Source organism: Arvicola amphibius, chromosome 4 (assembly GCF_903992535.2).
Source record: "Arvicola amphibius chromosome 4, mArvAmp1.2, whole genome shotgun sequence".
Lineage (NCBI taxonomy): Eukaryota > Metazoa > Chordata > Mammalia > Rodentia > Cricetidae > Arvicola > Arvicola amphibius.
In genome coordinates, this window is record NC_052050.1 from 119,575,303 (window position 1) to 119,647,391 (window position 72,089).

General features: G+C 37.9%; 1 protein-coding gene across 1 annotated transcript; it reads right to left on the reverse strand.

Annotated features, from left to right (window-relative positions):
• Positions 1 to 30,718: 30,718 nt before the first annotated feature.
• Hpgd (15-hydroxyprostaglandin dehydrogenase) lies at positions 30,719 to 57,708 on the reverse strand. Its single transcript, XM_038328650.1, has 7 exons — positions 57,478 to 57,708; positions 57,136 to 57,259; positions 53,605 to 53,711; positions 48,479 to 48,575; positions 35,010 to 35,086; positions 33,450 to 33,613; positions 30,719 to 31,693 (listed from the first exon to the last, which is right to left on the reverse strand). The coding sequence occupies exons 1-7, from the start codon at positions 57,568 to 57,570 to the stop codon at positions 31,555 to 31,557; spliced, it is 801 nt and encodes a 266-aa protein (XP_038184578.1). The 5' UTR covers positions 57,571 to 57,708; the 3' UTR covers positions 30,719 to 31,554.
• Between the last annotated feature and the right edge of the window lie 14,381 nt (positions 57,709 to 72,089).

Sequence of the window (72,089 nt, forward strand, 5' to 3'; positions counted from 1 at the left end):
CTCAACAGCTGAATAATACTCCATTGTATAAATATACTATATTTTATGTCTGTTATCAGTTGGTGGGCATCTGGTCTGTTTTCATTCTTTGACTACTGTGAACAGAGAAGAAATGAACATGTGTGAGTGTCTATCTCTATCTCTGTGGTGGGATGCTGAGTGCTTTGAGTATATGCCAAAGGGTAGCACAGCTAGAGCATATGATAAACTCATTGTTAATCTTTTTTATTTATTTAATTTTTTAAATGTTATTAAAAATTTCCATCTCCTCCCCTCTTCCCCCTTCCCTCCCCTCCCCTCCACCCATACTCCCACTCCCTCCCTCTCCAGGCCAAAGAGCCATCAGGGTTCCCTTCACTATGTTAAGTCCAAGGTCCTCCCAACTCCCCCCAGGTCCAGGAAGGTGAGCAACCAAACTGACAAGGCTCACACAGAGCCCGAACATGCCGTAGAATCAAAGCCCATCGCCATTGTTCTTGGTTTCTCAGTCAGCCTCCACTGTCAGTCACATTCAGAGAGTCCGGTTTGATCGCATGTTCCATCAGTCCCATTCCAACTGGTCTTCGTGATCTCCCGTTAGTTCTGTCCCACCGTCTCAGGGGTGAATGCACCCCTCACGGTCCTGACTTTCTTGCTCATGTTCTCCCTCCTTCTGCTCCTCATCAGGACCTTGGGAGCTCAGTCCGGTGCTCCAATGTGGGGCTCTGTCTCTATCTCCATCCATCGCCAGATGAAGGTTCTATGGTAATATGCAAGATATTCATCAGTATGGCTATAGGATCTGGCCTTTTCCGGCTCCCTCTCCTCAGCTGCCCAAGGAAGTAGCTGGGGGCATCTCCTTGGATACCTGGGAACCCCTCTAGAGTCAAGTCTCTTGACAACCCTAAAACGGCTCCCTTAATTAAGATATATGCTTCCCTGCTCCCATATCCACCCTTCCTGTATCCCAACCATCCCATTCCCCCAAGCTCTCCCCATCCTCCCAGGAACCTTCACACCGATTTCCATAAAAGGTGCACCAGTGTGCAGCGTCACTAGAAGTGAATAAGTGTTCACTTTTATATATCTCTATACCAGCATTCACAATCACTAGATGGTAGATTTTAGTCATTCTGATTGGGATAAGATGAAATATCAGAGTAGTTTTAACTTGTATTTTCCTGATGGCTAAGGATGCTGAACATTCACAAAACTGTTTCTCACCCGTTTGTATTTAATGATTTAAAACAATCTCTATTTAGTTCTAGGCCCCATTTTTAAGCCCAGTTTTGATTCCCCCCTCTCTTTCCCTCCCTCCCTTTCTTTATTTCTGTTATCTATGTTTTGCAATTTTAACTCTTTAGGTATGACTGATGCCTTAAATTATTATACTCATCAAAGCTCTCGATGTACATAATATTTTTAGTTTCACAAGGTCACATTTATTAATTGCTCATAAATGACTGCATTGTTGGGGTCCCATTCAGGTAGTACTTTTCTGTGCCAATGAGTTCAAGCACATTCCCTACTTCGTCCTCTTTCAGAGTCAGGATATCAGGTCTAAGTCGAGAGCTTTGATCCATTTGAAGTAAAGTAAAGGATAAGGATTAAGTGCCATTCTTCCACATTTAACTGTCTAGGATGGCCAGCACCATTAGCTGGAAGATACGGTCTTTTTCCCACTGTGTATTGTTGGCTTTTTTTTCCTCAGAAATTGGATACTTTTGGAATATTGATTTATATGTTGGTCCTTAGTTCTGTTCCATTGATTTGTGAATCCGATTTAATGCCAGTCTCATGATAGTTTTATTACTTTAGCTCTGATGTATAACTGCAATTTGGTATGGTCATACCTCCAGCAGTTTTTAGGTTTCTTTTTCTTCCTTTTTCTCTGTTGTTGAGGATTGTTTTGCCTATCCTGTGTCTTTTGTAGTGCCATATGAAGTTTAATACTGTTTATTTGATTTCTGTGAAAAATTGTAATAGAATTTAATGGAGATTACATTGAATTTGTAGATTGACTTTGGTAAGATGACCATTTTTAGAATATTAATTATCCCAACTCATGAGCATGGGAGGTCTTTCCTGTCCTGGTATCCTCTTTAATTACTTCTTCAGTGTCTGAACGTCTTCATTGTGCATTTATTGGTCTCATATCCTTGGTTAGTTTATTCTAGATATTTTTAGAGGTTACTTTGAATGGCATTCTTTCCTTAATTTCTTTCTCAGTGTATTTGTCATTTGTATATGGGAAGGCTACTGTTTTTATGCATTAATTTTGTATCTTGCTACTTTGTTATTTTATGTATCAGTTCTAAGGGACTTTTGGTGGAGTTTTTCCTATACTTTATTGTGTAGAATTATATCATGTACAAATAAAGATACTTTGATGTTTTTCTTATTTATGTTCTTTTTGTTTCCTTCGCTCTCCTTACTGGCTAGCTAAGACCTCAGGTCTATGTTGAGCAGGAGCAGTGAGAGTGGAAACCCTTGTCTCATTCCTGATTTTAACAGAAATGCTTTGAGTTTCTGCCTGTTTAACATGATATTGACTCTGGGTTTTCTGTATATTTCCTTTATTATGTTGAGATACGTCCCATGTATCTCCATTTTCTCCAAGATTTTTTTTTTTATCATGAATGGGTGTTAGATTTTCTCAAAAGCCTTTTTCTGCATGTAATAAAAATGATCATACAGTTTGTGTCCTTTAGCTTGTTTATGTGATAGATTATATTTATTGATTTATATATGTTAATCACCCCTACATCTCTGAGTTGAAGATGACTTGGTGTCGTGGAGGATAGTTTTTTTTAATGTGTTTTTAAATTCAGTTTGTATGTATTTTATTGAGAATTTTTGAATCTATGTTGATCAAGTCTATGGTTTTGATATCAGGATAATACTTGCTTTGTAAAAGAAATTTGGGGAATTTTCTTGCTATATAATTTCGGAATAGTTTTGGGAGTGTAGGTTCTAATGGTCTGGAAGAATACACACTAAATCCATCTGGCCCCGGATTTTGTTTTTGTTTTTTAATTGGGAATTTTTTTTTTTAAATTATTGCATCTATCTTACTGGGTATTTGGATCTTTTTAACTTTCCTGACTTCATGGCGACTGGAGAGATGGCTCATAAATTAAGAGCACGTGTTGCTCTTGCCAAAGACTTTGATTCTAAGTATCCACATTATGGGTCACAATCTTCTGTGACTCCAGTTTCAGGAGTTTCAGCATTCTTTTCTGACCTCTGTGGGACTAAGCATGCATGCACGTCGTGCACACACACACATACATCCAGGCAAAATGGTCACATATAAAACAAGTGCATAAGCAGTCCAATAAACTTTGAAAATAAATCATTTACCTCATCTTTATTTAAGATTAGTGGGTCATATGAATCCATTTCTTTTAGATTTTCTGGTTTGATGAAACACATATTTTTAAAGTATGTTCTTACCTTTCCTTGAATATTTCCAGTGTCTCTTATAGCATCTTCCTTTCATCTCCATTTTTTGGATACCCTTCCTTTTTTCTTTTGACTAAAATGGCTAAATTTTGTCAGTCTTATTAAGTTTTTTGTTGTTGTTGTTTGAGACATGTTTTTTTGTGTGTGTGTACTAGCCCTAGCTGTTCTGGATCTAGCTCTTGTAAACCAGGCTGACCTCGAACTCATAGAAACCTGCCTGCCTCTGCTTTCCAAGTGCTGGGATTAAAGGCATGCGCCACCACCGCCAGGCAAGTCTTGTTAAGCCTTTTAAAGAACCAATTTCTCCTTTCACTGATTCTTAAGGAACAAGAGCATGAGCCCCTGAGCTATCTCTGCAGCCTACACCTGTGTTCTCTGAGATTTGTCTTTGGCCTATTAGCAGACGAAAATCAAACTGTAGGCTGGATAGAAGTTGTTGTCTGGATACTTGGTAGAAAAATTGAATTATGGGTTCATTATTAGTTTTGTTGGAATTCAGTTTTCTGGGGCTGTAGGATCCAGGTCACTGATTTCCTGCTGCCAGAAGCACTTAGTAAAATTAGGGTTTTAAGAACCCTTAATATACAGTTGTGGCCTCTAGGCAGAAACAGCAGTGAATCTTAACAAAAGTAAATGTGAACCTTGAACATCCTGAGACCCTGTACTCTATTCCAAAGCCCAGAGGGCCTCATTTAAGCTTATGATTCTCAAGTGAGCCTCACATTGTTTATCTTGTTACTGTATACATTTGTAGTTGAGTTATACTAATCCAATGTAATAGTTCTGAAGAATGTAAGAGAGTCCTCTAAATTGATATTTTCTAGAGAAATACATATAGTTTTTTTTTATTCTCTAGACCAAACTTAGGATGACTAAGAACAAATCCTTTGAAAAACAGTGAAAAAAATTCTTTCATTTTATTATATTAGATGTTTTTCTAACATCTATCACAGCAAATCCTAGGAACATTATAGAATAAATATTGGCTTTTTAAAATACAAACTGTCCCATCTGTTTTTACTTTGTACTTAATGGCTCAAACTTTCAGGCATTACTTATTCCAACTATGTCAAGGGGCACTGGGGTGTCTTTTTGCTTAGTTCCTACCTAGTGATGGTTTATGAATATCATTTATACTTCTGTGTTTGTGTTGTTTTATTCTAGTTTAATTTTTCTTTCAGAGCATTTTTCGCTGTTGGATAAGATACAAATTTGTGTTATGCTTGATTTTACCAAAATCCAGTGAGTGTTGAGATAACATCCACCATTCCCAAGTATGATAAAGGTTTAAGTTGAAATTATCCATTTCAAACTAATGAAGCTTACAAACTTAGCAAAATTTTATATTGCTTGTTTTTGTGTTGGTTGATACAAATTGAATTATGTAGATTTCCCACATTTATTTTTTAGAAGAAAGAAATTCTGATGATTTAAATGTCCCATGTGTCTATTAGTGACTTAATCATTGAGATACTATAATATACACAAATCTCCTATGCTTGGAAATGGAGCAATACCTTCCATTTCTGATATATCAGCATGTCCCCGTGTCAGCACTGTTTAAAGCATGGGTCCTCCTGGACTTCGCTGAAATGAAAGTCATCTCAGTGAATAATTTTCTGGACTGAAGACCATCTCTGAGCCTTGTTCGGTTCATTACAGTGACTCGAGGGTTTGGTATTTGGAAAATGATTGCAACCTCAAAACCAAGTAATAAAGGTTCTTGTTTCTGGGTAGCTCCATGGTTGGTCAAAACTCACCAGGTAATTTAGTCAATCTCACGTTCAATATGTGTGTCCCTTTGAAAATGGGAGAACATAAAGATAAAATGAATTTTAAGATGGTCTTCATCTTATTTTCTGGTCTTCCCATTCTTCTGCACCACTACCTAGATTTTTATTAAATCTTACTTATATTCTTAGGGACATATGATATTCATGGCAGTCACTATCTGGGTTACTAGAAAGTAGTTAAAAATTCTAGTAGCAATCTCCTTTTGCAAAATTCAAGCAATGATCAGGTATTTTATGCTCAATGAAAAAAAAGTATGACAAGTTTTAATTTCCAAAGAAGGGAGTTAATTTCACTCTGTTGATGTTCTTTGGAAATAGTATCTTATCATTCTCTTACATAATCATTCTCTGGAAAAATCATGCTTTCATTTTCTTTTCAAGAATCAAGCAATGTTCCATTCTCTTTCCTTAAACTGGGTGACAATTGGCTAAGTGGAGGTGTCCATCTGCAGCGGGGAGTGGGGTAGCCAGGAATGTTGAGCACTCCAAGGGCTAACGTTATTTGCTAGCTTTTCTGAGTCAGGTCTCTAGAGCTAACTTTTATTACTTTGCCTGAAATGTGAATTCGCAGGATGCCAGGCACACCCATATTCCGACAAAAGTAGAAAAACAAAGCGGAAAGCCAATCACAGTTGAATATTTTATGGCCTATCAGTTTGATTGATCTTTCTGCTTTCTGTCAGTCTTCCAGGCCTAATTAGTTGGAAAACTCAAAAGCTGTTTTCACTTATCTAGATGCTTGAGGTCTTTAAAAAAAGGTTGTTTTTTTTTTCTTTTTTTTGTGAGGAAAAATACAGTAAGATTGTAGTTTACTAAAGGTGTTTTCCTACATAGGTAAAAGAAGCCCTCTCTACTTGTGAGAGCTCTGATGACTAGGAGATATTGCCAATGTTGCTTTGGGTGATGTCCTTTTACAGGAAGAAGGGAATAGAGACAGACTCTCATATCCAATTCTTGCTGCCCTTGGGCCTGTTTTCTTTTCTCACACAAGATTAAGGAGGAGGCTTACTGGAGATTCTATGTTCTGGCAAGTCTGTTGCTGAACTTGGCAGGGGGATTAAAATATCTTTATTAGAAGCCATGAATCAAGTTCCATTTCAGAATTCAGAACCTTCCTTTGTAAACCCCACAAAAAGGTGTGCCTTAAGAATCAAGTTCATTGTGAGATGTAAAGACCCAGCAATCACAGCAAATCTTGTTCTAGGAGCATTGTGGGAAGTTTTTATCTAAAATTATACTAGCTTGTGACTTCAAATTCTTTCTAAGGAAATTCTTAAAAAAAAATCCAGAGAATGTGTGTGTGTGTGTGTGTGTGTGTTGGGGGGCTGTATGTGTGTGTGTGTTTTCCTGGCGACAGAACTGAGGCCTGTGCATAAATTAGAGAAATGCTCTACCCTGAACTAAATACCAACCCCTAATCCAGAGACTTGGATAAGTACCTATATTTTCCTGAGCCTGATAAAAATACATCTGCTCTGTTTTTTTTTTTTTTTTGGAAGACACACATGGAGGTAGTTATAATGGGACATTCTGTTAGTATTCTTGTAGAGCCAAGCACTGAAATTGTTATTTCAAACTGACCTCTGATTTTAGAAAAGTCTCAGACTGTGCAAGCCCAAGCTTGCCATTCAGGTTCCTGTTATCGAGAAAGGCTGTAGAACGGGACGAGCTCTGCAGAGCTGGTCACAGAGGGCTCACGAGGCTTTGGCAGTGCGGGTCTGAAGACCTGTGATGTAAAACCTGCTCTTCAGAGGCCTAGTCTAAGTATCACACGTCAGGCCAGAGAGACCAACAAACACAAGTCATTGTTCCTTTAAGGGTAATTTTAAAATGTCCTAACATCTTTTATATGCTGTGGGGAATAGGTTAGAATAAAAAACAATCTCTTCAACTCAGAATGATAAAATTCTTCCAATAAATAGAGTTTTGGGACATTTTCTGAAGCTGCTAGGTAGTCAAATCACCAGGAATTTTTGTTACCATTGTGGATAAATGATTTATAGACCTAGTGCTTTTGTGGTTTATAAAAATATCTTTGTTAGAGGCTGTTTTAAGTATTGTACAGAGCTATTCTGTAGAGAATAAGCCTCTGCTAAAGCAGAGGCAAAAGCATCAGTGGTTACAGCTCCTATTTCTAATTCTGTGGTACCTGGGTAGTTGCTTTGTTGATATATGTATATTTAAGTGATTATAAATGTTATTCCCCTTTAAGTCCCAGATTACCCAGGAATGCGTGCCTTTTTCTTGTGTAAAGAACTGATGGCACAGATTAAGCACTAGTTTGCTTTTGGTGTCCATCTCTTACACTTAATAATTCAGAGGCACCATGCCAAGGTACAGCAGCCTTGTTAGTATGAGAAGGCAAACCAGGAATTAGAACACCTTTGCTTTAACATTCTGTCTACATTCCTGAAGCCATTATACACTCTAAGCATCTGGTGTTGGTACTTGATAAGTTTCAAACTGCAAACTTGACTCAACGACTCACAAACTCCTTGCCGTCCCCCACTAAGGATATTTCAACTTGTAAGTGTATTCTGTCCTCCCTATTTATCTACTTTCATCAAAAATCCAATAGAGGGGGAGAAAACTTCTAAAGACCTGAGAGGTGCTCGATTGATTACTTTGAAGTGAAAATCTGGGTAGGTCTTGTTTCTAAGCAGTTGCTCTGCCGGTCTTCTCTTCATACTGACCCTGCCTCTTGTGAGGTAGAGAGAAAAAGAAAGCTATTGCCAGTCTCAGTTGTCCCTATAGAATAATGCAGGTGGGTCTGCCATATATCTCAAGAGGTGGCCAGGATTGGACTTTGCTTGCAGGTGTCCAACTGGGTTTAATGAAAAAAATGATAACAGTACAATACAGAAAGGAACCACCTAATGCCCAGTTTTCTAATAAGTTATAAGTCAAAGGAAACTGCTGTGCAAATTAAAAAAAAAAGACTGAGCAAACATGGCACGCATAGGAACTCTGCCCAGAAAAAAAAGGACATACTACAAAAATAGCATTTTTCAAACAACGACTGATATGTTTATATAACTTACCACAGCCATGGTCTAGCCTTTCCGACACTTAGCGTCCACTCCAAGATACTATCTGCAATCAGCTAGTGTCCAAAGTTTTCCCCACATAAACCAATGAGAAAAACAAAGTTTGAATTAAAATGAAAAGAAAAGAGAAACTATGATTAAGTAAATTAAGACTTCAAAGGCTTAAGTCAGTGCAGATATTCACCAACATCCGGACACACATACAATTTGTAGAGAACAATTTATGGTTGTATAAAACTCCTTAACCACTATAAAGGGAGATTCCTTTCTAATATGAGGAACAGTATTTTAAAGCTTATTGATTTTATTTTTAACAAATTTATGTATGAATGCATCGGTAGATAGACAGGCAGGCAGGCAGGCAGGCAGATGGATAGTTGGATGGGGGTTTGCTTTCTTGTTCTATGATATTTGCATTAAATTAGAAAGATTGAAGGAGTCCTTAGTTGGTGATAACTTTGTAAAATCACACTATTTCTTTGCGTGTGCATGGAATTAGCACTCTCAGTCCTCCATATGGGTCCTGGAACTGAACTCAAGTCCTTCAGTCATCAGCCTTGGTGGTAAGGCCTTTACTTGCTGACCTGTCTTATCAGCCTCAATTGTGAATTTTACATTGACTAAACCAACGCTTTAACAATAACAAACTATGTTTTGGAAGAAAAATAGAGATGAAGTATTAAAATAGGATTTTATATGAAGACTTACAAAGTTTTATATCATACACAATACTCTGTATGCACAACCACATGTAGAACTAAAATAATTAGACTGCAATAAAATCCTTGTTACCTGTGAAACACATACTTACTTCTTTTAACAATGCCTCATATGTATCATTTAAACAATCATTACGTTAACACTGAGGAATCTTAATACTTGATGATTTAATGTTTCAGGATTCTCAAATTCTTTGGCTCGTGATGGGGAAAGAACACACGGACAAACCCATCATAAACTGAAGTCTGCAATTCACAGCCACACTTAGTACACACAAACTAATTAAACATTGAAGCTGAGCAACAAGGTACACTGAGGAGTGTCTGCTGTTTACCTGCGTGATTCCGTGCTGACTGGAAGCCCTGGCTCACTGCCCAACATGAGGCATTTCTCACCATCAGCAGAGAAGAGAACAAAAGTGAAAAGCTGGAACCTCAGTTCCTACAGAATGCATTCATGCTTCTGTAACGTGGAAAAATTGTGAGTTGAACCAGAGTAATGCACACACACACACACACACACACACACACACACACAAACACACACGCGCGCGCACGCGCGCGCGCGCACACACACAGTCTTTAAATGTGAACGGAAATTCAGATATTTCCAGTGGAAAAGTAATGGATGATTTTTATTCATTAACGTATATTACAAATGAGCCAGACTTTTAAAATAATTTCAGCTTTGAATACATTTCTACCTCTATTGAAATCCTTATGTTGAGTTTCTCTGTATTCTGTCTGAGTGTCTGGGAGGAGTAGGAAGGAAGTTGGAGCATATGTCTGGGCAGGTGCTTGGAGGGAGAGAAGAGGACAGACTCACTGCTGGTTGGCATTTAGGAGTTCAGCATAGGATCTTCTGCGATGGTTAGAAATAGAGTATAGGTAGCATTGAAAATGCCTCAGACTTTTTAAAAAATGAAATTGCTTGAGAATATATGGAACTTAGATATTGTTCTAAAGGCATATAATTTCTCATTCACTGTATTTCTTTCCTCCGTAATAGTTATTATTAGTTTTATCATTCCATTTTTGTATTCAAATTGAGGTAAAATAAGTTAGTAATTTATTTATTTGTTCATTCATTTGTCTATTTACGTCATTTGGGAAGAGTCTCATGTTGCTCAGGCTATCCTGGAACTCATCATGTAGCTCAGTCTGCCTTTGAACTTCTGATCACCTTGCCTCTGTGTACTGGAAGCATCTTATCGCATCCAGCTAAGGTCATGATTTATAGCAAATAGAATTGTATTTATTGTCACCCAGGCCTGGCTTCCTGACTGAGATGCTGATAAGGTCTTCCTTTTCATCTGAACCAGCGAAAACATAACTAAAGCTTTGCGAAGTCTATCTAGGCAAGTGGCCCAGCCTAATGTCAGACCTGAAGTTGACAGTTCTTTCCCTGGGTGATAATTATGTAGGAAAAAACATAGGGCTTTATTTAAAAATCAAAATTGGTTCTGCTGTGAAGCAGCAGAGTTTATACCTAGAGGGAAAGTTCAAAAAGTGGCATGACCTTCTGCTATTTGAGGCCTTGGGACCTTGAGACAGAGACCTCAGAAACTGGTCTATCAACCCAGAGGAGTAGACTTTGGGATATATGGGAGGCTTAGATTCCAGACTCAGCTATTAGTGAGTCAAGAGACTCTAAGTATGTCATGTGGATATTAGGCAATCTGTTAAAAACAAAAACATTATGCTTAAATGTTTTAAAGGAAAGATATTTCAAACCCCTGGTTTTATCCACTTTTATTACTAGAATAGAAAAACAAAGCTAATTGCTGCAGTTTTAAGTTTTTTCCCTAGCCCAGTAATTTTTCTACCATCTAAAAAAGTTGATTGATTTTTGAAAATGTGTTCAAAAGGTGGTGAGAAAAGTGTTGTGTGGGCTAAAGAGATGGATCAGCAGTTAAAACCACTTGTTAGTCTTCCAGAGGAAGCAAGTTGGTTCCTAGAACTGTGTCTGGTGGCTTACAACCACACATAACTCCAACTATAAGAGATTTTGTTGCAGGAAGGCTGCTTGTTCATTTCTCAGCTGCCCAGATTCCCAAAAATAATCATACAGAAACCATATTATTTAAATCACTAAATGGTCCATTAGTTCTAACTTTTTATTTGCTAACTCTTACATCTTAATTTAACACATCTCCATGAATCTGTATGTCACCACAAGGTCATGGCCTACCAGCAAAATTTCAGCATGTATGTCTCCAACAGCATCTCCATGACTTCTCACTGACTCTGCCTCCTTTCTCCCAGCATTCAGTTTAGTTTTCCCTGCCTAGCCCTATCCTACTCTATCACTGGCTCAAGATAGTTTTTTTAAATTAACCAATGATATTCACAGCATATAGAGAGGAATCCCACATCATCTCCTTTTTTTGTTTAAATAAAAAGAAAGGTTTTAACTTTAACACAGAAAAAATACATAACAAAACAGATTTCAAACAAGAATTACAGTTACAATGTTTATATCTATTTTATCTTTTATTATAACTAAAAAAACTATATCTATTCTTTAGCTCCATCAAAGAACCCAGAAGGATATAAAATTACCTAAGTAAATAGGAAGTGCATTGTAAGCTACTTCTAAAACTCTAGAATTGACAAAGACATCTCACTCCCTGGACAGTCACCCAAAGTTATGTACCATTGGGGCATCCATCTTCAGCCTACAGGCCTATAGTATCTGGCAGATTTTTCCATGAGCAGGGAATTTCAAAGACAGTTCTGCCTATATTGGCATTTTGCTAGTTACTTTCTTCTGTGTCCTGTAGAATGTCTTGCAGGCTCTTTCATGAAGCAGGAATTCTGAATCACAGTCTCACCTTTAGGCAAGTTCAGCAGTCATTTCTCTGTGGGTCCTGCACGTTGAGTTCACATAGCAAACATCAAGCAAACATCAAGCAGTGCAGGCAAGATCAGTTTCTTGTCCAAATGGCTAACAAACTTCATGAGGAAACTCTTTGATGCCCATCTTCCTCTTGAAGTAATTGGTGCTGCCAGGAGCACATGTATCTCACTGTCATGAAAAATCCTAACTTTTAAAAACATTTAAATACCATATTCTGTAGGTCTTTGAAAGGTTTGAAGAACACCCATCTAATTGAAATATATCTCCATATATCTAAAAAACCTAACATGACTACAAGCTTGACGATTATAGATAATTTTTATTAACCTATACTTCTTAATTATACCTTACATTTTTAAATTAACTGCACAAACATATTACCTTAATCAAGATCAGAAATACACATATACAGTGTAACAAAATTGACCTTATATTTGTATCAATAAACCAAGATCCATACCAATGCAAATCTCTGCAACATAGCTCCCTTTAAATGTAAACAAACACTTATAAACAATATTTGGGAATATGGACATAGTTCTCTCCAAACTGCTTCCTGCTGTTTATTAGACAAAGTAATTTTTGAGGGGTGTTCAAGGTAACCTTTCAGGGGATCTTGGTCAATCAAACCACATTACCCTTGAATGAATCCACAGGTTCTCATCCTCTTTGAAAACAAAAGAAGAACCTCTTTTACAAAGCAACATATTCTGAAATCAAGGAGGTACCTTTAAAGTATATATGTTGGTTACTTAGATCTTTCATAGTCAAAAAATTCAAAGAAAACACAATAATATTCATAATCCAGACACTCTGTGTATTTTCCATCTTTGTGTATCTTATCTTTTTTTTACTCTATTACTTTTTAATATTTATTTTATTATCTTTCTTCTTTAATCTATAACTGTCTGTACTCTTGTCTCATTTTCTTTTTTTTATTAACTCTCTATACTCTTCTTTTTTCTCCCATGCCTACGTACATTTATCCAACACTACCACTCATTTAGAGTTTTTTTTTAATTTCTGAATCTGTCCAATTGTCCTATCTGTATCTGTAATTCTTTTCCGTCCAGGAGTGTCTCTTAAAATGCTAAGTGCTTCTTAAGAACCTAAGCTGTAGCATTGCTAGTGGAAATATGGCACTGCCTCCTTGCCCCAGCCAGTCCAGCATGGCGGAGCTGCTCATTGCCTCTGAGAGTCATAGCCAGTCTATGTTGCCATTAAGCAAGTTGTAGCACGTTATTCCCCATTTAAATGTTTCATAGCTGGACCTCCAAAGAAAGAGTTAGAGCCCTTTGTGTTGATGAACCAGGAAGTCACCACTTTTTTTTAAGAAGTCATGCAGTTTTTACTGTGCCTCATGGTGCCTTGATCGCTGAAAGCCCATCTAGAAAAAAAAATTTGTGGCTACCAAGAAACTGTGCTAAACTCTGTTCTTTTTTGTTTAGAATTCCTTTTCAAGCTTTCTCAGGTTTTATGTGGATTTAGCTGGCAGATGTAGGAGCACCAATTTATTGTAAGGAGACTGTTTATTCATTTCCCAGCTGCCCAGACTCCCGAAATAATAACACAGAAACCATATTATTTAAATCACTACATGGTCCAATAGCTCTAGCTTCTTATTAGCTAACTCTTACATCTTAATTTAACCCATCTCCATTAATCTGTGCATAACCATGAGGTTGTGGTCAACCAGCAAAGTTTCAGCACATCTGTCTCCAGTGGCTCCATGGCTTCTCCATGACTCTGACTCCTTTCTCCCAGTATTCAGTTTAGTTTTCCTCACCTAGTTCTACTCTACTCTATCACGGGCTCAAGACAGTTTTTTTTTTTATTAAGCATACAGAGGGGAATCCCACATCAGAATCTCATGCCCCTTTCTGTTCTCCATGGACACCTGTGCATGCACCCTCACTCAGACACACGTGTATACCAGTAAACAATAAGAAACATGTCTTTAAGCCTTTTTGTCTACTGCTGCGAGGCTATCTGAAAGTAAGCATAATAAAGTATTAATAAACTATCATGAATTTCTTCACTGAAAAGGTGAGTTTAAGGATATGAAAATACTCAGCATTATTTTCCACAAAGAATTGTATGAAAATTCTGTAATTTTTTCTTTCATTATCTTTAGAAACTTGCCAGCATATTGGTGGTTAGAAACTTCCTTTCTTTTAAGACTTCAACAAATTTAATGTTGGCACTTATTCAACCGATTTGCCTATTTGGAAGTAGAGAGTTTTTGAGAGAAATAAAAATGAAAAACAAAAACAGTTTGGCCTCATGCTCTTTTCTCAAAGTCTTTCTGTAATTGTTTCACCTATATTTTCCAAATAGGTTCAGAGTTTCTGGTCCTGAGGTGGCACATGCTTATCAACTGGTGGCCAGATATGGTGAGACTGGCAACTAAGCTTGTGCAGCTGACTTTCTAGTCCAATTTTTTTCCACCATAATTATGAATAACTTACATAGCTCTGTAAATGATCCCTTGTTTTCTGAGTCTAGGATTCTATGTTCCATCCCATTTGATTTAGAAGCTCCAATTTTCTTTCCTGGATTGCATTACTAATTTGTAGGTTGGGAACAGGGGATGTGGAATAAATAATGAGGAAAATGCAACCTCTGTAGCTCTATGACTTCAGAAACTTTGATATTTTACCACACTTAGTTTACTTTTGCCAGAATCCCAGGAGGAGGAGGAGGAGGAGGTCAGGCTGCTGGCAAAGGGGATGATCTGAAAACTAGAAGCCTAAACAGTGTAGTGCAAATATTTCCCAATTAAACAAAATAAAAAGAGAAGGTCAGCACCTCAAACATGGAAACATGTGAACTTGTTCTGCTGGCAGATTAGCTCTACAGTTCAAATGAGGCTTGCATGGTCTCTCTGGAAGCACACCGTAAACTAGACATATATAGTTCAGATGAGGTTTGCGTAGTCTCTCTGAAATCATACCATAAACTAGACATATATAGTTCATGTACGGTTTGCATGGTCTCTCTGGAATCTTACCATAAACTAGACATATAAAGGGAGACTTTTCATTTCCAAAAATTTTACACAGGATTACTTTTCATTAATGATAGAATTTTAAACCCCAAAGTATTTTCTTAAATTGTATTTTAAAAATAAAGCATTAGATTAATGTAAAGTTATAGTAATTTTATATTTTAATGTATTATCTCTTCTCTTTCTTATTTTGGCTTAGAAAAAGATTAGTTTTTTTAGATAGTTTTTCATACACCTTTATATCCTAGGATGACTTGGAACTTTCTCTGTTTTGGGAGAATTTTTTTTCTTTAATTGAGTTGAAGAAGGACAGCAACAGTAGACATACAAAAGTAGATGAGGCAAAACTCAGGAGGACTCAACCCTACACAAAGAACTGTAGGCAACTGGGGATATGTTTAAATTTCTCATTCATCTGTCTTCCCTAGTACTGGGACTGCAACAGTGAGCCAACACTAGTTCGTGTACTGCTGGAGGGTCCACCTTCCTGGGTGCTGGAAAAACACTCCACAAACTGAGCTCACCAGCCCTAATTTTTAAGACCTTTATTCTAAGAAAAATAGCTTTTCTAAAGTGATTTTTATAAAGATTTTCTTTCAGACTACACTATGAGCAGCTGGAAGTCGATCCAAAATCAAATTTATTTGATGTGGTAGAAAGAAAAAAAAAAGGCAGAAAAGGGTAGCAAATTGTGAGGAAAGAAAGAGAAGGGCTTCGTTTTTCTTGTGAAAGTAAAATTTATTAACAACCATCTGAACCAGCTTCAGTTATGTCTAGATGCTGTCCTAGTACTGAACTATCATTTTTTTTTATTTGAGCAGAGAGTTTCATGAAGCTGGTTAATTTCCAAATTGGATGGAAAATGCAGCAGCGAAGTCATGCACATGTCTCATGAAGACAGATTGCCAAGACAATCAATGACTGGTAGGGCAGAGCAGGGTGAGGGCTGGGGAAAGAGAGTAGGGAGGGGAGAGTCGAGCTTCAGAACGTGGTGTCTCTTTAGGTTGCTTGTGGCAAGCTTCTGGCTGGCATTCACATCTTGTTCTAGAACATATTCTTACTGCCTTGCCAGTTGTCGGTGTCTGAGTTCATATTCATGTTAATAAGCAGTCCAAGTGTTCACGTGTAAAGTAGCTCCATTCTCGACACAGGACTGGCACTGGGAAATGGTAATAACCGAAGCTGGACAGGAGATCATTTCTGTGACTTCATTACCCACCCCCTCCTGGCCTCATTGTTTGGTCCTACTCATATCTATTTCCTTTGTGAGTTCTTGTGTCCCAGAACACGTTAAACTTTGGATTCCATTTCCTTAGGCTTCTTATCTCTGCTGGGAAGACTCTGATAAACTAATGTCTACTGAGTTGTTTAATGTCAAATAATAGCTACTATCTTGCCCATCGAAGACTGTGGTTTTGCATGCTAAGAGCTTTCAAAGTCTCAACTTGAATGAAGAAGGTTAGATATTTTAGGTAACATTATGTAATAGTGAAGCTGGTTAATAGAGAAAACGTTTTAGAACAAGTAATATTCAAAAATGATTCATTCCCCTTTCTGGGCATGCTCTTCAAACCTAGCATCAAGACTACTAGACATACACATTTAGGTTATATATTTAGGTTATTTCCATACTTTTTCTATTGGACATAATGCTTCAATAAATATGGGGAATCACTTATCTCTTTGAGATAATAATTTCATTTCATTTGGATATATACCCAGAAGTGAGATCGATGGATAATTCCCAATTGGTTTATCTACAATGTGATCACTACACTTTCACAATCACGGAGATTTGTGAAAGTCAGAAGAAAAAGACTGCTATGATATGTATATTTTAGAGGCCACTGTGCTCATGAAGTTGCAACAGTATGGTCACCCAAACAAGACCATACTAATGGCAATAGTATTTCACACCCGGCAGAGTAGAAAGAATGCTCACAAAGTCTTAGTCTAGAATGAAGGGCTAAACCCAGTTAATCGTGGCTGAAAGAGGGCTACATGTCTTCTGCAGAGAAGAACTCTCTCTGTTAGGTTATCCAATCCTAAGTGGCAAGCTCTAAATACATACACACATAAGAAACACTAAATTGATTCAGCAGGACATTTTATATATGACATATATATGATATATATTATATATATGTGTGTGTGTAAAATTAAGGAAGAGTTCATCAGTTTGAGAGAGGGTAGAGGGACATGGGAAGAGTTAGAGGGTGAAGAGAAAATGATGTATATACAGTATTCATGTATGAAATACTTAAAAATTAAAGTAAATATTTAAATCCTTGTAATTAATGAATATACTGTGGTGAAACCCATTATTTTCCATGCTAATATAAAAATTAATACAATATTTTAAGAGATGGGTAGTTTGTATGGAATATTTACTTTTATTGTTTTTTAATAAAAATTAAAATACATTCATTTATTTATGCATATGTGTGTGCTACAGTGCATGCATGGAAATCAGAGGATAACTTGTAGTATCAGCTTTCTTATACTATGTGGGTCCCAAAGGTCAAACTCTTTTTGGGAAGCACTTTTGCCCACTGAGCATTTTGGAGACTTATTTCTCTCACTTGTTAATCATTTAAATTTTTCTTGAATTCTTTGCCTACTTTGTAAATCAGTTTTATAATTTTTTACCATCAAGTTATGTGACTTCTTTATGGATTTAGAATATCAACACCTTATCAGATCTATAGTTTATGAATAGGTTCTCTAATTTCATATGCTGCCTTTTAATTTTGCCAATTGCTTCCTTTGTTTGGCAGCAGTTTTTAGTGTGTTGTAGTATTGCTTGTTTATTCTTGCCTGTGTTGCCAGTCTCTTTGATATCCTCTAAAAAAAACAGTCGCTGCTAGATTAGTATCAAGGAGCTTTTCTTCTTTGTTTCTTCCTGGAGTTCTGTGTGTTTGGGCCTTATACTTCAGACCTTAATCTACTTCAAGTTAGTTTTTGCACATATTGTAGGACAAGGGTCCTTCCCAGCTTTCCTTCCCCCGCTCACTCCATCACCCAGCCTCCAGTACCAGCAGGCATTACCTGAGACCACACCAGATGCACAGGCCAAGGAGACAGGTGAGCTAACTCCAAATCTTGGGGAAATGTCATGGTTTTGTCTCTTCTGTGGAGTCTCTCAGCTCTCCATTCCTAGACCAATCCCATCCCTAAGTGGCAGCTCCCAATAACTAGAAACAGATTTTTTTTTCCTGGAATCCCCAATAGGAACATGTAGGAGGAACCCAGAAGAATTTTCTACCAGAATACACACAACCACCACACTCTTTTAAGAACAAGAGAGGTAACAGAAACCAAGGAACAAAACATTTACTCAGCAAAGAAAACCATATATCAGCACCTAGGATTACAATCTTCCCAAATCCACATGCCTAGTTGCCAGTGTAAAAACACAAGTACAATATGTCTCCATTAGATCCCAGAAATCCTACCACTGCAGGTCCTGAATAATTGCAGCATATCTGAAGCACAAGTCAAAGACCTTAAAATTGCCTTTATAAATATAATAGAGGACCTTTAAAGAGGAAATAAATAAATCCCTTAAATAAATCAATGAAAACACAAACAAGCAAAAGAGGGGAACGACACAAACACATATACAAGCAGACCTATTAGAATAACATTTGAGGTTTTAATGGGGAATTTAAAAGTCAGAAGCTTTCTAAAATGTATACATATATGAAGATGGTCAAACTGAAATAGATTAACCAAATAATTGTGGGGAGAGAGAGAGAGAGAGAAAGAGAGAGAGAGAGAGAGAGAGAGAGAGAGAGAGAGAGAGAGAGAGAGAGAGAGAGAGAGAGAGAGAGAGAGAGGGAGGGAGGGAGGGAGGGAGGGAGGGGAGAGAGAGAGGGAGGGAGGGAGAGAGAGAGAGAACCCTAACTGGATATCTCTTGTTACCAAATAAAACTTCCAGTATTGGGACTAGGTTGCAACTAATTAAATTGTTGGACAAGACAATAGGTTGCTCTTCACAAAGTGATGCCAAACTTTGTGATGAAGATAACACCTGTACAACTCACAGAACATGAAGTCAAGCTAGTGCTTACATAGATCCTTCACCCCTACATGCCAGCATCAATGATTCAGGAAGGAATTCTGCATGCTGCCAAAGGAAAAAGGTAAACACAAACCCATCCATAAAAACCTTTTATCTAGCTGGGTGGTGGTGGTACTTTAATCCCAGTACTCAGGAGGCAGAGGCAGGAAAATCTCTGTGAGTTCAAGGCCAGCTTGGTGTACAAGAGCTAGTTCCAGGATAGGCTAGAAAGCTAAAAAGAAACCCTGTCTCAAAAAACCAAAAATATCAACAAAACCTTGGATCTACAATGCTATCCTACATATAAGATATGATAATGCAGTGTTGGCACAAAACTTATGGCAGTAACCAACCAATATTGGATGACGCTGTAAGCCCATTCCATGAAATGGAACCATCACTGCTTGGGTGACCAAGAATCTAAAACTATCTAGTCAAGGGACCTAGTGTAAAACTAAATACTACTGTTGAACAAAACAAAACAAAACAAAACAAAAACCAAAACAGCAATAAAATGACTCCTAATGAGACTGTGCTATAGTCACAGTTCAGTGCCTTGCTTAACCGTCATCAGAGAAGCTTTATCTTGCAGAAGATGGGAACAAATAGAGAGATTCACAGCCAGACATTATGCAGGTGAGAGACTTTGAAACATTTAGCCTTAAAAGGGATGTTTGCATCGAATCCCTTCATTCTGGGCCCTGAAAACCCCTAAGAAGAGGAGGTGGGAAGCATTTAAGAGCCATAGGGGATGGGGAACACCAAAAAAATAAGGTGTGCTAAATCCCCGTGACTGACACACATATGAGCTCACAGAAACTGAGGCATCATACAGATGGCCTGCACTAGTCTGCACCAGATGGGGTCCTAGAGCTGAAAGGAGAAGTAGACACATGCCCCCATAGCTAACTCAGAAGCTATCTCCACAGGACAGCAACTGGCACATGGAAATTTAGTTTCCTTCCAGGGAATCTCACTGGGGAACAAGAATTCCCACCAGGAGATGGCCAACAGAAAGTGAACTCAGTGGGATCTGTGGATGTTCTTTGTTTCATAGTGTCACGCCAGGACTTTTGTATTTTTTATTTTCAAACATTTTATCTTATTTTTTATTTTTACTTTATTTCATATATATGTGTGTACATATATGTATGCATATATACATACACTTATGCACACACACACACACATATATATATATTACCCTATATGTCCTTTGTACATTCATTATGGATTTCAGTTCTGTGTTTTTATGGGATTCTTGAATGTGTGAATAAATGGGTATCTGTTTTATGCCTTTTCTTGAGCTCTTTTTCTTCTGTTTGTTTTGTCCAATTCTGATGAGTTTATTATAATAATAACATTTTATTATAACATATAATAGTATTTATTATTATCCTCTAGAAGCCTGTTTTCTTTCTGTTGAGAGACAGGGGTATGTCTGGATGGGAGGAGTAAAGGTGAACTGGGGGGAGCAGAGGGAGGGGAATTGGAAATCAGGATACATTATTTGAGGAAAACGTATTTTTAAGGAGAATAAAAAAAGATAGTAGTCATTAATTTAACCTTTACTATATTACATTTTTCTTTCATTGGTTATGACTTGCTTCCCAGATAGTTTACATAGTAGCAGAAGTATATTTGCTGTACTTAACAGGCCTCCAAGTCAAGCAAGCATGAACAGTAAGCCAGATCGATTGCTTTCCACATGAGAAAAGTCAAGGCATACTAGATTAATGCAGATTTATATTTTTCTGTATTCTTTTGACTGTGACCTCTCCTGAATTCTTTCTTTCATCTGAATTCATCCTCAGGTCATCTTTTATCATATTCACAGAACGATTATTAATAGCTGCTAACCAGAGCATCACTTTGTACAAGCACTCAATCCATGTTTTGAGATATAATCTGATTGTGGCAATTGCTGAGCCTGGGGAAATAAAGGATAAGTGAATTAATCTGCTTTTACACAAAAGCCCCTATAGAACTATTTTGCCTTAAGTAAAATTAATTTACATAGTTTAGAGTTGGGATAGAGTCAGTCCTCACAAGAGTTTGTGGCTGTAGCACACAGGGAAAGGTACAGATAGTAAAAGTGGGATAAACTTTCTGAATATTATCCAATATTACTCACAAAGTTTTTTTTGGATAGAGCTTATTCTCTGATTCTCTGATTCTCTGAATAGTTAAAGAAAAATAGTGGTATAAAGTTCACTGTTTAACAAACAGGAACAAATGTGTATGACTCACATCTGATTTGGCAAAGAGTTCCTCGCTCCTCTCTAGAGTAACCAAATTTTCACTTATTTTATAGAATGGGATATACAGATTTAAATTATTTATGAAATTATACCATTTAAATGATATTTAATATAAAATAAATGCTACACCCAACTCACATTATCTGGGGAAGTTCTGAGATGTCTCATACTACTAATTTAGGAGGAAACAAATCAATTAAATCCAGCCAAACTTTTTAATTCCATGTGATTTTTGTCTGAGATTTGAATGTTTATCCCAAGATTAAAACCAGGGCCTGTGTAAATAAACATTTGAAAAATTATAAAGTTCTCAAGAAAGAACAAATTTGGTTATTACCTTTAAAAAATCAATTTTTTACAGTATTTCTAGATTTTATTTGGAGTCCTTTTCAGATCATCTAAATTATTGGCTTTGTAGATTCTACTGCAACCATGTCTTTTAATTCTCAATGGCTGTTTTTGATGGCATCCCTATCCTGATTTTGTTAAGAAAAAAAATTTCCCTGCTTGGTAGAAAAATATGGACCTATAGTCACCAATTCCAGAGTCCAATTATATTGCTACCATGGTCTGTATATCTAAAAGTATCTTTTAGCTTTCTGGTGTCTACCACTCTTAGCTGAGCAATCATCCTTAGTTTGCTTTTGAACTTGGTCATAATAAGTTGTTATAAAGACATATTGAACACATTTCCAGTTAATGAATATGCAAACTGGATCATTGCGTTGAGCTACAAAAATGGGGTAGTTTGCTCTTGCTCTTCTGACCGTAGCTATGGAGATTATTTTCCACATTCATATCGCTAAGTCCTTACTTTGAAATGAGAGAACATGTATGACCCCTATTTGCTGCACAGAAAGGGCAAATGAAAATTTTAGTAATATGGAGAATGTCTGGGTAGAAAAACAATATTTCACTCACTGTCTCCCCATTATTATAAGGAAGCAAAAGAAGCCAAGAATATAATAAAAGAACCAAATTTTGCCTTAGAAATATCTGAAGTATCTACAGATTAAGGTGAATAATTTTTCTCAGAAATTACTGTTTCTACCCAGCCTGGCTTTTTCCTCATCAAGTTATATTTTAATACATGTCTCTGCGAGTGTATGTCTCTGTATGTGTGTGTGTGTGGGGGGGGGTCTTCAAAGTGTTATTACACATGCTTGTGTCTTTTCATGTCTTTAGGATTTGAATGTTTTAGTGCAGTGACACAGAATTGTGGAATATTAGCATTTTCATTAGTCATTCATGCCAATGTAAGATATGGTAGATAAAGCTAATAAAGAGGTGAGGCCCATTTGTGCTGTGTGGTGCTGTATGAAATTATCTTGCAGAATGGAAGCTGCCCAGCATCCTAGGAGTTTGCCTTGTGCTGTTTTAGAATAGAAGAAAGAATGGTGTCAGGATGATGGTAGTAGTGTTTCAGACTCTGACTACTAAACCCCTTCTCTCATGGCCCAGATTAACTCATAAGCCATATGCATTGCTGTACACCACTGTGGAACAAGGCTTCACCATGGGGAGGCTTGCTTCATCATCCCAAGGGCTATTCTTCTAATATGAAAAGCTTACTTTTTGTTCTATTGAATCTGAATGAACAGTGATTACGAACATCTGTGTGCAGAGAATTGAATCCAGACATCTATTCCTTATGCTTATAAAATGCTAGATTAAATTGTAAAGGTACATTTCTTTGAGAAATGCCCAATTCTCTTCCTAGTATCTCTACTATATATATTCCACCTCAATTTCAGTTTTCTTCTGCTTGAAAGAATTTCATCCCCCCTTTCCCAACTTCAGAGCCGGGAAGACTTGTAGGCAAAGGAAATAGAGTGAGCAAACCAGAGCACAGGGTGAGAGTGTGTCATTTGATAAGGAGTGGCTCTGACAGGGAGAAGACACTGACCTGTGACCTAATTGTGTATTCCTGGCATGTCTGCCTAGAGGGCCCAGTTTCATACTTCTGGAAAAAGCAGACAAGATTTTGAGCTGAGAAACTACCCAATTAAAGGAGTAAAGGAGTAAGACCCAAATAACAGTATTTGGGCTTAATTGACCAGGGTAAAAACTGCAGGCTTGAGAGTAATTATGAGAAAAATAAAAATAAATTAACGAGTATACAGTGTTATGGGAGCTAGGCTTGGTACGGTAGATGTGGGTCAGAGGAAAAAATGGTAGAAAAAATTAATAGTTTAATCTAGAAAGATGACACTTTCCAACTTGATGACCTCATAATCCTCAGCTGCGCCACGCTCACCCCTGTAAATCCCTAGGTGTCTGTCTTATTCCCAGAGATTTACACCAGCCCCTCACTGATCCAGATACAGGAAGAGAAAAAGCATAACCGTGTTTTCACCTGGCAGTAAAGCGACCATCTGATAAGGACAATGAAGGTACTTAAGACAACTGATATCCCAAACATCCTCCCCGATAGAAAACTTCCTGTTCCCACACTTCTGCTTGGGCCAAAACAGTGGAACAAGCAGCACTTCTTAGCTCTTTCACCGTAAATAGACATACGTGCTTGATTAATTCAGATTTAGGTGGCTACTCTGACTTATCAGCTAGTCAGAATGTCTAGAGAACTAGATACGTAGGTGGCCGTTACCGTGGGGCTGCGTCAGTGAAAGCGGTGTCACACAACTCCCAAGATATGCCTACGAAAACAAGTCAGATATTAAATGTGTTGGAGATAAGCCCCACTATAATAATTAAAAAGAAAGCAAAGCAGAGCAATTCCAGAGCCACGTTTGCGATTAAAAACAAAAAGTACAAATGTAAATGACGTTTACTTATTCCTATTGGTTGATAAACGGAGGTCAGGGTTACAGCCTAGACGAAGGATGTGCTCTCTTCACTGAAGGATCTGGACCGGAACAACGCTCCGGATATTGGAGGGATTCAGGTGGAGGAAAGAGCAAAGAATCACCAGATTGCTGGACCACTCTTCACGCTGGCATTCCGGATGATTCCACATCATTCACTTCCTTCTGTTGCAGAAAATAGCCCCAGGTGATTGAAAATCCTGGTTTCTCCAATGCTTATTCCAAGCCGCACTTCCTACAGTGTATCTCTCACTCTTTGGCTGCCATAGAGCTGAAAAACGTACACTAAAAGGCTGTGTCAGGGACTGTCTACATTTGTTTCCAGCTGAGCCTGTTCGTCGCTCTTTCTTTCCCTCCTTTGGGCACATCCACTAACTGTTACCAACAATTCTCCTGAATTGACCATTAGTTTGTACTTTTCCTTTTCTAGCTTTCTACTAGGATTTCCTGGTTTAGTAATATTTGATATTCATTAGGGATCTGTATTTGTTACTTTTCTGGGTGCTGGGACCAGCGAAGGGGAATAAGCAATGATAGCAGGAACACTGTTTTTCCCGCTCACGTCTTGAGGGGCTAAAGCTTATCGTGGTGGGAAAGGCATGGCAGCAGGAGCATGGAGCGTCTGGTCAGAATTTGTCCACAGTCGGGAAGCAGAGGAAGCAGGGTGCTCAGGTGCTGATGTTCAGCTCTTCCTCTTATTTACCCTTTACGATTCAGTCTAGACCCCCAGCCCATGGCACAGTGCCGACTTTGTTCAGGCTTAGTTTTCACTTGTTAGAAATGCCTGCACCGACACATGACAAACTGTGCCTCCCTGGTGGCCATCCAGTCAAGTTGAAAGTAGATGTTTACCATTACAGGATTCTAGTAAATACAAATACCTTAGAAACTTTATCCCACTCACCCCGCCTACATTTTGCATTTTCATGTATTTCAGTTCTATGGATGTTTTATTTAGATTTCCTAGAAGTCATGACTACCATTACTTAATTCTTTATTCATTCTGACTTTCCTTCTCATTTCCTTTTATGTTCCTTCATTTCTATGGGAATTTCCCTTCATCTGAAGATCTTATTTTTATTTAATTGTTTTCTTCTTCATTGAAAATCATCCTTGTTTCTCCTTTCTTTCTCCTCTTACCGTCTTTCTTTCTTTTCGCCTTCTCTTGGAAGGGCCTTTGTAAAAGTCAGATGGTACTTGGTAGTTGTTATGTTGTTCACTTGGCTGTATTTTACATATTTTCTTTTGATTTAAGTTTTTGTAAGACTCTGTATGGTATCTCATTGTCAGCTCTCATTTCAGGTAGCTTTGTCTGTATATATATATATACAGACATATATATATGTATATATATATATATATATATATACATATATATATATATGTCAGGGGACTCAAACAACCATATACTTTCTTAGCTTCTGCAGGATGGTGATTTGGGTTTCATACAATGGAGACGGTTTTCTGCTTTGATGCAGGTTTGGTTAATTTTGGTTAGGGCTCACCCATTTTTGTGGAGCAATTTCCTCCAAATTGCAATGTTCCATGTTGATAGGAGGCTTATGAGGCTCATGATGTCATCACATGAGGCTCAGTGGGAGTCTCTCGGATATCCCTACCAACAATGCAAAAGAAGGCTTCTCGTGTTTCCCACAGCAGACTGTGGTAGTCTTCACCCTCATTAAGGAGGCACATATGGAGATCATTACAGAAAACCAGAACTGATCAAAATGCAGAGCTGCGGAGCCCAGCACCAATAGATCTACAGTTTCACTCCTGCACTGAAGGCTAAAGGATCATTGTGAAAATGGGGCGAGAAGAGTGTAAGAGACAGCGCCTCAGCGAGTTTTCTGTGAGATTGGATCGCCTACGAAGTCAGAGGCTACATCCATGAAGTCTTATCAGAGTGACTTCCTGAATACGATAAAGGTGACTTGAATAAGGAAAACACCAATAGACATACTAATGTGGGTAGGGAAAAGCTCATGAGGACTGACCCTAGAAAAGGAACTTTAGGAAACTTAGGACTGCCAAGAACAAGAAAAAACAGGCTTCCCCAGGTAGGAGCACAACAACAGTTGGCTGTTCAGTACAAAATTGTCAGCCCTGAAATTACAGACACACATGTAACATTTTACAGAGTGAGTAGGTTGTCTTTACATATTTTATGTATTTAAAATGTCTTCCCTCCCCCCCACAGGTAACAATTAAAGAAAAATAAGTCATGAATTTAAAAGAGATCAAGGGGATGGGGCAGTACATGGGAGGTTTTGGAGGGGGAAAGGGGTAGGGAGAAATGGTATAATTTTATTCTCATCTCAAAAAAGAAAACATTTAAAATAAAACTCTTACAGATTCCACAAGAACTAAAAGAACAGGATTCCCAAAGCCCCTCCCCAAGTTTACAAACATCTGGGCCAAGACTCTGACCAGCTAAGCTGTGTAGAGGAGACTCCCGTGAGCTGAGCCATATAGAAAACATTCCTCTACCTGCTGAATTGCATAAGACATATACGGAGTTTCAGGGTTCCAGGTTTCATGAGACATCAAAGCCCCACTGTGCTGGAATGTGTCTTTCAGTGAGGCAGTTGGATTTGAGTCATTCCTTCTTCCATCAGGAACTTCTCACCCATATTCCTGGAAGCAATAGCAACAAACTCAGTGGTTCATCAAGTTGGACTTTGGGGGTAATCTTTACTTCTGGCAGTCATTGGTTTATTTGCTGGGGTGAACGTTTTTATTCTCTGGGGTGAACTGTAATGTGTTTCATGTTTCCCCAGGAAAAAGGTCATGCAAAACTTGCCCGGGAAGCAATATTAACAAACTCAAGTTTTCGCCAAGTTGGACTTTGGGGGTAATCATCACTTCTGTCAGTCATTAGTTTATTCTCTGGGATGAACTGCAATGTGTTTCGTGTTTCCCCTGGAAAAAGATCATGCAAAACTTGTGTATCTGGTTCTCGTTGTTGGGATGGTTGGGAACTGACTGAGGAGCTATTTCAGAATGAGTAGTTGAATGGTTTAAGAAGTCCAAGTGTAGTGGGTAAAGGCTGTCAAAAATATTCTTTAGGAAGCAGAAATGGAAGCAACAAATTCCATTGTTGTTTAAGAGACTTTTTCAGCCATCCTATCCTTTAGTAACCAGCATCTTGATCCACCAGCTGCTATTAACCTTCATGCAAGACTCTCCAACGACAAACTCATTCAAATCCTTTGAAGGCTCATGAAGGCTCAAGGGATCTTTGGCATCTTATTGTTCACAACATAAAGTATTTAATATATGGATTTTGAGCATGTAAGTCGGGTGGAGTTAACATTCTATAAAAGTGCAAATACAAGTTCGTAAGCAAACTAACAAATTCCTGGGACTCGTGTTGTTTTGATATTTACTTTATCGAGGGTGTGGCATTGAATTTGCAACATCTCTTAGGTATACCAAAAGTCAAACAGACCTGCTCAGTTTATCATTTACTCTTGTAGTTTAGTGAAGCATTTTGGACTTTCTAACAATTTTAGTTCAGTCTAGTGCAAATAACAAGAATTTCATTTTTCCATTCACGATGAAATTTTCTCTCCATTGCCTGATTAAACTAGAGTGTTGAGTAAAAGTGGAGATAATGAGAATTAAGGTTCTTTTTCCAGTTACACAAACTCGTTATTGTTGTTAGCATTTGGTCATTTAGCATAGCAATTTTTCTGGTAGGTGTTTTATATAAGACTAAGAAATCACACTCCTAATATGTTGTAAGTTTTAAGATTTATTATTATTTTTTAATTTGTATACATATGTGTGTGCATTTGTGCATGAATATAGACTCTTAAGTGCTGTTAGCGTGCATGTGGAAGCCAGCGTGTGATTCTCTCCTGTCACTGTGAGATGCTGAGGTTGGTCTCAGAGCTTCAGGTCTATCAGTGTCTCTTACTACTGAGACATCTTGCTGGCCTTGGTAGAAGTTATTAGGACATCTGCTGTTGTTACTAAGAATTGAAGAAGACTGAATTGAGTTGAAGAAGACTGAAGCTTAGGAGCCACCCTGGAACTCGTGACTGATTATAGTTGGAGAAACAAAGGGAATAAAAGTATTCCATCACTCCATCAGCTGTTCTCCAGTCCCTCAGATATAATTGCTCAGTATCCCAATAAACTTCCTCTGTATTTTTCGTCATATTTGTTTAACTGCAACCAGGGCAGTGACCATCTCAGCTACAGTATCCAGCGGACTCCAGGAGAGGGCTGAGGACTGAGCTCTGAGACCTCTCTTAAGAAATCTACAAAAGTGCACCAATGAGAATTTTATGGAAGAGACTTGAACTAATATGTGTATAGCAAACAAAATGGTCTATTGAATGACAAGGAAGCCTACATAATTAGAGAAACTATGCTAGCTGTATAATATCTGACAGAAGATTAATATCAAGAATACCAAAAGGACCCAAAACAACTAAAAAAATAAACAACCCAAGAAAAAAAAGGTTACAGATGTGAATATTGTAAATAAATCCTTTTAAGTGGTTTTTATTTTTTGTTCAGTGTTTGCCACATCCAGAAAATGCTAACGCAATGTATCGACATTGCAATAACTTAAGCTAGTATTTTGTTTAATCTTAAAACCATGAAGGACTGTTAGATACCATAGCTCTTCCATGAGAACCAATGACTCACACTCCTGTCCCCAATGTAGAGTTGCTGCTGCAAAGCCACTGCCCAGCTGGGATCACATTTCAAAGCCTTATTCTATACCACCCTTGCTCATGAGTGGAGCCCCTTATGTAGTTTTTCAAATGACACCAGAACAGAAAGAAGCAGATGTGAAGCAAATGTGCCTTGTCCGTATCTGAGCAATATATGAGACTTGGCCCTAGGAAGGAGCTCTGAAAAGTCAGTGATGTGAACCCTTGAATCATTACCTTCAGTGCTACCTACAATATAGCTACATTGAAAACTTTTCTGGAAAATGATTACGGTTCTGTTTTGTTAAGACCCAGACCCTGGGAAGTGTATTTCCTACAATACAGAATTCTACATTATCCAGGGTTTTAGTACTCATTGCCAACAATAGTCTGAAAATATCAAATGGAAAATCCCACATGTAAACAATTCATAAGCTCTAAGTTAGTGCCATTTTAAGAGCTTGATAAAATATGTGTCTTTTCATTTTTTTCCTTCTTGGGATGTGAATAATTTTGTCCAGCATGTCTATATTGGATACGCCACCCACTAATTAACATCTTGGCTATCAGACCGACAGTCATGGTATCTGAATGCTTGTGTTCACATAACACTTGTTTTATTTAAAGTTTTCATTTGAGAAAATTAGGATGGTTGAATGTTTAAATGTCTTTTCATCAAGTCCTCAATTCTTTTTTTTTTTTTCAAGACAGGGTTTCTCTGCAGCTTTAGAGCCTGTCCTGCTAGCTCTTATAGACCAGGCTGGTCTCGAACTCACAGAGATCCGCCTGCCTCTGCCTCCCGAGTGCTGGGATTAAAGGCGTGTGCCACTACCGCCCGGCTCTCAATTCTTTTATGTGGCTATATTTGTAGGTTTTCTGTTTTGAGAATTCTACATTTTTCAGAAAATATTTAAATATTTAGAGGAAAATATTTAAAATTATATATTATTTATATAATGATTTTTATTAAAAAAAATGAAGGAAACCAAGGCTTCCATTATACGTTCAATTTATTTATATTTTTGTAACTATCCTATAGACAACATTATAAATTTATTTAAAGCTACCTATAGAACATAAATTTTCAAGTAAATGTTTAATGTGATGTAATAATATTTCAGTTTTATGTAATATTTTATTTTAAGTGTATTTATAGTTAATTTGAAAAAAATTTAATTCAAAACATAACATACACTGATATCTGCGAGTACAAAATAATTATCCATAAATAAGAAATTTAAATTGTAACTTTGCATTATAGAGAGGAAAGATGTAAGGTTAGGCACACTGTACATATGTGTAATACTTGCTGACTGGTCACTGTTAGAATGTCCAAAGGCGTTTGTGTCTAATTGTAATTCATTTCTACTAGATAGATGTTCACAGAGACTGGTTTCCGGGTGCATGTCAATACATTAGGTGAAACTTCAGACCAGTCATTCATATCCAAATTACTCCTTAAAAATTAAGTGAACTGTTCTTCCTCGATGAATTAAGATAATGCAAGGTATGCTAATACTGCAGAATTAGGGAAGTGCTCATCAATTTCAAATAGGTAGATTTTGTCGCAAACTGAGAAACTTGGATTTGGCAGCTACAGTAAACCTCACAGCCATTCTTTGTGAAATTGAGGTGAAAACCGTGCCCTTTCACCTTTTTTGGTGTCAGTTACGGCTTACAAATAGCATTACTCAAAGGGATGTATTTAAAGATTTTTGTTGTTGTTGTTGTTTTTCAAGACAAGGTTTCTCTGTAGCTTTGGTGCCTGTCCTGGAACTAGACCTTGTAGATCAGGCCGGTCTCGAACTCACAGAGATCCTCCTGCCTCTGCCTCCCGAGTGCTGGCATTGAAGGCATACAACATCACCACCCAGCTTAAAGATGTTTAAATACCAGACAATGGAGAAAGTGAAGCAGAACTATTTCTCACTCTGTGTTACTATGAATTTGAGCATATGTACAAGAACATTTTTGGATATGGCAGAATTGGTTTTATCACCTCATTAGGTGTACATAAAAGACTAAGTCATTTGTATGAATTCGAATAAAAGAGTTTTATTGAAAGATAGGCACTTTTGAAATTAGAACAAACCAACAAAGAAATAATGAGGAAAATATATTTGAATCATTTCTTAATAAGCATATATAGTACATATAAAATTTTATTGTTTCCTCCTTTTTTGTTACAACTATTAAAAGTTTCATTCCTGAGATCTTTGGAATCCATTGAATTATAAAATTAGCAAGGAAAGAAAACCATCTTCCTTGGTTTGAGGCTGAAGTGTGAGTCTTCACTGATAGTACAAGTATCATTTTCCCATACGTCAGACGTATTATTAGGACATGGTCACACTGGAACTCATTCCCTAACTACTGGAACCCCCAACACCAGATCTTCAGAGTTGACATGTTCAGCTTGCAGATCATGCACAAGCTATTATTACTAAATACTTCCATTGCAAAGTAGCTCCTCCTTTTTGAAGTGCAAACGTACATAGTGAATCATTTAAGATTTGTTTTGACTTAAATAACAATTCAAGTATCTCCTTTCTGAAAACCATTAATATTTATGAGTCATGGTGATAAATACATTTTCTGAAAGGCAGAATATCTCTAGAATATCCTTTGTTTTGTCCTTAGAGGATGTAGGTTATAACCTGGTTTTGGCTTGCACTGCATTTTTTTGCTAGCTTATCATACATCTTTATCTACACTTCGAACAAATCATTTAATAAAAATATTGACATCAGATGCATGCAGGTAGGCTCCATACTACAGCATTTCATTTCAAAAGTTAGATTAGTAAAGATGCAGTCTGAGTGAGTCACTTGTGCTTATTTTCAGTATAGCTGATGCTTAAGACGTTCATGGAGCTTTTACAGTCGATGGTGTGATGTCATAATCTTGAAAATGAATTCCTTTAGACGCCGTGATCTTCATAATGGCACCATTGAAAGTATCATCTTCAATGAGTGTTAGTAATCCATTGGCAATGATTGATGGGCTGAAAATGAAGGAAACATTCGTACTTTGAAACTAAAGACTGAAAATAATTCACAATATTCTCTTAAGCAGCCGCATGTTTGTCGTAGGAAAATGTATTTCGTTACCTATTGTTACCTTCAGTTTTTACTCACTGAGATATTAAGCAAATTATATAACAAATTTAGTGGTCATTGGGCAATGCATTTGACGTCATTAATCCTATTGTTAAAAATGATCATTTTTTTCATCTATACCAGATCAGTAGATATCAGACTTACTAGGCAGAAACTTCATTGGTGGAGAAATAGAATCAAATAGAATTTATTGAAGATAATTTTTACCAAGTGTCCTTTTAAGTACATTTCATGTAACATCGTATTGATCTACTGAAGATCTTTAAATTTGCTATTCTTTCCCTTTACATGTAAGAAAGCTAACACTTTCTGAAATTTGGTGGACAGTTTCATGAACAGTGTAGAGTCAAAGCTGAGATCTGATTCCTCCAATACAATAACTGTAATCCTGTGCTGAGAAAAACTCATTTAACCCATCTTACAAAAGTTTCATCTATTTTTTAAAATGAAGGATACCTTTATGACAGTGCAGTATATTTAAATTTTATTATTTTTTGTGAAAATTTTTTATTGAAAATAGATTCTTTTTCTTAATTTTTATTCTGGTTATGTTACCCCCCCCCCCCAACTCCTCCAAGATCATTCTTACTTCCCCATCTACACAAATCCACATCTTTTCTTCCTCTATCACAGTAGAATACAAATAAAATAGGCATGTAAAAATAATAATGATAAAAGAAAATTAACCAAAATAAATACAAACAAACCAGAATAGGTCAAAACAAATAAACCAACAGAAGGAAAAAAGTCAAAGAAAAAGCTCAAGAAACAAATATAAACACAGAGACACAGAAGAAATCTTATAAAAATGCAAAATAAGATTTTAAGACCCTGACATAATGTTGACAAAGCATTATGAGACTACCTCTAAAAGTGCCATTGAGTTTGTTTTGTGTTATTTATCCACTGTGGGCATAGTGTCTAGCCTTAAGCGTGATTTGTGTGGCCAGCGAGACTCCACTGAAGAAAACTATTCTATTATTTTCAGGTGGTTGTCAATTGGAAATAGCTCCTGGGTTAGGGCTGGGGCTTGTGTTTACTTTACCCCTCATGCTAGGACCTTATCTGTCCCAGAACTGTTCAGGCCCTGTGTATGCTGCCACAGTCTCTGTGAGTTCCTATTTGTGTCAACCCATCTATTCAAACCTAGACACAGTTCTTTGACTGTGTGCCCATGTATGTGTCTGTCCCTGTGTTCTTGTGCGAGAGAGAGAGAGAGAGAGAGAGAGAGAGAGAGAGAGAGAGAGAGAGAGAGAGAGAGAGAGAGAGAGAGAGAATCAATTGTTTTTTATGAAACTAGTTGAAATTTGGGGGCCATACAACAATACACATGAGTTTTACTTGATTTTTGCTTGTAATTTAGGCATATAAAGTATACAACTATATACTTTTGAAAGTTGAACAAATGTTATTTAGAAAAGAAATCTGATAAAAGTTGATGGCCCTGTCTGTTTTCAAAACAAAATTCATAACATTTAAGCACAATCCTATTTCTCGTGACTGATTTTCCCTTCAAAACCTTTGACAATCCAAACTTTGAGGGTTGTATCATGTTCTAAAATTTAAAACTTTAAAATGAATGATTGCTCGGATCAAAGATAAGGCTTTGATACATTGTGTAAAGAAAGAGTTTTTACTTACTCCAAGATTCCATAGAATTTCATCATAGCCTTGATCTGATCCTTATATTCTATATATTGACCCATATTTTCTTCTTTTTCAATGGACTCAAGGATGGGTGTATTAACAAAGCCTGGACAGATGGCATTCAGTCGTACTCCACTGTTCATAAGGTTAGCAGCCATCTGCCAATCAGAACATAGTTGCAGGCTTTAGGAACTTTGACAAAGGATAGTTACAGGACAAACCAAAATGAAAAGTTCTTTAAAAGCTTATCGTAAAATGCATTCAGCAGGTATGCTCTGAAATATGGAACAATTCCCAGCGGGCACATATTTTGTAAACACCCATAATTCATTCATAAAATAGCACCATCAGAAAAGTCCTAAGATTACAGAGTTATCTAAGCTTCTCTTCTTTACTGAATTCTTCGGGCTTTGGGCATTTGAATCTCAGTAATAGAGGCTGTTTTTTTTTTTTTGATGCAAACATCATAATAGAAGCTTGTTAATTCATTAGTTCTACAATATATGAAGATTGTTTTTCATTATATAGAAATATATGTACAACAAGATTGATATTGAGTGGTTGGCCAAAATGTTGTGCACTCAGGTTTTTAGTAACTTCATCTTTTATTTTTTCCAGAAACAATGGCTCAGCATTAGTACTCCAGCATTTGCCAGTAACTTCATAACTGTTGTAAACAATGAGACCCGATTGTAGAAATATTCAATCACAAATTTAAATGTGAAATTTCTGGTTTGTAATGGGTTATGTTTTTCTAAAACATTGGAACATTTTCAAATAAAGTACTGAGGTCTCATCAAGCCAAATTAAGAGTAAAGACTGCTTTCCTTCTCGGGGATGATTAACACTGATCCTTCGGCTTATAATTTCTCTTTGTTAGTGCAAAGCACTTCATCTATCTAGTCCTTCCATCCTATCCAGTACCATGCAGAGACCTTTCAACTATATTTTTTTGTTGTTTATGCTTTGTAATACATTTTCCACAGAGCATGCAAAATTATAGTCAAGCGTTCTATTTAAGGACTCTTGGGCGGTAGTGGCACATGCCTTTAATTCCAGCACTCGGGAGGCAGAGGCAGGCAGATCTCTGTGAGTCTGAAGCCAGCCTGGTCTACAGAGCAAGTTCCAGGACAGGCTCCAAAGCTACAGAGAAACTGTTTCTTGAAAAGTAAACAAACAAACAAACAAACACAACAACAATACAAAAAAAACCCCGAAACCCAGTCCTCCTGGCATTAATATTGCAGAAAAGAAACTGTGTGCAATTTTAAAAACAAAGACCGTTTCCCCATTTTTAACATTGTCAGCACCACCCACCTCTCTCCTAGTTTGCAATGTATAGTCTTTATTTAGTCTTTTACAATGTATAGTCTTTATTTAGTCTTTTACAAGTTTGCTAAAGTTTTTATTATAAAGATTTTAGTAAGATGTCTCCTCCATCGTTCAGCTAGATTTTATTTTTTAAATTTGAACTTCTTTTCTTATAGTCTGTACAATTTGGGTTTCATCTATGCATGCAAGGAAGAAAAGAGTGTCTGGGTATGATTTCCTCACCGCTGCTGAGCGCGTGAATCCGATTATGCCGTGCTTTGAAGCACAATAAACAGGCTGTTGTGCGACAGGCATAAGTCCTGAGAAAAAGAAAGAAAAAAGTTCTAAATAAATTGATGTTTCAAAAAGTGAACTATACAGACAATGGTTTTTGGTCACATCCATTTAAGATTAATCTGGTAAATACACTCGCATGAAACCAGATACGACTGTAAAACAGCAAAATCTAAAGCAATCCCAAGCAAACAACCATCACACAGAACCTATTTTACTTGAATGACTGTTGACATCAAGCTTATTTCTCGTGTCTGACAAATCTAAACAGTTCAGCTTAGCTAGTCATTAAATTTTTTTGTGTCTGATGAGTTTCTTCCATTCACTACATTCTCCTTTTGAGACAGTCTCACTGTGTATCCCAGACTGTCTTTTTTGTTGTTGTTTTTATTTATTTATTTATTATTATTATTAAAAATATCTGCCTCCTCCCCACCTCCCATTTTCCTCCTCCTCCCTCTACTCCCCTTCCCCTCCCTTTCCAGTCCAAGGAGCAGTCAGGGTTCCCTGCCCTGCCGGAAGTCCAAGGTCCTCCCCCCTCCATCCAGGTCCAGGAAGCCAGGCTGTCTTCGAACTTAAAATCCTCTGGACTTAGCCTTCCATGCACCAGGATTGTGGTGTGCACCACCTTGCCTTGCTCAGGTGATCCACTTTTGACAATTCTTTTAAAATATGTAATTCATCTCTGTCAAGAAGCAGTGGCTGGTCCCTGGTTAGTGTGAGAGTCATATCAAATGTCATATTAGTGTTAAATTATTCTGCTCAGATGTTCCAGTCTCTACCCTGCCAACTAGTCGCACAACACCACCACACAGTTGAGAGTGTCATGCCGAAGTTCAGCTATAAATGCAGATCTTAACCACTCCCTGGGTGCCTTCCAGGCTTCAATTCATGAAGCATGTTTGCTCAAGAGCAGTTTACATCCCTGAAAGTGGTAGATCACACCTAGTACACAGTGATCTCAAGGTACAAGAACATGTTGGTCGCCTTGTTGTTTTGGGTCAGTAAAATGTACAAGGTAATTACATATATCAGTGGCAGTCAGCAAGAATTTACAAATGTCTCCACTGGGTTCATGGGGATGGGAGAAATGTAAGATAAAGAGAAAAGGGGTATAGCCAGATTGTCCTGTTTGCATCACTTCTTTGTTACAGGAATATGGGACAAAGGTTAGTGCTTGGAGGACAGTGTTCACATGCTCTGCATGAAACAAAATGTGACTCTTAGTCACAGATAGGCTAGGTGACATAGTCATAAAAATGACAAGAATATTGTTTATAAATATTAACAAAGATGATGATTGAATGAATTTTGTTACATTTGTAGAGCTGACAAACATGATCTCCAGCTATTTCAAGGCATTGCATATGAGAAATGTATCAACTAGTGTTTTGTTGACTGTGATCATGAACAAGCATAAAATATACACATCATTTCTTTAGAAGTGGAGTTATAAATGTAATTGGAATGCTAACGAATTTGTTTTCATTTATGTGTAGCTATAAAAATCCAACCAAGCAACCAAACAAACAAACAAACAATCAAACAAAAAACGAAGGTCATACTATGTATTCCAGACTGGCCTCAAACTTTCTATGTAGCATAAACTGGCCTTGAATGTAGTAAGAGGCTGCTTTCTGGTTACTGGCTGCTCAGCCCCAAAATAATTACACAAAAACTATATTATTTATATCACTGCTTGGACCATTAGTTCTAGCTTCTTATTGGCTAGCTCTTATATATTTAACCCATTTTTATTAATCTGTGTATTGCCACATGGTTGTGGCTTACCAGAAAGGTTTGGCATCTATTTCTGGTGGCAGCTCCATGTCTTCTCTCTGACTCTGCCCTTCTTTCTCCCAGCATTTAGTTTAGTTCCCCTCCACCTGAGTTCTGCCCTATCAACAGGCCAAGGCAGTTACTTTATTAACCAATGGTATTCACTACATTCAGATGGGAATCCCACATCTCTTGAACTTTCAATCCTTCTGCCTTAGCCTTACAAGTGTTTGGATTAAAATAAAGAGCTACCATACCCCAGTGAACTTGTTCCCATTTAAAAATATAGTATTGGGTTTCATGAATTTTACTTTACCATTCTAAGTAAGTTTCACTGTATTTAAAATTTTACAGCTTTACTGAGTTTTAATTGACATAAATAAACCAGCATATTCCTAAAATGCACAATTTGATAAATTTTGACATATGTATAAACAAATGAAACTATGAGCGTAATTAAGACAAGGAACAAATCTATCATCTTATGATTCTTCTTAAATCTTTCTTTTCTTTCTTCACCCAAGAAACAACTGATTTGCTTTATTTTATGTTAGTATTAGCATTTTCTGGAATTTTATACACATGTAATAATTGAAGTTGGTTTGGGGGGTCTAGTTTTTCATTTGTGATAACTATGTTTGGATGCTTCAGTATCTTATTGCTATTATCATTATTGCTGTTATTCTGCTAAACAGACGTATTAGCATTATCTATACTATCCATTCACCTGACAATAGATACTTGGGCCGATTCCAGCTTTGTGGTATCAAAATTCAAAATAAAGAGGATTCTACCTTCCAGCTATGTATTTGGTCAAACTGTAGATCATTTGGTCAAATGGAGAATTTTTTTTATCACACAGAGTGTGTTGATTTCAATTATTGCCTCTCATACTTTGAATGGGTAGGCTCGATTACTGATCTGCAGTGCTTCACACAGACTTGTACTGGGGTGGGTATACTGTAACTCTGAGATTCTATTTGCATGGTAGTTTAAAATTCTGCCTTTACCTGGCTTGATCTCTTCCTCTGTAGTAGCAATAACAGTTACGCTTTGGAAACATTAGCATCTCTTCTTGCCTAGATCGGTAAGCATACTAAACAACTACAGACTCCTTCCTGACCTTCTGTTTTATGCATGTTCCTGCTCTGGATGACCTTATCTACTTCTAGCAAAAACACTGTCTCCCTGTTTCTCTCTTTTTGTCTCATGTGCACGCACACACATGGGGCCAATTATTCTCAAATTTAAACTCCAACTTTCTAGCCAGAACCCCTCCTCTGCTAGGCAAGCTAGTCATTGCCACCTCGCCTGCCAGTTTTCTTTATGTGTGTACTAACTCCAATGTTTGGGTTGCACTGAATTCATTTCCAATAAATGCATAAGTAAAATTAAGCACAAAGGCAAACATATATAAATTAAAATGCATATAACCAATGGATGGACTAGTACTGTATAAAAATATCACTTCTAAACACTGTTTTATTACTTAAATATGTCCTATTTTTTTCTCTAAGAACCTAACAACTTTCACACAGACTGGGAGAAAATACTTTTAAAAGATATATGTAATAAAGGACTGTTAACTAAATATACCTACCAAATTTTAAAACTTAACAAAAAAGAAATGAGAAACTTTTAAATACAAACAAAAGTAACCTCTCTGAAGAAGATACTATCTGCATGGCAAGGAGGTATATGAAAATATGCTCAACCTCATATGTCATTATAATTGCAAACTAAAATGAGGTGCCTCTTCACTTTTTAGTGATGTCTCTGGTCCTCTTTGTACCCACTGTTCCTAGATAATACACTCTCAATAATTTCTCTCTCCTTGTCACATGTGCAGACAGTCACAAATTATTTTAATACTTAAATTCCAGTTCTCTAGCTGGAACCACTTAGAATAGCCCACATCCAGATACTGACAATCACAAATGCTAGAGAAATGAACAATAGGCATTCCTATTCCTTGCTGGTGGGAATGCAAAATGGTACAGGCAGGATGGAGTCAGCCTGGCAGTTTTGACAACCATGTATTTTTACAGCACAACTCAGCAATTGTGCTCCTTGGCACTGACCCAAAGTAACTGAATATGTATATCCTCACAAAAATCAGCGCATGGATGCTTCCAGTGGTCTTATTTGTAATTGTGTAAAGTTGGAGTCAAGTGAGATATCTTTCTATGATTAAATGAATAACTGAACCATTGGATGTTGTACTCAGCACTAAAACTAAATGAGTTATCAAACCATGAAAAGGTGAATCAGAAACTAAACTGTTTATTATGAAGAAGCAGAGCTGAACTGCAAATGTGACGTACAGCTTGATTCCAGCTCTGACGTCTTACAAAAGGCAAAGCTATAGAGACAGGAAAAAGGTCTGTGTGCGTCAGAGTTAGACGGGGGAGGGATGAATGGGTGGAGCAGAGAATCCTCAGGGCAAGGAATGCAGTATGTACAATAAGGCAGGAGTCAATGTGAGTCAGTGCTTTCTGTTCAAGCCTACACCAAGTGATCCTTCTGAGGAAGTCATAGTACCATGGCTACCTTCATCATCAAGGGAATGTTAAATTTCAATTAAGTTTGGTAAAAATAAAAACTGTACCTTTCCACATTGAGGACCTTTTAATAAAATCAAACATGCATTCTGGTGGTCGTGCTGCTGGTGGTGCTGGTGCTGCTACTGGTGCTGGTAGGAAAGTGAATCCTAATGCAAGCTATGAACTGCAAGTGAAAATGTGCCAGTGTATATTCATCTATCATAACCAATGCACCACTGTAGAAAGGGCACTGGTAGTATAGGAGACCATGACCAAGTGGAGGTGGAGATGTAGGCATCCATGCTCCCAATTTTGTTTTGAACTGAACACTTCTTTATTAAAGTAAAGTCTACTGAAAACAATATTCTTAGTTTCACTTTGAGACAGGCCCTGACGATTGTAGTCTAGGTTAACCTGGAACTCATTATGTAACCCAGGCTAGCCTTGAAGTCAAGATCCTCCTATCTCACCTTTCTTGAGTGATGGGATGACAGGAGTGTGCCACTAAGCTAGGCAATGATACCATTTTAATGAAATGTATCAAAAATTATAGCACAGTGGGTTGGACCTTGGGTATCAGACAGACTGAGCTCAAATCTTCAATCTAGAATTACGAGCCTATGAGCCATGTCAGCTTTGCAGATAAGTGTTGCATACCGTAATGCTTTCTGATGCAAGCCAGGGTATTAATGAAAGCAACTATGAGTCTACGGTAAGTTAATATATGCTTAAAATGATGCCACACACATAATAACTATCACTATGCTACTCAATCTTCATTGACAAGTTGACTAAATTTAGAATCATCTAGGAGACATACTTCTGCCTGTGTCTCTGAGGATGCTTCTATAGAGGTATGACCAGGAATGTTTCAGTCCTGGACTGAGTTTTGAAAGAAAAGGAAAAAGGGGGAGGGAGAGTAGAAGGGGTGCAAGATAGAAGGAAAAGGAGAGAGAAGAGAGGGAGAGAGAGAGAAGGAGAGGGGGAGAAGGGGAGAAGAAAAAAAAGAGAGAGAGGGAGTGGGAGAGGGAAAGGGAGGGAGAGAGAACAGATGAATGCCAGCATCCCATTTTCTTTGCCTCCCAATCTGCCTAGTGTAAACAGTATCCATTATTACAACTATACGTCTTTCCTTCCTTCCCTGGCATAATTATTTATATTTCTAAACTCTGAGTTAAACAAACCCTTACAAACTCAAGTTATTTCAAGTTAACCATTTCATTACAGCCATAAGAAAATTAACAAATGCAATTACTATTTGTTATTATTTTATATCAACATATTTGAGCATTCATCATTTTCTATTAAGATTAAAGATTAAAATTATTCTTCAATTGACATATTTACCGATTTCCCTGCTTTAAAAAAAGAAACTATATATTTTTTTCTGAAATGTTACGAACCTGGGACAGCATCCTAATCAACAAAACATGGACTGTTACAAATCCTATTCAAAAAACTTATGGAAGTAGATTCATGTAATAACTATGAATTTATTTTATTTTAAGAATAAAATATAATCAAGCAGTATTTTAAATATTTTTAGTTGCAATGAGGAATGGGAACGGACTGTCAAGGTGATTCAAACTAATCTCACAAAGAGTTTTGACACAGCCAGGACCTCTAAGGGCCAATTGCTGAAATGAAGATCTGTTTTGAAGTACATTGCATAGCACAGATAAATTAATTTGGCCTTTGTAAGGGATTTAAAAGAAACAACAGCAGCAACAACAAAACAATTGCTTATGTTGGGGATGGAGAGATGACTAAGGAGCTAAGAGTGGATACTGCTCATGCAGAGGGCAAGAGTTTGTTCCCCAATGCCCGTATCAGGTAGCTCACAACTGCTTATAATTTCAGTTTCAGTGATCTAATGCCTCTCTCCCTCTGAAGGCACCTGCACTCATATGTACACACACACATGCACACACACACACACACACACACACAGAGAGAGACAGACACCATAACTAAAAGTAATAAAAAAGAAATATTCATTTATTTTACATTGTAAGAAATCTCTGATTTGTGCTTCAAAATTGATACTTTATACTTTAAACGTCAAGCACAGCAGTTTGCAGTAATTATAGTCCCATTCCTATGTTTCCTAATAAAATACAAGATTGTTCTTTTAAAACACTCTCTCAAGCCTAATACTAGTCTTTACGTCTGTCAACAACAGCAAATTTAAGATAGTTCAGTGGGTGGTGATGCTTGTTGTAAAAGTGTAAGATCCCACGGTCAGATTTCCAGCACCCATGTACAAAGCTAGGCACATTGGTGTATACCTGCAAGCCCAGCACTGAGGGGTGGACACAGAGAGGCAGATACTGAGGGCTCACTGGTCAGCCAGTCTAGATAAGCTCCAGGTGTCCTGGGAGAGTATCTGAAAAGGTAAGGTGTGCACACAAAGAAACACCACACATATGCACATAAAATACATTTTTAGAAAATCAGTAGGGTAAGGTATACTCATTCATAAGCATAGCCATGTCAAGGACTCCCATGCCTCAGACCCATGGAATGGCAGGATCTTTGCCAGATCCGGCTCAGGAGAATGGCAAAGTCTTTCCCTGTTCTAAATATGGATCTTGACACTGTGTGCAGATAGTATGAAGGCCAGCCTCCTATCCTTGATAACTTCACCTTTTGACTGCTCCCTTATTGAGACCCACCAGTCTGTCTCCTGGTTCAACTGCACATAATGAACATGTTTAGTGTCCTGGCTGCTGGCGCATTGCTATTAGAGCTCATGCCCCACCCAGTCACAGTTTTCTTTCCCTGTAACTTCTCTCCATCTCTCCAGTCAGGTCAGTCCCAAAGCTGTGCAGCACATAACACAGTAGAAGGTAAAATTCTTCACACAAAGTAGTATTTGCAATGACCATTCAATGTTCTACTAAATAATACCCAGATGATAAAATAATTTATATAATATATACAAGAAATTTGAAATACTTGAAAATTATTGATGCATGTATAAAGCCATTTAGGACTATAAAGTTAAAATTCTATTTTCATAACATTTTTTAATGTTTTTCTATCCATACTTGTAAAAGCCATCCTTGATATCTATATCTCCCAAGAATTAAAAAGTTATCTTTTTAATTTTGTACAAAAACTAACATTTTTCTCACAATTTATGGAATCTGCAAGCATATTTGTTTCTCAATAGATAGGAATCATATAAATTAGACTATGTAAAAATACTGAAAATAACTCAGTTTTGGAATATAAATTATGAATTTAAATATGCTCATTTTGGAGGTAGAAAAGCAGGATCTAAATCATCCATATTTTCTATACTATCCCACAGGAAACTAATCATTTGCCTGTCTTTTTAAATCTCCACTTCTTTGTGTGAGGGGAAAATGGAGAAATAGTGGGGATCCATTTATCCATATTTAAAAGCAAACAAAACAACTTATGGACTTCCTCATTTTATAATTTTTCACATGACAGAACATATTATAAATAGAACATAGGGACTGATGCCCACTAGGCAACTGTCCTTGCACTGAGTTAGTTCCATCTCCATCCCTTGGGTGACTTTTCTCATTATTGTTAGGTTTACCAAGAAGTTATATTTGCAGGTGTGGCATGACATAAAAAGTGACAGAATCTTTTCATACCTACTACATGTTTTACGATAAACATCTTTCCAGGACGATAAATCCAAGAATATTTCCGGTGGCAAATTCTCAGAAAGCTGCTGTTAATAATTCATCAAAATTGTGCTTCCTAAAAGTCCAGTTCCTACTACGATGGTGCCAGAAGTAGAGATGTACTTTAACCAGCCAGTGAAGATGCCTGGACACAGCGGAGGCTATCTTCTTGCACTGAGTACCTATGTCCTGTTACCTTAGAATAGAGTTTCAGGATGACCAAAGTCCTATTCCTTAGTAAAGCTTGCAGTGATGTTTATACACATTGAAATCTGAGAAGCACAGCTTTAGAAGACTACTTCCCATACTTTGAAATGGGGGAAATCTGCTCACTCCTTTAAAGCCTCATTAAAAACATTTAAATTTCCTTGTCAGACCTTTCTAATACGTGTCTTCTTAATTATTTTATGATTAAATACAACAAAATTGATACAAGTCTTTCTGGACTGGCAAGGGGAGTGTTGGCAGTGCAAATCAGGAAGTGAAGCTCATCTACTCATGACAGTGTGCATCAGAACAATTAAGATCCATGTAGAAGGAACAGTTCCTCCACCCTCGGACATTCACTAAAATATTGGAAGATGAGTTTTCTTTTATTGTAACTGGACATTCTTATAATGTTTTTCACATAGCATGGTTCCTTTGAAATTAATGATTTCAATGAATATTGATGATAATTCAATGTATTATCTGAATTAGTGAACTGAAGTTTGCTCTTTTGAGGAGGCTGGCTCTTGGCCTCCTTCTCTCTCGACTCTTCAGTACTGGGGTTACAGGCATGGGTGGCCCTGTCAAGTTTGTTTGCCTTGGTGCTGAGGATTTGAATCAGATTTTTTTGCTTGCATATCAAATGGGCTTACTCACTGAACTATCTCTCCATCCTAAGAAACCCATTGACTAGTTGAAATGTCTTATGGTATCATAGCTATCCAATCATCGACAGTAAACCAGACTTCATTCTCTGTTGTTCCACCAACAGTTTTTAATACTTAAAATGAGTGTGGCAAAATGAATGTTTGTATGCTGTATTTAGACAAAAACCCCTATAGAAGAGTCTTGTGGTCAGCAATGGCCAGAGCCTCCTATAAAGATGCAGAGGGAGGACATTCATTCCTCCATGCAGGCTCATCTCACTCTGCTTGTTAAACCCATTAACTGCATTTGAAACTGCGTCAGGGGTCATTACTCATTAAGTTCTCTGCCCAAGCCAGTATGACGACTTGAGGTTTTGCTATGGCACTCAAGGACTCTGCAAGCCTATGAGAAGACATAATGCCTGACCCAGATGAGTCGAATGTGGCCTGCAATGCTGCATGCAGTAGAATGAGCAGAAAAACCAAAACCAAAATATTTATAAAGGAAGCTTGGAAAACAAACAGGAAGTAAATGTTAAAAGTACTTTGAAAGGGAGACATAGTCTTCTCCAGGGAAGAGCATTCAATTGGCTAACCAATAGCAAATGGTCAACCCTGAAAATATAGATACAAGTAACATTATACAGATAAGCAACTTATATTTAGAAATTATATATTTAATTTATATATATTCGTGTAATAATGAAAAAGGAGGCTATAAATTTGAGAAAGAACAAAACAGGGTATAGAGCAAGGATGGAGGAAAGGGAGGGAAAATAATGTAATTATAATCCCAAAAATAAAAGTAAAAAGTACTTTTTATTAAACAATGCCTCTAAGATTTTTTTTTTGTTTGTTCGTTTGATGACCTCAATCTATGTACTATTACTCAAGGCCATACATCTGTTGACATAGTTTTTGACTTGGGTATGAGTTAGACACTATTTGATAAAATTCGAGACTGTTCGAAAGTTTTTGTGATGATGTCATGCTAGGGAAAGCTCTGGGTGGGAAAAGCAGTAGTAGCACGAGACTGGCTAACAAGAACAAGGAGATGACATAAACCATGCTAGGTGTGGAGGGTGCACTGGTTCTGCAAAGGACACTAGGAGAGGCTGAAAATAGAGCAGGGTGGGCAAAGAGAAGCACAGTCCGTTGCTTGGTCTTTTAAAATGGGGGATGAAAATTAAAGGGAGAAGAAGTTTGGAAGGACAGAATAATCATTATGGCAGTAGGTTAATTTAAAACCAAAACAATCTTGTCACTGAATTTCTAATAATCCACAGTTTCATCTGCAAGAACTAAAATTCATACATAGGTATAGATTTTGTGTCTGAAATAGGAAAAAAAAAAACCCAAACCCAGAAACAAAAAGAAACAAACAAAAAAATCTCCAATGGTGAGTGGTATTATGATGAAGCCAATTCTTAGCCAAGAAAGCAAAATGAACATTAGATTGAGAGCTTCTTGGTGACACATTGGAACTTGTGATTCAGGTCAGCTCCGTGTGTGTGTGTGTGTGTGTGTGTGTGTGTGTGAATGAAGGACAAGCTGAAGTTTCACATAAGTTAACAGCTCTGAGATTAGAATGCCCACCTCACCATGAGTCCTAGAGGGATCAGCAAAATGATAAGATTTATTCAAGGCTGGATTTCAATATTCTTTATGTTCTTCATAGGCTTGTTATCATGGATAAACAGGTAGACTCATAATTCAACATGTATCTGAGATAGATAATGAAGGATTAGAATTTATAAGATTTGCATGAGACTTCAGGTGTGAGTTCCAGCACAGCTGTGCATTGTCTGCATGGGCTGGGGCAAGTCACTCAACTCTCTGGCCTTGCTCTCATGTCCACTGCAGGGACTGTGGAGTCCTTCACAGGCTGATGATGATAACTAGAGGGTTGACAAATACAGTATTTATGATGGTACCAAATCGATTGCTCAGTGTCCTCTAGAGGATAATGTAATAGGAACCTAATTTTGAGGGTGGTGCTACTGAGAGGTAGTAAATCCCTTAGAAAGAGACTTTTGAAAAGGTTCTTAGGTTACTGGGGACATGCTCATGAAAGAGACTGGAACTGATAACTATGGATTGTGATATTATTTTTTGTCATAATACACTCCACAGTGCACTGCCCTTATAAGAGACTCCAAGTCCCTATCTGCTGAACTTGGCCTTTCCCTTTAAATAGTTTTCTTTTTAAGTGCAATATCTCAGATATTTGATTGTAATGAAAGAGAGCTAATGCATGTATAAACAATTAATATTCAACAAGTGCTCCTGGTTATGTGACAGTAGTATTATTTTGTATCTCCCCCATTACTGCTCCTTGAGGCAATTAAGCTCATTTATATGGTGTATAATCTTTATCAAGAGGTGAACTGAGTCAGCCTTTCCAGGATTCCAGTGAGGTACCCAAGGCCTCCACTGACCCCAAAATAAGGGGATCTATGTATATTTCTGCATAGTGTCCATGGTTTTCTAAGCTTTGCTGACTCAGTTAGCTGTATAGAGAATATCCATAGAATACTCTCTTCTTTTTTCCCTCTTTTGCTTTCTTTCTCATACTAGGAATTGAACCTAGGGCTTTAACCATACGAAGCAAACAATCTACTATTGATCTATAACCCCAGGCTATCCAACTCACTTATTTTTATAGAGACTCATATTTAATTTTATGTAGGTGTGTGTGTCTCTCTCTGTGTGTGTGTATATACATATGTGTATATATATATATATATATATATGAGAGAGAGAGAGAGAGAGAGAGAGAGAGAGAGAGAGAGAGAGAGAGAGAGAGCGCACATGTGTGCTTTAAGTAGAGCATCAGATTCTCTGGAAGTGGAGTTACGAACTGCCTGATGTGACTGCTGGCAACTATGATCTTTTGTAAGATCAGCTGCTGAGCCAACTCACCAATCCCACTTCTTTCATTTAAAAGGAACTTTTTGGACAGGGTCTTTTAGTGTATCCTTAGAATTGAAGCAATGGCATTTGTAAGAAGATGACATAGGGAAAAGAGCAACCCAACTATCCTTAATGCTTTGTACGTTAGGTCTGTAATAACATTAGGGGTGTCATTTTCACTTTAAGCAGCCTAGAAATGAGATGTCAGTCTCACTTCAGACTTCCTAAAGAAGGATATTTATAAATATAAATGGTACTTTTATAATGGCTCAGACAGCATCTGAGAATGAGAATCAGGGATTGTCTGAGTTGTAGATACCTCCAAATACTACTGCTGGCCACTCTTGTTTCCCCTAATACTATTGGAGGCAGAAATGACAGCAGTGTGTGTGTGTGTATGTGTGTGTGTGTGTATGTGAAATCTTGTCCTGAAGTTATTACACTGAGAGCATGCGGGTAATTTAAAGACTTCCTGATTTTTGGACATAAAGATTTTAGATTGGCTATCAACAATGATCAGGTTTCTTAAATGTTATGACATCTCAGGCACCTTTCTAGAAACACTGATGAATTATTCCTAGAGCTTTTGGTCTTGTTTTTTGTTTGAGATGGGACACTGTTGGCTAAGCTGTCCTCTAACTCTGGGCATTCCCTCCTTCCTCCTACCTCAGCTTCTCCAACACATCCATCCTCGACTGGGTTTTTAAAAGTATAGTTATGTAACTGAGTTGTTCCACACATTGGTAGCTATCACTGAAGAATACAGTAGTTAGCTGATACTAAACCGCTGAACATAAGCCAGTTTTGGATTGCTTGTGTAGCCTCAATCCTTCAGTCTTCAGTGTGGCAAAAGAACAGCTGTCCGCTGAAAACATTTTCCTTTCATGTACACTTGGAAAAGATTCTCCAGATATTTCAAGTGGCTAGATGAACCATGAGGTCAAATTCTACACTGGACTGTGAGCACAGTAAGGTCTGCCAAGGCTTGGGCGGGGTGGATGTGGAAGAGCAGTAATGGGACCTCCACGCGCCTTCCTTCTTTCTACTGGCCAGAAAGGAGTCTGCCTACTGCCGAGCAAGTCTAGAAGCTCTGTGATACAGGGGAAGTTCTTTTGTCAGCTGGGTTTTACCAAATTGCTGTTTATAGAATTGGTACTCAGTACTAAGAGTCTTGACCTTGATAATATACAGATGCTGTCAAAATTCATACCTTGAAGCTAGGGTGTGTTTGGATGTTGCTTAACAGCTTAGCGTACACCAACTAGTAGAGATGATAAGTTTTAAATTACACATTCTTACTAAATTCACGGGGAATGAGAAATTGCTCATAACACATGAGTAGTTTTCATTTTGTCAAAAGTTTTTTTTTCCTATTTGGAAGTAATAAAATAATCTTTGAAAAGCAATAACTGAAAACACACAAGCACACACACACAAACACACACACTAAAGCAATATCAGAGTAAAGAACTTTGAAAAGTAGCAGATATATTGTTCAATTTTTCTGTATTATGTGCAGAAGAATCTAAAAAAATCATTAAGAGTGCAAACAAAGATTGATTCAATACAATGTTGTCTTGAGATTCATATACTTCAAAGATTGACTTTTGTGGTCCACATTACCAGCAAGAAAAATTTCCTGTTTAAATAAGAATTGTCCTTACCTGCTAATGAAGACATGTTGATGATGACACCACCTTCACCTCCATTTTGCTTACTCATGTAATCCAAACCAAGGTAGGTTCCACTGATAACAGAAACCTAATCCAGAAGCAAAGATGGCAAAAGGGATAACAGCTATTAGCCTTTATCATATGTTTGCATACGAAACACAGTGCTCACTCAGGTACATAGGGAGCTCTGCAAGTATAATCAGTGAGCGTTTTGGCATGCTTTGAAGTTTTAATTGATTCTGATTTGCTTTTTTGCCTTCCTAACATTAGTGTAGGTTATCATATTTCTACATAATTTCACCAAACTTAGTTGGGCATATCTATTTCTGGGCATGCAGCCTACCAGGTACAGAAAGTGAGACCTGGGGATGGAAAAATAAAGGTGGAGGTGACGAGTGGGATCTGGTTGTTGTTCTTAAGAAACGGCTATATTGTCCCCTTAAAGTTGCTTGGTAAGTGTTCAGTCACTGTAAAGCACACTAGCATCATGAAGATGAAATCTGAATGAAGGACGGCAGGTTGGTGAGTGAAAGCGACTACTCCGTGATGGGAGCATTGATCTACAGCATCAGATCATCCCGAGCCCTTCAGTTTGGGGAGATCACACACCTCTTTTCTAGCTCCAGTTTGAGTGGCTATTTTCTTTTACTTGGACACAGTCTTTTGACGTATCATCTACTTAATGCCACTCAACACTGCTGATGGCTTCACTCTGATTGTCTACTGTTTTCCTACTCACCTCCTCTGGCAGAAATGCTTTCTACTTTTATGCTTGCCTTTAAGAAATTCCTACTCTCTAAATTAACTTAAGAGAAAACTGATAGTACGTTTCTCCTCTTATTTCTCTAAACTCTTTTCTGTTTCAGTTTAAGCATTTCAAAAATGAAGATTCACTTTGGACAGTTCAATTCTCGCTTTATCTATGCTTTACAGTAATATATAGGAAAAGGTCAACAGGCCATGAGTCTGCAGCTGAGAGTTCATATTCATGTTTGCCTTCTTTCCATTTTAAAAAGAACTTTCTTAGCAAGTGTTCAGGGGAACTCCTTTTCCTACTAGTATTTCTAGAATAACAAGGAAACAAAAATAAGTCAAAATTCTATTTGTTTAAGCATTTTTTTCCAGTTAAGTGAGAGCATAAGTAATTTATCGCAATTGCCCTCTAAACGAAAAAAGAAAACCTTACTGGATTATATAAAAGGAAACAATTATATACATGACTGATATAAGTTAGATTCTGTTAGTTTCTGCCCAGTTCTTCAGCAGGCCTGATTAAGGTTCTAGTTTACATACATCACTGTATGCTTTTATTCTGGTACTTAAAGTTTTGCTGACATTCTGCATCTGTGTTTCCAAAATCTGCAAGTTGTAGCAAGATACGAAATGTACAAAAGTTTAAACTTCAATTTTAAAATATTTTTCAAAATATATTTATTTTGTTTTCTATGTATGAATGTCTGTCTACAAGTATGGATGTGCACCTGTGTGTGGCTTGTGCTTTTGAAAGTCAAGGGAAAGTATTAGATTCCTGGGACTGGAGTTAAACATGGTTGGGAGTCACTCTGTGGGTGTTGGGAGCCAAACCCATACCCTCTGCCAGAGCAGTCCATGCTCCTATCTGTTGAACCATTTCTCTAGCTCCTAGTTTTAAAGTTTTAAAAAGCAAGATTAGTTTTTGTATTTTCTGCAGAGGAGGACAGGGGGATATTTTTCTCAACCATCTGAGTTAAAGAACTGAATAACTCTTTAAGTTAAAGTGTTGATGAAGAAGCTTCAAGTGTTATCTACTGTATTATTGTATACAAATGATATTTTCATTTCTTTACTATAACAATCTTTTCCTTGTTCCAGATTTCACACACTACACACACACACACACACACACACACACACACACACACACAACTTTTAGAAAAAAATCATAGAATGAAATATTTCATGGTTTTGAGCAATGCTATTGATCTTATATATTAGATCACTGAATCAAGCATCTAAATAAAATTATATTACATTTCAGGATGAAACAAAATATAATTTGGGTCTGTGGTACTATTTAAGATACATTGTGAATGTAGTTAAAATTCTGTTCTTGACTTTAAGAAAAAAATTCTCTAACTTTGAATAGAAAAAAGAGAAATTCTTTAACTGTTGAAAAATGATCAAATGAGCATGTTTAATTCAATACTTTTGGTTGTGAATAGTCAATTTAGTATGTAATACTAAAATTGTAATTCAAGCTTATTCCAAGTGTTAGAATTTTTTGCTAATTGCGGTGTTCTGTAACTTACATCCACTCTTTTCAGTTCCTCTCTACTGGGAATAATTCTCTAGTAACAAAGACATCTAGACAGGTGGTAAGATCCTAATTGCTGGTTTCCCTTCTTATCAGGTACCGCATATTTCTACATCACACGTACACAGTGTACATACATGCCCACTCAGAGAGAGATACACCTGTATTTTTCACCACTAAAATGCCCAATCTATCATTTCTCCATTTCTCTTATCTCATTTTCCTCCACTCTGGGGTACTCCATAGTTTATGGTTCTTACACTACATTGTAATGAGAGTATTTGGCATCTAAATCATGTGATTTTGCTTTTTAGAGTCCTTGATATTTTCTCCAAACCAGTTCCTGAAAACATTAATAGAGAAGATTATTTTTCTGAAATCCCCATCACAGTTGAACATTTCATATCTAAGATTTTAGTGGTTCCTTATTTTAGAGCTAAATATTATGTCCCCTACTTAGATGGAGATACTTATAATTTAGCAAACTCTTCCTAATAGACTTCAACTAGAACTTTCATTGTTACAGGGCATCAATGGCAGCAAATAGTTATTGCATTGTCCTGAATATCCTTTGAAGCCAACAAAAGGAAACACGTTAACAATGCTTTTTAAAGGTAGCTTAAAGAGAGAAGGGATGGGGAGTAATTCACCAGTTAATGAGACAATGTATTTTTCCCTCCAGATAGGAGTAATTTTCCTGTGTAAATTTCTCTCCCTCTCTCTCTCTCTCTCTCTCTCTCTCTCCCTCTCTCTCTCTCTCTCTCTCTCTCATGCTGGACAGGGTCTTGTATGCTTTGTGTAATACTTTTGGATTTTTCACTCTTTTTTCAGATGTTACTGTCCCCACTGTGTCTCTTGTCTGCCTTTATGTAGGCTTAACTCAAACAGCATGCTTTTGTCTTTTTCTTAAGCTCTCATCGATGACTCCATATTTTAAATCAGCAACACTTCATGTGTGATAATATACAGGACTGTTTCATGAGTTTCTTCCTAGGGTTAAAACCAGGAACTATATGCGGCTGGAGAGAGGGTTCATCTGTTAAGAGCACATTTTTTTTTTGTTTTGTTTTTTCCTGAGGACTGAGTTCAGAGTTCATACATGCTAAACAGATATCATCCTATTGCCATATACCTCATCCTCAGTGCATCCTCCTTCTCTATTGATCTGCTGTCATGGATCTATTTCCTACCATTGACCTATTGCCCAACTCATTATTTGTGATTTTGCAATCACTCATTCTATCTAAAATATTCCTGGTGAGCTCTGAGGCGTTGCGAATGACCTTGCCATTGCCTTCAGGTAAAGGGAGAAGCTCAAAAATGGCTTTCAGGACAATAGAACGGCCCCTTTTCCTATGTGGGAAGACTGATGAGATAGATCATCAGCATGAAGGATAAGAAAGGGGTAATCATGGTAAGTAATGAAAATGCAAGGACACATGAGATGGTGTGGCAAATCACCAAAGACTATACTAATACAGAGATGCACACACTACTACTATGTAATAATTTGTACAAGACTCTTGGTACTTCTCAGTAAGAACACAAAAAGTAACTTTCAGCCTTCAAAGAACTTACTTTGTGCTAGCACGAATTATACATCTAAAAACATACATCTAGTGGAATTATCCACTATAGAGTTTTATGATATTGGTGGAAATATGCTGGGTGGGATCTCTGAGGATGATGCATTGGGGGTGGAGGTACATGGCAATGGTTTAATATCTGTTTCATATATATGAACTGTCCTTAGGAAAACAACACAAAACAACAACCTGCTCTTAACAGCCGAGTCATCTCTCCAGCCCCATCTAGTTCCTCTTTTAAAGCTTATCATCCCTTAGGAAGAAACTCATGAAACAGTCCTCTATATTCTCACACATGAAGTCAGTGCTGTTCCTGACATTTGGCTGCTTTGCAAACTTGTAATAACTTGAGCCAGGGCATGGTGGCCCTGTATAAAATCCATCTGACATTTTGTTTTAGCTACACACTTCTTATGTTTTGTTTTTGTTCTTGTTTTCTTGCAATGTTGGGGAAAGCTTTGGGTTTTATTGAACCTCAATTGCATGATGTTGAGGATAGAATGTCATAATCTACCCACTTGTACAACATCGGGTGGATTGAAAACCTCATTTTAAAATTTTACCCATAATTTTCTTCAGGTATAACTCATCTTCAAATGTGCATATCACACAAGAGCATGCATGTCAAACACACACACACACACACACACACACACTCCCGCATTCATGCACACAGCCTGATTACTGAATTACATGCCGAAAGTCTTACTAACAAGAAAGTTCAAGTGTCTCTTTAACCTTGTTTTCTGATCTATTTCCAGAACTTAAGGTTTGTTTTTCAAATAAGTAAGTTTGAGTCAGGGTTTGGCAATCTCAACTTTTCAAGGACCAGACATAAATATTTTTAGCATTTTGCAAGCCATAAGGTTTTTGCCACAACATTCAATTTGCCATTATTGCAAAAAAAACTAGAAACAGAAATACATGGCAATGACTTGGGGTTATATCTTAATAAAACTTTATATGTACTGAAATTTCAGTTTTGCTTATTCATGCATTTCAGGTCATTAATGAGCTGTACTTTTTTGCCACTAATATTTAAAAAATGCTTCCTTAATAACAAATATCAAATAGCTCCATATTTATGAAAATATTATTTGCTAGCTTTTGCTAACTTATACTTTTCTATACAGAAGGTCATAAGTATTGTTGTATGAATAGAATGATAACATTATTATCATGTATAAAGAAGTGGTATTAAATAATTGTAGTGAATAAATGAGCCCAATAAAGCTTACCAAATTAATTTGCAGTGTTTGTTCCCAGTTTTTCTCATTGTTCACTCCTGCATTGTTGACCAAAATATCCAATCTTCCAAAATGGTCTACTACTTTTCTAAAAGTATCTAATAAGAAAAAAAGATGGATATTTTAATTTTCCATATCTGTATCTACATAACATCCTATGAGAGGACATGGATTTTATTGACTTTACTTTATTATTTTACACTATTTTATTGTTGTACCACAGGTTAAATTTAGGACCTCACAGCCTAGACACTAAATTATATCCCTATCATCTTTTGATTTTTGATTTTGAGTTAGGGTCTCACAAAATTACCTAGATTGTCCTTAAACTTGAAATCCCCATGCGTTAGCTTTCATAGCTGAAATTACAGGCTGATGCCACCATGTTTGGTTGGATGTTTAAATCTACTTGCCCACATTGTAAGAATTACACTCATGATCTGGTTCTCAGTAAAGTGGTCTATAGACCAATTTTGTCAGCTAGAGTTACGCAAATATTAGAAACATAGTAGAGTTATTGCATGGCTACTAAATCAGAATCTGACTTCAACATATCCTTAGGTGATTTGAATTCATATTAATGTTCTACAATCAATAAATTGATGGGGTAAATGTTAGAGAAGTGAGCATCCCAAACTAAGAGCTCTCTTGAGGTCAGTTTGGGCAGCTAGTATCTTTCTCTCCTTAAGACATAATCGTAACTCTTTAGTGTAGACGATAAATACACATTCTTTATGTTTGTTTGCAGCAAGGGTCAAATCTAGGCCCTACACACTATAGAAAAGTGATCCACCGTAGGAACTATGCCCCTAGCCCCTCAAACAACCCTATTGAATAAGCTATATTGTATATATGAAGCATTAAACTAACTCGAGTACTCATGCATTTCAATCCATATTTGTGGAATCTTTGACGTCCTAATGAGTAGAAGTCAACTTTGTGTTCTGTTGATTTCATCATGTTAGTGCTATCTTCATGTTTCCTGCTCAAGTCTTCCCTCTCATTAGCATCGTTACTTTTCATTATGGCTTTGTACAAAACTGTGTTCCATTAGGAGGGAAAGTTTGCATAGATCACAAGACCTAAATCTCCCTCATTGAATTGTCTAACCTCATTTCCAGGTCTTGTCAACCCTCTTTTGCCAGTTCAAAGTTGGCTTTACCATTTTCGTATTGGGAAACTCATGCTTCTTAAAGCATCTTTTTTATACAGGTCTATAGATTTAACAAGTTCCAATGGTCACTTTCTTTCTACTTCTATTACTTCAGACTATAGACAACAACCATGTTGCCTTTGTTTTTTTTCACGTGGCAGAAATGTATTTCCAGGCCTGCAAGTGAACACATAGGTTTCTTTAAATAGGCAGATCAACACTAATTTTATCTGGACAAAAATAAGTTTTTAGAGTTATTAACAACCATCAAATATTTTGGGGGAGGCAACTGACATGAAGTTGATTGCTAAGCACATTGTCAAAGTTTCTGCATAGGCATCATTTATACTCATTGGGCCAAACTGAAAAACAACAAAAGTAATAACAATAAAACAAAACTTTTTACCTTTTAGTGGAAATTTAAAACCATTTCTTAAGTCTTAAATTGGTTCCAGTAAAGGTCAAGGAATATGAATCTGCCCTGCACTCCCTCTGTCCTAGGTTTCATGATCATGTCTCTACAGAGACAGCCCCACTTTGTGGGAAATTATCAAACACACATGTTTGATTCTTCTTTAACTTTTCTTCCCCCCTAGTTGCCATCGCTCTGCTTTTACCAAAGTGCTGTGTGCCATCTGCTTTTTAATGAACCACTGAGATCCTGGCTCACATGACTTAAAAGTTTTGCTCTTCTGACATTTACATGTTATGATACTCTTTGTAATTCATCTAACTTTCTATGCTGGTTCCAACTGTTAATTTGTACAATAGCATGTCTAGATTGTATTCAAGAAGCCTTTCAACTCTGTAATTTTACAATGTATCTAAACAGTCTTTTTTTTTTTCTTTTGGTTTTTCCGAGACAAGGTTTCTCTGTATCTTTGGAACCTGTCCTGGAACTAGCTCTTGTAGATCAGTCTGGCCTGGAACTTAGAGAGATCTGCCTGCATCTGCCTCCCTAGTGCTGGGATTAAAGGCATCGTGTGCCACCACTGCCCAGCATATCTAAACAGTTTTAAAAGTCGTGGGCAGCATTATGTTCTGATGTTGTGAGAATCACTGCCATCCCTTCATTTTATGACTGTATGGCTTAAACAACAGGTTGACTTCTGATCATTGACAAGCCTTCCGGGCCTGAGTTTTCTTCACAACTACTTATGCTTAAGGAATATGTTCATAGGCATGGCACTCATTTTAACTACTGTCAGAATAATTGACATTAAATGCCATGTGTGAAGCCGTACAAATTATCTATACCAGTCCCTATACCAGCAGTATGAGTGTTGGGTCTTCTTTAAACCTAAATACCACTAATAAGTTATCAATAAAACTATCCTCTGGCAATGCATGCTCTATTATGATGATCTTAATAAATTGCTCTACTTATGTGTGTTATCTATTGCCTAACACTACTTTCATATTTTAATGATATTCTCTTTATCCAGTTTCCCTTATCTTTAGATTCACAGTCTTCTAAAAATCAGTCCATTTTCTTCACAGGCTCTTCTAAGATTTAAGAAACCTAAGACCTTAGTATCCCTTTAATAGAAAGTCCAGAGTGAACCTGGTGGAAGTTTACTGACTTCTGGATTAAAAATGTGCCTACCAACTTCCTTCATTCCTTTGAAGAACACCTCGTGAAATACCAACACATTTTTTTCTATTTTTTTTTTGCCCTGGGAAATTTTCTTTATGAAAATTCTTTGAGCCTTCTATACAGCCAGTGTATATTGCTGACGCTAATATTCTTCCTGATACTTCACAAGTCTATTTTAAGAGATCACAGAAAAACAGGAAAACATTGGGGAAAGGCAGGAGGGTTTTTTCTTCTTTAATTCTAACACCACACCGTTACTATTTTAAGAACCATCTTGTGTGTGTGTGGGGGGGGGGGACCCAGAGAAAATATCTGGCTAAAAGCATTTGGTTTGCCTGTGACCCTGACCGTTGAACTAGTACTCTGAAGTGTTTAAGAGAAAGGCAGGCCACATATGCTTGTCACTGACTCTGCATCCTCCAGTTTTCTGAGACCTATTGCCACAGCTCCTCAGCCTGTCTGCACACTGAGTAATTACTGTAGCAGCACTGTCTTCGAATACACAGAAGACATTTGATTACATTATGTGCTGCCAAGTAACTAAAATAAAAGGATTTCTTAGGCAGTCCTGTCTTCCCTTAGTTTTTATGGCTATTGGATTGTCAGAAAGAAACGTAACAGTCCAAACTATCCATTGGAGCTACAAGGTCGCAGCTTCTCCCAAGAGAGCGATGCTGGCGCTCAGCCTTGTCGGTTCTTACTTGGCTATCTTCAGGTCGCTGCTTGCTCAGGGCGTGTTCCCGAGTCTATGGATTGATTTCCCATGTCTTACCTCTCAGTTGTTCCTGGTCAGCCACATCACACTGGACGAACAGCGTCTTCTGAGATTCGAACTGCTCATCCAGGGCAGCTTTACACTTTACACCTGCCTCGAGATTCCAATCCACCAACGCTACCTACGAAGAAGAAGAGAGAGGGAGCAGGTCTTGTGTGCAGCTCCTCCACCGAGCCGCAGACGCTCAAGCGATGAATAAACAAGACGCTCCCTTCTTAGACCTCAGAGAGCGCTCATCCAAGTTCGGGTTCTCTGCCAGCGGCGTTGGAGGTCTGCTAGGGAGCCTGGGGCTTTGCACTCTCGGGGCTCCAGCGTGCGGGTGGATAGAGAAGTCCTTACCTTGGCGCCATGGTGCAGCAGAGCCTCGGCGAAGGCCCTGCCTATGCCCTGCGCTGCACCGGTCACCAGGGCCACTTTGCCGTTCACGTGCATGATGGGTCGCTGCTCCGCGGGTAGTGGGCGAGCTCTCTGTGTCTCTGCTCCGCTACAGCTTTTATGGTCCCCACCGCGCGCGCCTGTGCAGCGGCGGCGCTGGGAGCTAGCTCTCTTGCCAGTGGGCGGGGATGAAACTGTCAAACCAGAGCCAAGGAAACCTTCAATGTGTCACCTGCCCCGGAGCTCCAGGTCGTCCCGAGGTGATTTTTGCCTTCTAGGCTTTCAGCTGTTGCCTATTCCCCTACCGGATTTACTCTCAAGTCTCTGGTTGCTTGGTGGTGTTTAGCTGACAGAGGAAACACAGAAAGGAGGGAAGAAAAAGTTTCTAAAAAAGTTTCTTTGACTACTCAAAGGCTAATCCTATAGGAGAGCCGAGGAACAGCTGGGGAAATTGTATTGCTCCTCCCACCCTCAACAAATATTAAGCAAGCAAAGGAACGAACAAAAACAAAATTTTAGGACCGATGTTGAGAGAGAGCGAGGGAGAGAGAGAGAGAGAGAGAGAGAGAGAGAGAGAGAGAGAGAGAGATGAGATGGAGAGAGAGAGAGGAGGAGAGAGAGAGAGAGGAGAGAGAGAGAGAGAGAGAGAGATTATTAAAGTTTTTGCATAACCTCTCATCTCAGAAATGGATACTACTGTTGTAGGGTAGGAGTGAACGATGGCAACTATTTATTTTTATTTTGTACAAATATTGGGCATGAGAGTTTAATTTTGCTCTGACCCCGAAAAAACCTGAATCACATTTCAGCGCTAGAGTTAAGAATCTTCTCAGCGTTCCTGTTTCCGATCAGCGCCAATTGTGTGTCACATGGCCTGGTCCGCAGTCATGCCTTCGCCTAGACTGTCCGCATGGCTGGTAGTTGTGGCTTTGATGGAAGCTTACTCCTTGCTCTGTCCTAGCCTGCGAGGCTTGGTGTCTAGACTTGGGATGGAGGTACCCCAGGCGGGAAGGGACTGGAGCGCTGGCTGTGTGCCAGAATGCTCCAGAATGCCTGTCCCTGGGCTCAGCTTCCCCCTTTCCCCTTTTCACAGCGGCAGGCTTCACAGTGCATTCTGTCAGTTGAATTCACTGGCATTCATTTTCATAAACAGAGAAATCTGAGCACTCCGGGCAGCCCGAGATTAACAGCAGAATGAATTCTTTGTGTCCTTTGCCTGCTTATAGAAGGAAACCTTCGGGAATGTGCCTGGTTCCTCAGGGAAGTCTTTGGGGTGGCTGCGTGAATTCGAGTTGGTGTTGAGCCAACTGGTTTCAAAGTTGCCTTGAAGCTAGATCTTGGGGAAAAAAAACGTGAGAAAAGAGTATAGAAAGATATTTATATTCCAGCATTGTACTGAGAAGGGGAAGTGGAAGAACTGTATTTAAACTTTTTTCTTTATTCTTGAGAATTCCATGCATGTACACAAGGAAACATGACCACCTCAACCCATTTGCTCTCCGCATGGGTCCTCACACCCCACCACCCCCTCCTCTTATTTTCTAAGTAACCCAGTAAGTTCAGTTAATACTGCCCATATTTGCATGGATGTGAGACCAGGCATTGGCACATAGGAAACTCACCAGTGAGCACATGAGGGCTCATGTTGAAGGGCAAAGCAGAGACAAATAATAATAATAATAATAATAATAATAATGACAAATAACAGAAAACCAGTGCTTGATTGTACACATGGCACGAAGGAAAAGAAAAGGAAGAGGCCTGTCCCTGGGAAAGACGAGCCAGAGCTAGCAAAAGTGCTACTGAAATATGAATGAGGACGTCTGAAGAACATCTTTGCCTACACTCAACAGGGTGAAAAGGTTTCCAAGGAAGAAAGAAGCGGTGTCTAAGGGCCAGTGCTCTGTTGAACGTGGGGGGAAAGTTTTACAGATCTTTTGCAGTGTGTTAGGGCAATACTAGCTAGTGTGTGCAAATTTAAAAGGTCCAACACCGAGTGCTGAAATTTTAGAAGAAAGTAGCTGAGTAGGGGAGAAACTGATTTAGAGCCAAGAGCATCATTACAGAACATGGTTTGGATAGCAATTCGGGAGATTAGAAGGCAAATCAGCTTTTCTTTTAAGAAGTGGATGGGGTTGATTTAGACTGAAGACTGTGTTGGAGAGAAAACCCAGGAACTTGAGGGTCTAAGGGTGAGATTTAAGGTGACCATGTGGGTGTTGCTCCTTCTGTCGTGCCTCAGATTCCTTATTTGTTAAGTAAGGATTAGGCAATGTGTGTGAAGCATTACTACAGGGCCTGGCACCGAACAATAGCACAATAAATACTAATCTTAACAAATTGTTTCTAGATTGTTCATAAATCGTACATGCAAGATAGGGGAAAACAGGGACCTTTTTGTTTTTTGTTTTTGCATACAGAAGACCTAGGATTTCAAACCCAGGGCCTGTGAATCCTCCTCATCAGTTCCCATTTTCCTACTACTAATTGCTTCATTTGAGCCTTGTCTTAGCAACAGCACTTAGACTCCCGAATTCATCTACCCTTAAGTTTCTTCAATTTGGCTTCTATGCCAGACAAGGAAATGTTCTAAAGACACTGATGGGCTCATGTTTCCCCATTCTTGTGATTAGAATACTTTAACTCCAGGGTACTGTATATGATGGAACCTATGCTGCACATTTATCTGGTAGCCTTTACTACATTCCCGGAAGCAGTATCAGTTACAACATATTCCAGTCTCCACCCTCAAGACCTTGCCCTGCAAGCCTTGCTCACTGCAATATCCTTCTCCTCCCATTTTCTTCACCTGTTTTTGTCTCCTGCTATCAAATCCCTATCTTAGAATATCCAGCTTTCTACTTACTGTAATTGGTTGACAATCTGAGAGCCTTCACAGAAGAAGGCTGTGTCTTTTTCTCTGGGTGTCTTTCAGTATCTGGCCTCAGTGTGTGTGTGCTCAGTGCACGCTGGATAAAGAAAGGCAGAGGGGAACAGGAGTTAAGTTAAGAGAAGGTGGAGAATTTTTCCTGAGTGCCAAGATTTCTTCACATACTAAGAGCAGAAAAAAAATATTTTTAGTATGATATTTAAATTTTTTAATGTATTTTATAAGAAAGGTACATTTTGATTTAAAAATATCTATAGGTCATTGTGTATCGTTGTCTAAAAGATAAAAATGCCCAAACATTCTTAGCCAGGCAGCAGTGGCACACACCTTTAATCCCAGCATTTGGGAAGCAGAGTCAGATGGATCTCTGTAAGTTCGAGGTCAGTCTGGTCTACAAGAGCTAGCTCAGGACAGTCTCCAAAGCTACCGAGAAACCCTGTCTTGAAAGACTAAAAAATTAAAATAAAACAAATATCCAAACATTCTTTATCCTTTAAAAATATCCTGCCTCTTCTGTGGATTTTGATAAATGTGTGTCCACTTCCCTGTGGATCTTGTGAATTGTATTATTAACTTGAGTTTACATGAGCTACATATTTCTACAATCATAATAAGTTGCTACTAAGAAATGATTCATGGCTGGAAAGATGAGAAATCTGAGGTTTATCATTAATATAACTTTGTGAGAACATTCCTTTGATTGTTTTAGTTTTCAACCAAGATCTCTTAAAATAAAAACAAAATATTGTGAAATTTTAAAAGAATAATTACTCCCTAGGGAAAATGCAAGGATTGAATATTTATCATTTATGGAGGGATGGTGGGAGAGAAATCTGAAAATAGTGAAAAGCACAGATTTCCTGAGGCCATGTTTAACACCTATCAGTCCTGCAAATTATTTAGCATCCCCAATCCTAGCTTCACCCCCCCCAAGAAAAATGAGGATAATAACAGTATTTATTTCATGAAGTTGTTGAGAAGACCATAATAAGTTAAATACAATTCAAGAGCACAAGCCAGTGACTGGTGCATAACACATGTTATATAAATGCTATTATACTTAAGTACCATACATGTATAATTGCATCTATTATTTACAGCCAAAATGTGAGGTAGTTATTATTGTGGTTACTTTATAGATGAGGGAAACAGGTTTGGGTAGTCTGGAGAACTCGGTCCAACACCAACACCACTTATCTAGAAAATTGAAGGAGAAGGTTTTGACTTGGATCTGGCTGATTCTTGAGTAGAACATCTTTTATTTTGAAAAGAAAAACTATTTTGTTTTGATAAAATTATCATGAGTGCATTTAGTCATCTCTAAATATGTTTGCTTCATATTATTTGCTCAATAGAAATAAGTCCAGAAACAGGCAATTTAGTCAACTGAAATAGACACGCAGTAGCCGCAAGGGCATCATTAACAAAAACATGAAGGAAAATTGGGTGTCTTGGCTCTTCTACCCCATCCATTTGTCTTTTTAGAATCCACGTGTTGGAAACTTAGTTCTCAAAGTCATATGCTAGTGGTACCTGGAGGTACCACCTCTAGGAGGCAATTCATATCCAAGGAGATCCCCAGAGTGGGGCTCTTCCCACTGCAGTAGTGGTTCTATACATAGACAAAAAGAGATCTTGCTTGTTCTTTATCACTGAGTGTTTAATTATGGACTCCAAATTTTGCAGGGTCCTAACCATCAAGAGGGCCTGTATGGATGCAGCTTCTCAACCTTGAACTTCCAGAAGATAAGCTAAAATATTTCTTTATGGTGTACCCAGATTCTTCTATTTTTGTTATTAAGATACAAGCTGTCTACTTACTTACTGCAATATCTTGCAAATCCCTTTACTTTTGTAAGCTACCTCACTTAATCCATTTATCAGTCTTATAAAGTAAATGTTACTTTTGTTTTCATTTTATAGATGAAGAAATTGAGGCTCAGAGAAAACAAGTAATTTGACTCACGATCACTCTGAAGGTTCGAGCAAATCCGGGCCCTTACACAAGTCGTAAAGCCCCAAAGTCATTGCTTTTTTGCGGTGCTCAGCTGGCGTATATCCAGGTTTGGTTTAGTTTTTTTCTGTAGCCTCTCTTTCCCTTTTCTAGCTATGAAAGTACTTAGGTCAGTAGTTCAGCCTCTCTCATTCTGTTTACTGATTCATTAAAAGGAGAACAAATTGTCATTCCTTGAAACACCCACTACCATGCCTCTCACTTACTTAATGGTTATGAATTATTTATGTCAGGTTTCTCATTTGATGGCCATATTTCTTTCTGGATTTTAGAGATCATAATTAGTTGCACTAAATTAATGATATGCTCAGATCCCAATGGTAGATTTCAGCTCCAGATTGTAAAGAAGATATTCCCAATTTTTCGTATTGTATTAGTTTGCTAAACTTTCTACAGGAAAATGTTATCAATTTGGGGGGAGTAGCAATAGACATTAACATTTCACAGTTTTTGAGGCTGATTCTGGTGTTAAGGTCAAATGCTGAGATGCTTGCTGTCTTCTGATGCCTATGCACATTGCTTGCAGGTTGCTGCCTCTTACAGTGCATAAGTCTCACTGATGTCTCTTTTGTGGCCAGATTTCTTCATATAAGGACACCAGGCAGATTGGATTAGGGGCTGTCTGAATGTTTTCATTTTAAGTTAATCATCTTTTAAAAGGCTTTACTCTATAAAAATCCTTTTCAAGAGCCAGAGGTTTGGAGGTGGTGATGGAGAGAAGGTGCCTTCTAAACCTCACAAGGCTGCCACACACATGGCACTTGCTGCTCAGAGCAGCTGCCATTTTGTCTGCACAGACTCCAGCATGGAACAGAAAGGAGCTCACTAGTCCCACCTCTAACCAAGGAGCTATGAGCAGGTGATGGATCCTAGGAAAGGGAGACTCACTTTCCCTTGAAGGTACGATCCACGATAAGTTGAATTCCCTCCAGTTTGTGACCCAGTGCCCATATGCACATGGGAAGCACGAAATGGGATTATGAATTCACTAAGAATGAATAAACAGAGGACACAAAATTAGGGATTAGGAAGGTGAAGTTGGATCTGGGAATCTGAATCTGAATCTGGATTACAGGAAGAAATGGGATATGAATATAATTAAAATACTTTGCATGGATATTCTCAAAGAATCAACAAATCATTTTATTAAGAAAACAAATAAAGGTCTCATCTTTATCTATAATCAGGTTCTATGTTTTTGGGATTTAGGCTTCAAGTGTGGGGGTAGCAGGCACAAAATGCCTCACATTCCAATCTGGAAATAGAAGTCTGTTTAATAATTCAAATATGTATTGGGAAACTTCATAGTTTCATTAATGATTAAACCAATCTTACAGTTCGAAAGTAAAAAAAATTCATAATTCTACAAATAGTAAGAACCAGGGAGTTGGGGAAACAGAAGAAAAACTGACTGGTCAAAGTTACCATTATCCAGGGGTTGTATGGTGGCAATATGTTGACAGGAAAGAAGAGAAAAAGAAATCTACCTCCTATAAGTAACCTTGAGTAAATTTCTTTTATCTGTGTTCCCATATTAACTGACTATCTGTTGTAAACAATGACTCAGTAGCAGCCACAATTTGGTATATCATGTGCTTGTCATGAGGGTTTGTGTAGGAGAGCTCAATACAGTGAGGCAGGAGAGGCAGGTCTCCTATGAAGTGTTATTTGTTCTCCAACTGGAAAGATAAGTAGTACATATGTTAGGAAAGTCAGAGAAAGGGTAGTACAAACAGAAGTGGAAGCCTACAGTGCTGGAGAGAGTGGGAGAATGTTGAGATATTGATGGGGGTTGGAGAAATGGCAGAAGATGATGCTGGAGAATAAAACAAGAGCCAGAACGCTAAGTCTAGTAGCGTAAGCCAAGAAAATCGATTTCAGATTTTTATCCACAAACAGCTGAAGATCACTTTTAAAGCTGGAGAGCTTCCTCATATTTGGTTGTTTACAAGTTTATGGTGGTGGCTTTTGGGGAAGGAACTGCTTTCAGGGTAAAGGAAGCAGAGAAACTTAGTTACTCAGTTGCATTGCTATGAAATGTACAGTAATGTGAGATGCCAACATGATGGCAACCACAAAAATTGACTTGACGGGACAGAGGAAAGGGAGGAACATCAGCCCCTCACATCTCCATTTCCTGCTTTTGAGTTCATCGTACTTTTCACAATAATGAAAACAGCGTGTTGTGTATAATACAGTAAGCCTGTGCATTTGCCTTTTAAATCCAAGGAAGGCAGCTTCTTTGTGCTTGGCTTTGGGAACTAATTTATTCCTTTTGAACTGTTGGGCAGTGTCCTAGAAAAATCTATTTGGATTGGCACTTTTTCTGTTTGGCAATTCAACAGTCTTGGTCAGAGATGCATAATCACATTAGTCTTTTCAAATTTGACAATATGGTGAGGAAAAAGAAAGGCATGTTTTCCACACTGAAGGGATGGCATGTATTGTCTTCAGACCTTCCTATACTTGGCAGAAACAGTGTCTTCATTCATTTGGAGGGCATGCTGGAGTCCTTATCAGATGGGAGCATCTCTGAAGGTTCTAGCAAAACCAACCTATGGCTCAGCCTGCTCAACTGAACAACCAAACCCTACATGGAAGAAAGGTTAATAGCCCAAAATATGACTATGCTGTTGATAGGTTATTACTAATTTGACATTTTTTTCCAGCAGATGACAATGCCATCCTTGCTCTGTGCCTTAGTTAGGGTTTCTAGTCATGGTTGTTGTTATGAAGGACATTTACTTGAGGTAGAAGCTAACAGTTTCAGAGGTTTAGTCCATTATCATCATGGTGAGGCATGCAGGCAGACATGGTGCTGGAGAAGGAGCTTTCAGTTCGACATCTTACAAATAACAGGAAGTAAACTCAGATACTGGGTGTGTCTTGAAACCTCAAAGCCTGCCTCCACACTGACACACTTTCTCCAGTGAGGCCACAAACACTCCAACAAAGCCATACCTCCTAATGGTGTCCTTCCCTTTGGAGGCCATTTTCATTCAAATCACCACACTGTGATACCTGGTGATAGAGAAGGTAACTTTCGATATCCAAGTGCCTAGACTTTGAAGCAACTCCTTGAAGCTTGTTTCTACCTTTCATTAATTCTTTGGATTTTGAAAGTATGAAATTCACAAATGAAGTATTTAAAAATTATAATTAAGGCCCTCAAATACATTTTTGGTTTAAAAATTTAGAACACACAAAAGACATTTAGATCCTGAAGCTCTCAGGTGCTGTAACTTGGCATTTAGGAATTCACTGTAGTATAAGTTGAGGAGAATGAGCTGTCTGACAGTCACATAGCCAAACTTTGCTGCTCACTTGTGCTGTTAGGGACTGGGTGCACTGGATTATGTTATCTTCCCACTGACATCTTCTCTCCTTCTTTGGTCTCTGTTTCACCTCTATTCCATGTCTGGTGATGCATGATTCGCATGGCAGAGAATTTTAAGTCCTTTATATGGTGGACGAGGAGCAGGGTGAACTGGAGGGATGAGAGGACTGAGAAGGGTGGAGCTTAGAACTCAGGTTGCTGTGGTTTGCACCTGCCATTCTGTTCATCACACACACTCTGACCTGGAAATGCTGATGACGATCAATGCAGACTTAGAACAACATACTTGAACCATTAGAAGAATATATGGCAGGTGATGCAGTTTAAAATGTATGTCTGTTTGTTGTATCAAATAACACTGAATGCAATAAGTAATATTTACGTCTATGTTGTGTGATGACTTTTCTTGGAGAGCCATAATACATCTACTCACCCCAGATTGGGAGTTCATAACCAACCAGAGTATGGATACCACCGAAATCCAACTTGATGAGCCAATGAGCTTTATCGGGCTTGTTTACAGTACCATGGTGAGGGATCACTTACAGGAGCAGAAATAACTCAGAGACACCTGCATCATCACCAAGCCCACCCCAGAAGGAGTGAGCACAAAAGCTGGGAACCTGGGGTACTCTGCACCGCCTTCAGGCAGCTCAGCAGGTTAGAGACCGTCCTTTCCAAGTGATCTAAAACACTTCTCAGAGTCATCTTTGCTGCTTGCTTTGTCAGAGAGTGACTCTCAGCAATTTGGGTTGTTTACTCCTGGGAGAAGGGGCCTAGCAAACCCAGCCAGTTTCAGGGCCTTCCCAAAGCAATTTTGAGTTGTTTACATTCTGGCTTAAGGAGCTTCCCTGTAATGTGGGATTATTTCAATCTCAGAGGAAACTGTTATGCAATGGAATGTGAGGAACCTGAGCCTTCTCTGCAGCCTCCTCTTTAGACCAGAGGTTTTTTTTTTTTTTTTTTTTTTTTTTTTTTTTTTTTTTTTTTTTTTTTTTTGGTTTTTCGAGACAGTGTTTCCCTGTAGTTTCTAGAGCCTGTCCTGGAACTAGCTCTTGTAGACCAGGCTGGCCTCGAACTCAGAGATCCGCCTGCCTCTGCCTCCCGAGTGCTGGGATTAAAGGCGTGTGCCACCACCACCCGGCATAGACCAGAGGTTTATGAAGAGTCACCACACACTTTTTTTCTTTTCCCGATAGAAGACTATCAGATTTGCTGTTAAGACAACGAAGAACGTACACATTTCTGTCTTTTGAACTGACTTGTTTTCAAGGTGATTTAATGACAAGCAGTGCTGGTGAAATGTGCTTTAGAGTTTATTTGGTACATGTTGTGAGTATTCTATCATTGAACTTGGAACATGCTGAAGCTTGTGAAGCTATCTTTAATCAAAACTGCCTGTTATCCTTTCCTTTGCTTCATGGCTCACAAGAGCCACTTATTGAGGAGGCCGGGTTAAAAATATTTGTGGATATTATTCTTTAAAAAAAAAAAAACTTAAAAGGTTTCAAGCTTAAAAACACATATGTACATTAAAATAACTCAAAATAATTCAATGGAATCTTGCCATTGAAGTTGTCTTTGTGGGATTTTGTAAATACACTGGCTTGCTTGTACATTTACTCTGCTTTTGAATTATTTTTCTTTTTTTAAAAAGATTTATTTATTATATATACAACCGTCTGCCTCCAGTGCTCTTAACCACTGAGCCATCTCTCCAGCCCTGAGTTATTTTTCTAATTGTGGTCAGTTTCATATCTGTATGAATTGTGGTACAGAGTATTCAATGCAAGGCCTTGAGCTTTCTAGCCAAGCACTCTGTCACATTTAAACCCCTAGCCCCCAAAGTCTTTTGAAACTATAAAGGTGGAAACATACTTCGTATGGTAAAAAACTAAATTTACAAGTTAATGATAGACAAATCGCCAGTGCTGAGTCCTACAGATTTTAACTATAACTATGTCAGTAACTTGGGCGTCTTGTAAAAGTAGAATGGACAAGAGAAAGACTTAGACAATAAGGGAATGAAGAGAAAAAGGCAGAGGAAAGAGAGGGTGGAGTGGAAGAAAAGACAAGGGAAAAAGGAAACAAAGTGGGAAAGAAAAAAGAAAGAGGAAGGGAAGGGTGGAGGGAAGAAAAATAGAGGGGGGAAGGGTGGAAAGAAGCAAAGAAAAAGGAAGGAAAGTGTGGAAGGAAGGAAGGAGCAAGGAAAGGGTGGAAGACAGAATGGGAGGGAGGGAGGGGGAGGGAGGGAAGGAGAAAGGAAGGAAGGAAAGAAAGCGAGGAAAGGATGGGAAGAAGGAAGGGAGGGAGGGAGGAAAGGGGGGTGAGGGAGGGAGAAAGGAAGGAAGGAAGGAGCGAGGGAAGGATGGAAGGAAGGGAAGAAGGAAGGGAGGGAGAGAGGGGAGGCGGGAGGGAGGGAGAGAGGGAGAAAGGGGTGAGATGTCAGAATTTCCTGCACAGCACCTTTTTGTGTGGCTGTGGAATGAGTCCCATCTGCTCTGAAGCACATTCCACGAACAACATGTCTAACTATACAATCATGGTGGGCAAATCAGTTGGTAGTCAGATAATAGTATTTCCTTAGTCACCCACTGTCAGTTTTGTGTAATTTTATTGGTGAAGATATTTCATAATTTTGCTAAACATTCTTTTTCTTTAACTAGACTGATTGAAGCTAATCTCATCTGTTCTGTTTGGTAGGTAGGCCAGATCTGAATAATGCCAAAAGACAAGGAATCTGCTTGATTCCTCATTAGTTCACCACAATATTTCTCCTCCCATACAAACAATCTGATGTGGAAGCTCACAATCCAGTTTCTCCGATAGGGCTCTTTTCACTTTACAAGTAAGTCTGTTCCAACGATGCAAGTTCCTTGTCTTGCACAAGCTTTTCTTCCTCTCTGTAAGACAAGATTGCTTTTGGCACATCCTACTTAGATGTTCTGTAGAAATGTTGTCATAACTGATGATGGAAGGATAGTGACAGATAAGTACTCAAAAGAATGCACTAACAGGCCTATTTGGTATTGCATTAATATTTCCGGGTCGTTGTCAATTTCTGGTAGATAATGGAAACACATGTGTTTGTTATTTTTGAAATGGAGAGTTCAAGAATTAGCTCCGATAGGTAAAAACCTTGGAGGAAAACTTTTATTGGAGAGTGATTCATTCTTTTGCTATCATAGATGCCCATTATTTACCATCAAACAGAACTGGCCAAAGGGATGTTTAAGAACTTTAATTTCAGTGGTGACATCCCTAATTACAATCTCTCTCAATTACTTTATAGATGAGTATATAAAAACAATTATTAATTCAGTTCTTTTTCTTGCAAGAGTTATTAAAATTACATCTAAAAGCTAGATCAACTTTTCTGGGAAGTACTCTTTATCTCACATAGTTATGCACATAAAGAAAACAATGAGATCTACAGTAATTCAGTTACTCAGAAATCCTACATTAGAGTAGGCTACTATATATTAAGTGGTCACTTATTCCTATTTGTAATAGGAATTATATTTCGAGAGCTATGCATGACCTCACTTATATTTCTCTAAAACACGATATGTGTCTATGAGGATGGACAGCTATTTCATTGTTATGAAAGTGAGGAGCAGAGATATTTGGTAAACTATGTGACTTCACACCCTTAGTCAATGGCCGAGGTGGTCATTGTGAAAGCACCTTCACCTGCACTGTAACACTGCGCTGTACTGATGTCTGTCTGAGGTTTTACCAAATGTTCTAATATTTGTTATCTAATGATTGCACTTATAGTTAAGATGCTTTGCTCGATGACAGGGATTTTAGAAATAGAGATGTTAAGTTTTAAAGAGTTAATCTGCTGACAGTGAGCGGAGCCAGCACAGACTGAAGGGTCTTAGTGATTAGGGTGGTATATTTTTGTATCTTTATGACAAAGAACAAAGCATGTGAGAAATACTTGACTTAACTGTAGATTGAAATCTCATGAATTGAATGAGTTAAAAAAAGGCATAGTAAGAACTCTGGTAATGTCTCATACTAAGGATGAACTCTTTTGTACACTGGGCACCTCGATATTCCTATTTGTTAAAGAAATACCAGAACTGGTACTGATCTTTCCAAATGAAAGCAGTGAAAACTTCAGCAGAGACTCTGGAAAGAGTAGGGATGGAAGTTTCCTCCCTGCTGACAAAGTCCTCACAGCATTGGTAGGTGCTATACAGACTGTTGGGAGAATTGTCATTGACACTATTATTGAGCCATAGACACTGTGAACAACATTACCAACTAGCTAGACAAAATGATCTTGTTGACTCAATAGCAGCAAGCCTGTCATGGTGGAAACCAACCAATTTTATTGGATGGTTTCTGTAGTGCGGAGCTGCGGGCAGGCCTGCTTTACATCCCGCCCGGCTCCCACATGGCTAGCTTTACACGCAAAATATCAACACACAAATTGTATTCTTATAAACACTGCCTGGCCCATTATTTCTAGCCTCTTAATGTCTAATTCCCACATCTCTTGCTTTAACCCATATCTAATAATCTGTGTAACACCATAAAGTGGTGCCTTACCAGGAAAGATTCAGCATGTCTGACTTGGTGGCTGGCTTCATCGCATCTGCCTCACTGAGGAGAGGCACAGCAGTCTATCCCAGAGAGGAGAGGCAGGGCAATTGTCTGAGCCATCTATCTCACTTCCTTTTTCCTGTTCTGTCTACTCCACCTATCTAAATCTTGCCCTATCAAAATCCAAGGCAGTTTGTTTATTAGCCAATGAGAATCCTCCATCAGATGGTTATTTCACAAGAAGCAATTCACATCTGGCACTCAGTCAATAATTCATAGCTGTGAAGACCATAGACCCTAGTGGTTGAGGTTACTATTGTTCTTTTACTAAAATGTCCTATGGCAGCTGAACTGCCTTTTAAACACCAAAGCCTGTGGCCATCGAGCAGTGGTAGGTACTGTCAGTTTTGAACAGAGAAGCTGCTTTTCTCATTGGCCAGTGGTGACAGAGATTCTCAACTGGTCAACATACAGAGAATAAATGAGTATTGAATGCTCAGCCATAAATATAACATTGGTACCACCCCCTCAAGATTCAAAGAACAGAGTAGAGGAAGGGGACAAAAAAAATGTAAGAGTTGGGAAAAGGGGCAGGATAAAATGGTGACTTATAGAATGTTGGATTCTGGTCATGACATATTGAACTCGCAAGAGCTCTGCTGTAAGTACAAGATACGCATAAGTTCGGGAATATCAGCACCCTGTCATGGGACTGGAAGGGATTTTATTTCTAATGAAGATTTATATCCAGTTAATGGTTGATGAAAGATCGAGAGACATTTTCTTCAGTGATGTAGCTACTAGTGCCCTTGATCCTGTAAACAAGCCCTTATCCATGGCTCTGTAAAAATTCTAGTGAATTTTGGTCACCAAAACAACAAACAGCAATGGAATTTATTCACACACAATTACATTAGAAATGGCAAGTATATTTTCCCATGGTCGCATGCCATGGGTTCCATTATTCATAAGCTCTCTCTTTAAAAATTTAAATCCTCAGTAGAATGCACAAAGTAAATGAAAATTTTGTTTTTAGTATCCATTTTTTATTGTCTAAAAAATTCCACATTTTCCTTTGAAGATACAAGATTGGACAAATTGATGCATAATTAATATTCAGTATAATGAATTGATTCATAATGAATTTACATAAGATATAAGATACTTGATTCAATGAAATGTTGAGTTTGTACAGTCTTTGGAAATGAAAACATACCGACAAGAGATGGAAATAAAAAAATGCATGATACCATTAGAGGTAAAACTATCAGCTGCCGAGAAATACTGTCTGGATTGTGCTGTCAAGCAGTAATGGGACAGATGCAGTTTATGAATTCACTTGCTAAAATATTTTTAGTTATTTTCTTTTAAAATGATTGACACTGTAATATATTTTCTAACAAATTTTACTCATTCCACACCTTATTCTGATCTCTTTCTTCCATGGAAGCTCACATCTTCCTCTCATTTTCATGTCTTTTTGTGGATAACCCACTGTGATTATATTACAGTTTCCTGTTTAAACAAAATTTTAAACTGCTTTTTTGGTAATAATTTCAAAGTTATAGAAATATTTTTAAAATATTACAAAGAACTGTTTTCCTTTTTTCTTTTTTAAATTTATTTTATTTTTATTTATTTATTTATTTATTTTTTGGTTTTTCGAGACAGGGTTTCTCTGCAGCTTTTTTAGAGCCTGTCCTGGAACTAGCTCTTGTAGACCAGGCTGGCCTTGAACTCACAGAGATCCGCCTGCCTCTGCCTCCCGAGTGCTGGGA

Excerpts from the sequence above, each read along its gene's own strand:
- Hpgd (XM_038328650.1), bottom strand. The coding sequence starts at position 57,570 with ATGCACGTGAACGGCAAAGTGGCCCTGGTGACCGGTGCAGCGCAGGGC. Across the intron at positions 53,712-57,135 it reads TGACCAGGAACAACTGAGAG|ATACTTTTAGAAAAGTAGTA; the intron begins GTAAGACATGGG and ends TTTTCTTATTAG. Across the intron at positions 31,694-33,449 it reads AAATTCTATGGAATCTTGGA|CCCATCAATCATTGCCAATG; the intron begins GTAAGTAAAAAC and ends CTTCATTTTCAG.